Source organism: Camellia sinensis, chromosome 11 (assembly GCF_055761805.1).
Source record: "Camellia sinensis isolate YWXY chromosome 11, ASM5576180v1, whole genome shotgun sequence".
In the NCBI taxonomy this organism is placed as follows: Eukaryota; Viridiplantae; Streptophyta; class Magnoliopsida; order Ericales; family Theaceae; genus Camellia; species Camellia sinensis.
Window position 1 is genome coordinate 38,832,689 of NC_138971.1, and position 72,089 is coordinate 38,904,777.

At 38.1% G+C, this 72,089-nt stretch overlaps 2 protein-coding genes, 1 long non-coding RNA gene and 1 pseudogene across 11 annotated transcripts; 1 reads left to right on the forward strand and 3 right to left on the reverse strand.

Annotated features, from left to right (window-relative positions):
• Positions 1-14,164: 14,164 nt before the first annotated feature.
• LOC114318022 (uncharacterized) lies at positions 14,165-21,589 on the reverse strand. 2 transcript variants are annotated; one of them, XR_014343775.1, is made up of 3 exons: positions 21,307-21,589; positions 17,965-21,096; positions 14,165-17,857 (listed from the first exon to the last, which is right to left on the reverse strand). It is a non-coding gene; the product is annotated as an uncharacterized LOC114318022 (long non-coding RNA). The 2 variants fall into 2 exon arrangements; XR_014343776.1 differs by having other exon boundaries at positions 21,304-21,589.
• Positions 21,590-32,454: 10,865 nt separating this feature from the next.
• On the forward strand, positions 32,455-34,254 carry LOC145802278 (secreted RxLR effector protein 161 pseudogene; annotated as a pseudogene).
• A 3,327-nt stretch (positions 34,255-37,581) lies between these two features.
• On the reverse strand, positions 37,582-38,103 carry LOC114281759 (uncharacterized). The gene has a single exon (XM_028224324.2). The coding sequence runs from the start codon at positions 38,101-38,103 to the stop codon at positions 37,582-37,584; it is 522 nt and encodes a 173-aa protein (XP_028080125.2).
• A 16,033-nt stretch (positions 38,104-54,136) lies between these two features.
• Positions 54,137-59,048, reverse strand: LOC114281758 (zinc finger protein 4). Of its 8 annotated transcripts, XM_082893768.1 has the most exons (4): positions 58,698-58,966; positions 58,338-58,454; positions 55,582-55,631; positions 54,137-55,246 (listed from the first exon to the last, which is right to left on the reverse strand). In XM_082893768.1, exon 4 carries the CDS (start codon positions 55,141-55,143, stop codon positions 54,370-54,372), a length of 774 nt encoding a protein of 257 aa, XP_082749894.1. In that variant the 5' UTR covers positions 55,144-55,246; positions 55,582-55,631; positions 58,338-58,454; positions 58,698-58,966; the 3' UTR covers positions 54,137-54,369. The 8 variants fall into 8 exon arrangements, with proteins under 8 accessions (XP_082749894.1, XP_028080120.1, XP_028080123.1 ...); XM_028224319.2 differs by lacking the exon at positions 55,582-55,631 and having other exon boundaries at positions 58,698-58,979; XM_028224322.2 differs by lacking the exon at positions 58,338-58,454.
• Positions 59,049-72,089: the final 13,041 nt, after the last annotated feature.

Consider the following 72,089-nt stretch of genomic DNA (forward strand, 5'->3'; position numbering starts at 1 on the left):
AGCCCAGCGAGCCTCTCAAGGGTAGAAAAGTTTAACTGGTCCATGTTGATCGGTTTTGAGATCTTGAAGCCATCTGAATCCAGGAGAATGGCTGTTGTTTGCTAATGATGTAGGAGCCCAACTAATTAGGCCTGAACTTGCCCCTAGTGTCATGGATAGGAACTCGATTGTCCTTTAGCAATACTTTCTTCTTCCAGCTATTGGAATTTAGCTTTCTTGCCAGTCTTCATTGGTTTGGGGAATGACCCATCTTTTGAATCTTTGAGCACATCTGACATTTTTGCCCCTAGTTCAAGGGATGTTTCTGATCCAGCTTTGCAAGCTTCCTTTGATAACATCTGATCTTCTTGATCTGACTTTCTTGCCCATAGTTCGAGGGCTGCTTCAAATCTGACCTGGCGGGCCTCCTTTGATGTCGTACGACCTTATTGCCCCTAGTTCATGGGCTGCTTCAAATCTAGCCATGCAAGCTTCACATTGTGGTTGACCGTTGAACATTCTGAATCCAAGTTCAAGGTTTGAAAGCAAAAGGGGTCGAGTCTTGAGGTTGAGAGCGATCCTATGCTGCACAATCTCAAGATCAATTCCACACATGTCTTCGCAGAGCCACGCAAAATATTTTTTGAAATCTTGTAAGAAAGCGACTAGTCGCTCGCGTTGAAGACAATACAGAACCAATCTGGATCAAGCTAGGATCCTTCTCAGTACTCACATTAACAAACATGATTTCATTCATTAAGGGCTTAGCACGCCTCTCTTTCTCTCAGTTTGGTCAAATTTTACAAATTCCGAGGAATTCCTTCCTCCTTGTTTTCATCACAGTGTTCAAAAAGTTTTGAAAAACTTAGGTCAATGCAATGATTTAAAGGCACAGAAAAGTAGGTGAAAAGCACTGTCGTTTCATTCAAATCTTCTGGCACAACTGGCTCCATGGCCGAAACAGACTCAAAAGAAAGAGTGTAAAAGACAAACACAAAACAAGCAAGTGATGCCAAGGTAACCCCCCCGAAATCACCTGACTCTAACACCACAGGACTGACTCGATACAACGAGACAGACTCGACTGACTCAGTACGAAAAGACTGACTCAATATAACACAACAAGACTGACCCAATACCCAAGTCAGGAAGTAAAATAAACAGCATTCGCAAATGCTCAAAACAGCGCATGCCATCCGCCACATCTGGAGTAAATTGAGCGCCATCCACAGGTGGTTCATCTCCTAATCACATAGTCACATTATCCCCTACATTCATTGATCCAGTGTCGATAGACTTTGCAGGACCTGGTGCGACGATGACCTTGTTATCAATCAGATCTTGTATTTCGTGGCGAAGACGAAAATAAAGGTTAGTGTCATGACCGGTTTGTTGATGAAAGATGCAATACTTGGCAGCGTCATGCTTGGCTGGAAGGGGATTCGAGAGAGGCCGAGGCTCAAAGGGTTTGAGATGGTCGTTTTTTATCAACACGCCCACGACTTTGGATAAGGACATATAAAGCGGGGAGAAGACCCTCTGGCCTCGGGGTTGATGACTTGAGGTTTGTGGAGTTATGGAGGGACCAGCAAAGGGGTTTGCAGGTATTGATTGGGTTTGCTAATCTCTTCCGAGTGTAGGATTGGAGCTGAAAGGAACATTTTTGGTACGACATCCCTTTTCCTGACTTGCCCCATGTTTCGAAATGCCCCGAACTTGAGCGACAAAAGTGTCATCCACAGTCTTTGCAACAACTACGAGCATTTGCTGTTTGTTCTGTCCTTCGGCTTTCAAAGCCTCAACAGCCTACTGAAGGTGTTCATGGGGACCAATGCCTGCCCCTACCTTGTTCTTACCACTTACCTCCACTTTGCCAAGGGATTGGCCTTCTTCCAATGCAACCCGTCCCAAGATTGGGGAGCCTTTTGGTGTGAAATTTCTGGCATGTGGTGTGGTTGATGACAGAGCCAATATCCCAAAAGCCAGATCTGCCACAGTTCTCTGAAGATCTTCAATTATTCTCATTAGCTCAGAAGTAGTGGGTTCATGGGTTTGAGATGAATGGGATTCAGGTGCATCAATCATGCACAAGTCTGTGCTTTCTGGGATAAACAACTCAGGCTTGGGTAGATGGGCTGGGGTGATGTATATGCTGGGGTTGTAGGTAGATGGCGATGTATGAATTAGATTGAGGTGTGGATGAGGTGACGGGTCAGTACTAACCTGAGTTCCTTTTGGTGGAGCTATGGTTTCTTCGTCAATAAGATGATGAATCTTGTGGCGGAGGTGATTGCAATAGTTCATATCATGACCGTGCTATTGATGATAGGCATAGTATTTAGCTAGGTCATATCTTGGTGGAAGAGGATTTGGAAGCGGTTGAGGTTCTAGAAGCTCTAGGTACCCATCTTCTCACAGCATTTTCAAAGCTTCAGAGAGACTCACGTAAAGAGGATGGAACTTTCGGGCTTAGGGCCGAGTTGAAGTGGTCGGTTTTTGGCCATTGAGGGAAGTGGTGATAGTATCTATTTCTGAGCATTTCACAGCTGTGCTACCATCAGTATTAGCATTGGAACTACGAACAACATTCTTCTTCACAGGCTCATTATCTTCCACAAAGATCCCTTGTCTGAGGGCATCCTCGATTTGAACCCCCATTTCATGAAGGTCTAAGAAGGTAAATAGAGGTAGAACGATCATCTTTTGTAACAACTTGCTATACAGATTCTGAACAATCATCTTGATCTGATCTTTGTCGGAAGGCCTTGTAGTTACCATTGAGGCTTTTGCTCTCCATCTCGTCACGAACTTTGAGAAACCCTCTATTGGCTCTTGGCGGGTGACTTCGTGATCACGAGTTGTGACCTCGATTTGTGTGTTGTAGGAGTATTGAGCAATAAAGGCCTCAGCCAGCCCTTCCCAGTTCTATTTCACAGAGTCCTCCAATTTCGCATACCAGATTGCAGCTATCCCAGACATGGCTCGGCCGAAAAGAGAACTTCTGGGCTGGGGTCAAACCCATTGGCCTTAGGATAACAGATAACAGGCGGAGATGCACCATTGGGTCTCCAGAGCCATCAAAACGGTCAATATGTGGCATTTTAAAACGCTCCAGTAAGGTAACTGCAGATTTAGTATACCCATCCTCTAAATCCGGGATGGAGTTCACTCATTGTGCTCGTTTGAATAACTTCTCCAGCTTATTGACCTTGAGTGCAGTTGGGTCAACCTCAAATTCAAACGGAGCTTCGAATTGATAGACAGGAGCTTTAGAGGCTTGCTCTGGGATTGGCTTTGCTGGATTACCCTAAGTCTCTTGGACATTAGCCGTATGGGTAGTGGCTCTGGGTGTCGAGTTACCCGTGAGAGGTATATTGTCACCACCCAAACCCGGCCCTATGGGTTTAGCACCGTAACCGGCCAGTAATCCGAGATTACCGAAGGCCTGCAGAACAGTAATACAGTAAAACAGAGTACAGGGCCTGGCGGAAGCCAATACAGTAAATAAATAGTGTCCATTGAGCTGTGACAGTCTGTATGCAAAAGGACTTTTCATACATTTATACATAAACAGTACAGTCTATACAGAATATTTACAATCATTCAGACTAGGGACTCAACCCTATATAACAGTACAGTAACACTCGGTCTATACAGAACAGTAAAACAGTACAGAAGGGGGAATTGTAAAAGACCCCTAAGCCTTAACAGATAGGCTCGGAACCTCGCAGTGAGGCACAAAGGCTGGCTTGACAAAACTGGAGTCTAACCCACGCTCCTAGCTCCGATCTGGTGGCTGAGCACCTACATATATATATAAACAGTGAGCTAAAGCCCAGTGAATAACATAAAGCGTAAAGGGGTTTAGAATGAATGTCCTTACAGTAATGAAAACAGTTCAATTCAATCAGTATTTCAGTTGTTCAGTACAGTAAACAGTCATATGTGGTACATCCATTAGCATAACAGTAACAGTAGGTCTTAAAAGACCGAACAGTAATGATGGCCATCAGTCAGTAAACAGTAGTGGTTCCACGAGGGAACCGACAGAGATCTCTGTAACAGTAACAGTAACAGTAAACAGTAGGTACTAAGGATGCCACAGTACAGTTCAGAAATAAAGGACATACATTCTTTCAGTAATACCAGTTCAGTAAACAGTTCAGTTCAGTATTCAAAAGATATCAGTTGAACATATCTTTACACAATTGTTACTCACAGAGTTTGGGCTACAGTAGGCTAGAGCGTGTCTCCCCAGTCGCCAACCCTACACAGTTAACAGATTGAACACACTAAGCTACACAGTTGGGAAATCTCATAACTCAATCCCTAATTTGCCTTGGTGTGTTCTACAACGATATCCTCATCTAAATGTCTTAAACTAGGCCTAAGAATGCCTAGGATGGGATGAGGATGCAAAAATACACTTAGAAAACATTTTGCAAAGTTTGCTGAAAATAGGAGCTTCGCTCGAGCGAGACTTTCTCCGCTCGAGCGTAAGTCCAAAATCAAAGGCTTCGCTCGAGCGAGTAATCCTTCGCTCGAGCGGTCTGCAAAACAGTAAAAATACTGGATGCTGAGATTTTACGCACGATGGTCGCTCGATGGTCACTCGAGCGGAGCCCTGGACAAAGGTGCTCGCTCGAGCGGGGAATCCTTCGCTCGAGCGAGGAAGCCAAATCTGGAATTTCCAGATCTGCCTCCCAAGCTCAAACCAAGCATTCTACCACTCCAAACTCGACCTCTTGGGCCCAAATTCTGGAAAACATCACTAAATTCAATGTATAACAAGTTTCAAAGCTCAATTTATGAATTCAAGCCCCAAAGGTGAGTCAATTAAAACCACATTCAAACCCATTTTCAAAAATATGCAAAACATGCAAACATGCATGCATTCAAACCAAATTCAATCTTCAAAGCTTGTTCAAATGGACTCATTTCTTCAAGAACATGATGAATTCATGGAGTATGACCAAAAGATGGACATGCATGTAACCTTTTGCCATGAAAACAACTCAAACATCTACATTACAAACATGCATGCATGAAATGAGTTCCAAATCAACAACAATGAACCAATTCTAGACTTGAATCACTAGAGGCTCAAGAATCTTACATGAATGAGCTTAAACACAACAAAGAGGAGTTGAATTCCTTACCTAGAGCTTTAGTTACAAGGTGAGGAAGCTAAATTTGCAACCTATGTTCCAATTCCTTCAATTTCCAAGCAATTCACAAGGTAGAACTCAATTCCTCTCCCTTTCCCTCTCGTGGTCGGTTAAGCTCAAGAAATGAGCTGAAGAAATGCTCTAATTGAAGTGTATACAAGGCTCAAGTGTGTGTATTTGAGTGGACCTCTAAGGGTGGCAATTCGGTAGTTAAGTCCAACTCTTTAATTAGCTTATTTAATCTGATTTAATCATACCTAATCAATTTTCAGATAATTGCACTATAAAATCACATAAATTATGAGGGTCATAGAACACTAATCGGTTTCGGATTCGGCCGCCAATAAGGCCTTCAATTAGCAGTTTAAACATATGAACATGAACAGATAATCATGCTGTCAACAGATAAAATGCAATTTAACTAACATATACTCAATCAATTCGGTTTCCAATTTCAGTCAGTCAGTTCAGTACTTTTAATCAGTTCAATTATCAGTCAGTTATCAGTCATTATCCGTTTCGTTTAACAGTAATCGGTGATTATCGGTAATCAATCGGTCATTAATCAGTAAACAGTATGAGGGTTGTTACAGTCTCCCCTCCTTATAAGGAGTTTAGTCCTCTAAACTCGAGTTACCTTCATTCTGGAAGAAAACAGGATTCAGTGGAAACATTTCAGGATATCTTTTAGCCATGTCATCTTCCCTTTCCCAAGTGACATACACGCCACCGTGGTTCTGCCAGTCAACTTTTACTAGCGGGATCTCTTTGTTTCGCAGTTTCTTGATCCGTCGATTTACAACCTGTATAGGCCGTTCCTCGTAAGTGTAGTCATCACTCAACACTACGTGGGTAGGCTCTATTACATGGAAGGGATCCCGTAGGTAGTCTCTCAACATGGAAATATGGAAGACGTTATGCATATGCTCCATTTCAGGAGGAAGCGCAACTTGATACGCCACCGGATTGATTTTCTCAATGATCTCATATGGTCCGACGTATCTTGGTGCTAACTTGCCTTTGACTCCAAAACGAGTCTGGCCTTTCATTGGTGTCACTTTCACAAAAACGTGATCACCCACTTCATACTCTCTGTCCCGTCTTCTGACATCTGCATAACTTTTCTGTCTACTCTGTGCAGTTTTCAGTCTTTGCTGTATCAGTTTCACTTTTTCAGTTGTTTCATACACCATCTCGGGCCCAAGCAAAGGCCCATCTCCAACTTCTGCCCAGCAAATTGGAGATCTACATTTTCTGCCATACAATGCCTCAAAAGGCGTCATACCAATACTCGAATGGTAGCTGTTGTTGTAGGCGAATTCAGCTAAGGGCAAGTGACTTTCCCAGTTTCCCTGAAAATCAAGGACACACATTCTCAGTAAATCCTCCAGAGTTTGGATGGTCCTTTCTGATTGGCCATATGTCTGAGGATGATAGGCACTACTCAGTCTCAGTTCAGTACCCAGTGCAGTTTGTAGGCTTTGCCAAAACCTCGATGTAAACTTCGAATCCCTGTCAGAAACAATAGACACAGACACTCCATGCAGTCTTACAATCTCATCAATATAGATAACGGCCAATTTGTCCGCATTATAGATTGTCTTGACAGGTAAGAAGTGAGCAGATTTGGTTAGTCTATCAACAATAACCCAAATTGAATCCATACCTTTTTTGGAGCGAGGCAATCCAACGATAAAATCCATCGTGATATGCTCCCATTTCCACTCTGGTATGGGTAGGGGTTGCAATAGTCCGGCAGGTCGTTGATGTTCAGCTTTGACCTGTTGGCAATGAAGACATTTGGATACAAAATCAGCAATTTCTTTCTTCATTCCCGGCCACCAGAAATTCTGTTTCAGATCTTGGTACATTTTCGTATTCCCCGAGTGGATAGACAATTTCGAATTGTGGCCTTCTTGCAGAACTCTTCTTTTTAGTTCAGTATCATTTGGTACACACAGTCTTTCTCGAAATTTCAGTACATTATTCTCAAATTTGAATCCCGGTCTCGGTTTAGATTCCCTTTCTTCGATGATCTTTTTCAAGAAGTCATCCAGTTGTTGTTTCTCTTTAATCTCCTCAATCAGTGCCGGTTGAGCAGAAATAGCAGCTAAGATTCCACCTTGTTCTCGTAAAACAATTTCGATTTCAGATTTTTCAAGGTCACAAAGCAACTCTTTCTGTCCTGTAAGCAGATAGGCTAAGTTTCCGATCGACTTCCGGCTCAATGCATCGGCAACGGTATTGGCTTTTCTCGGATGGTACAATATCTGTAAGTCATAGTCTTTAATCAGTTCCAGCCATCTCCGCTGTCTCATATTCAGTTCTTTCTGTGTGAAGAAATACTTTAAACTCTTGTGGTCGGTGTATACTTCACATGTCACCCCGTACAGATAGTGACGCCAGATTTTCAGTGCAAATACTACTGCAGCAAGTTCCAGATCATGGGTCGGGTAGCTCTTTTCATGTGATCTCAGTTGTCGGGAAGCATAAGCAATAACTCTCCCATTCTGCATTAAAACACACCCCAGACCCTTATGAGAAGCATCACTAAATACAGTATAACCATCCGTACCTGAAGGTAAGGTAAGAACTGGTGCAGTCACTAATCGAGTTTTCAACTCCTGGAAGGCAGATTCCCTTTGGTCAGTCCAGTCAAATGATGTCCCCTTTTGTGTTAACTGTGTCAGTGGTAGGGCAATTTTGGAGAAATCTTTGACAAATCTTCTGTAATATCCAGCCAATCCCAAAAAGCTTCGGACTTCAGTCACATTTGTTGGTCTAGGCCAGTTCACTACAGCTTCAATTTTCTGCGGATCAACAGAAATTTCATTTTTGCTAACAACATGCCCCAAAAACATAACATGGTCAAGCCAAAATTCACATTTAGACAGTTTAGCATATAGTTTCTGTTCTCTTAAGGTTTGCAGGGCAAGTCTCAGATGATGTTCATGTTCTTCTATACTCTTGGAGTAAATCAATATGTCATCGATAAATACAACAATAAAGTCATCAAGGTATGGTTTAAAAATTCTGTTCATGAGGTCCATGAAAGCAGCTGGTGCATTCGTGACTCCAAAAGGCATAACTAAAAATTCGTAATGTCCATACCTCGTTCTAAAAGCAGTTTTATCAATGTCATCTGGTTTAACCTTCAGTTGATGATACCCCGATCGGAGATCGATTTTGGAAAACACTTGTGCACCCTGTAACTGATCAAATAAATCATCAATACGCGGTAATGGGTATTTATTCTTTACAGTTACCTTATTCAGTTCACGGTAGTCAATGCACAGTCTTAGTGAGCCATCTTTCTTCTTGACAAACAAAACAGGAGCACCCCATGGCGAAGTGCTAGGTCTGATGAACTTTTTGTCTAACAGTTCTTGCAATTGCACTTTCAGTTCTTTCAGTTCAGTTGGAGCCATTCTGTAAGGAGCTTTAGAAACTGGTTGTGTTCCGGGAATCACATCAACGGTAAATTCAATCTCCCTGTTAGTCAAATCTCCTGGAAGATTATCTGGAAAAACATCTGGAAATTCTCTGACTATAGGAATACAATTCACATCAGTTTTTACACTATCATCAGTAGACACAGTCAGTACAGAACACAGATATCCTTTACATCCCTTTCTAATCAGTTTAACAGCTTTCACCGACGAAATCAAATACGGAGGAGGTACTACTCCACTCCCATTAAACACAAATTCAGGCAAACCAGGTGGACGGAAAACAACTTGCTTGGTTACACAGTCAATAGTGGCATGGTATTTTTGTAACCAATCCATCCCCAATATTACGTCAAAATGATCAATGTTCAATGGCAGTAAATCAATAAACAAATGCATATCCCCAACAATAATTTCACATGCGGGGTACATATAAGCACATGTCATGGATCCCCCTACGGGTGATGATACGGCTAGCAGATAGTTCATAGGTTCTAAGGGTCTATTCAATTTCCGTGAGAAAGCATGCGATACATAAGAATGCGTAGACCCCGAATCAATTAATACATATGCATTTTGTGCACAAATAGAGAGAATACCTAACACAACGGTCTCGGTATTTTGCACGTCTCCCGGTACTAGTGCGAACACTCGGCCCTGCCTTACGGGCTCTTTCCCGGTAGCTCTGGGGTTAGGCTTTGGTGCTACAGTTGATGCTGCTGCGCTTGGTGCAGCTTTACTACTGGCTTGTGGAGCAGAGGGGCAGTCTTTAACCATGTGGCCCACCTTGCCACACCTGTAACAGGCTCCAGATATTCTGTAGCAGACCCCCTTGTGCTTCTTGCCACACTCAGGACAGGGTGGTATGAAACCACTCCCTTGGCTGGGGCTAGTTGTCAACCCCGTATTCTGTTTCTTGTTGGCTGGGTTGTGCTTGCCTTTCTTGAATTTGAAACCCTGCCTTTTACCATGCCATTCAGTTGTTGGTGTTTCAGATTGCTTCACCGCTGCAATGTTCGACTCGGCCATCAATGCCCGGTCGAGAACACCCACAAAAGTCGGTAATTTCAAAACATTTATCCGGTCAAGTATTGCCACATTAAGGCCGCCTTCAAATTTTCTGGCCTTCTTATATTCAGTATCCACCATGTGCGGTGCATAACGGGCAAGTTCAGTAAATTTCGTCTCATATTCTGCAACGGACATTGTGCCCTGCTTCAGCTGTTCAAATTCAGTCACTTTCCTATCCCTGACACACTGAGGGAAATACTTTTCAAAGAAGGACTCCTTGAACTGAGCCCAAGTCATAACAGTATTTGTATCACGGATCAACATCCACCACCTTATAGCTTCTTCTTGTAAGGTGAAGGTAGCTAACAGTACTTTATTCGCTTCCGAGCACGGGAACACTTCAAATAATTTTTCTGTTTCGAGCACCCAAGCTTCAGCCTTTAACGGTTCGAGGCCTCCCTGAAAGGATGGCGGTTTCATCTTGCTGAATTTATGGGTGAGAGCAATAATATCCCCATCATCCACATTCGCATTAGGTTCCGGCTGTACCGGAGGAGGAGGAGGTGGGGGCTGTTGGTTCTGTTGTTGTTCCAGTCTAGCGGTTATCAGTTCTATCATTCTTTCCATTCTTTCCATTCTTGCCTCAGTAGATGAGGACTCAGGTTCATTTGCATTGGTTGCATTATCCATTTCACTATAAGCAGTTAGAACAGTTTTAAACATAAGCAGTCATTTGTTTAACAATTTGCCACATTAGCATGTATTCAGTCATAACATAACCACACACTTATCATGCTCATGAGATGCCCTAATAACTTTTCTAGGACACCCTATAGCTCATTTGGACACGTGTGTGCGGTATAACTCGTGGTAAGTATTGCTCTAATACCACTCTGTCACGACCCAAACCCGGCCCTATGGGTTTAGCACCGTAACCGGCTAGTAATCCGAAATTACCGAAGGCCTGCAGAACAGTAATACAGTAAAACAGAGTACAGGGCCTGGCGGAAGCCAATACAGTAAATAAATAGTGTCCATTGAGCTGTGACAGTCTGTATGCAAAAGGACTTTTCATACATTTATACATAAACAGTACAGTCTATACAGAATATTTACAATCATTCAGACTAGGGACTCAACCCTATATAACAGTACAGTAACACTCGGTCTATACAGAACAGTAAAACAGTACAGAAGGGGGAATTGTAAAAGACCCCTAAGCCTTAACAGATAGGCTCGGAACCTCGCAGTGAGGCACAAAGGCTGGCTTGACAAAACTGGAGTCTAACCCACGCTCCTAGCTCCGATCTGGTGGCTGAGCACCTACATATATATATAAACAGTGAGCTAAAGCCCAGTGAATAACATAAAGCGTAAAGGGGTTTAGAATGAATGTCCTTACAGTAATGAAAACAGTTCAATTCAATCAGTATTTCAGTTGTTCAGTACAGTAAACAGTCATATGTGGTACATCCATTAGCATAACAGTAACAGTAGGTCTTAAAAGATCGAACAGTAATGATGGCCATCAGTCAGTAAACAGTAGTGGTTCCACGAGGGAACCGACAGAGATCTCTGTAACAGTAACAGTAACAGTAAACAGTAGGTACTAAGGATGCCACAGTACAGTTCAGAAATAAAAGACATACATTCTTTCAGTAATACCAGTTCAGTAAACAGTTCAGTTCAGTATTCAAAAGATATCAGTTGAACATATCTTTACACAATTGTTACTCACAGAGTTTGGGCTACAGTAGGCTAGAGCGTGTCTCCCCAGTCGCCAACCCTACACAGTTAACAGATTGAACACACTAAGCTACACAGTTTGGAAATCTCATAACTTAATCCCTAATTTGCCTTGGTGTGTTCTACAACGATATCCTCATCTAAATGTCTTAAACTAGGCCTAAGAATGCCTAGGATGGGATGAGGATGCAAAAATACACTTAGAAAACATTTTGCAAAGTTTGCTGAAAATAGGAGCTTCGCTCGAGCGAGACTTTCTCCGCTCGAGCGTAAGTCCAAAATCAAAGGCTTCGCTCGAGCGAGTAATCCTTCGCTCGAGCGGTCTGCAAAACAGTAAAAATACTGGATGCTGAGATTTTACGCGCGATGGTCGCTCGATGGTCGCTCGAGCGGAGCCCTGGACAAAGGTGCTCGCTCGAGCGGGGAATCCTTCGCTCGAGCGAGGAAGCCAAATCTGGAATTTCCAGATCTGCCTCCCAAGCTCAAACCAAGCATTCTACCACTCCAAACTCGACCTCTTGGGCCCAAATTCTGGAAAACATCACTAAATTCAATGTATAACAAGTTTCAAAGCTCAATTTATGAATTCAAGCCCCAAAGGTGAGTCAATTAAAACCACATTCAAACCCATTTTCAAAAATATGCAAAACATGCAAACATGCATGCATTCAAACCAAATTCAATCTTCAAAGCTTGTTCAAATGGACTCATTTCTTCAAGAACATGATGAATTCATGGAGTATGACCAAAAGATGGACATGCATGTAACCTTTTGCCATGAAAACAACTCAAACATCTACATTACAAACATGCATGCATGAAATGAGTTCCAAATCAACAACAATGAACCAATTCTAGACTTGAATCACTAGAGGCTCAAGAATCTTACATGAATGAGCTTAAACACAACAAAGAGGGGTTGAATTCCTTACCTAGAGCTTTAGTTACAAGGTGAGGAAGCTAAATTTGCAACCTATGTTCCAATTCCTTCAATTTCCAAGCAATTCACAAGGTAGAACTCAATTCCTCTCCCTTTCCCTCTCGTGGTCGGTTAAGCTCAAGAAATGAGCTGAAGAAATGCTCTGATTGAAGTGTATACAAGGCTCAAGTGTGTGTATTTGAGTGGACCACTAAGGGTGGCAATTCGGTAGTTAAGTCCAACTCTTTAATTAGCTTATTTAATCTGATTTAATCATACCTAATCAATTTTCAGATAATTGCACTATAAAATCACATAAATTATGAGGGTCATAGAACACTAATCGGTTTCGGATTCGGCCGCCAATAAGGCCTTCAATTAGCAGTTTAAACATATGAACATGAACAGATAATCATGCTGTCAACAGATAAAATGCAATTTAACTAACATATACTCAATCAATTCGGTTTCCAATTTCAGTCAGTCAGTTCAGTACTTTTAATCAGTTCAATTATCAGTCAGTTATCAGTCATTATCCGTTTCGTTTAACAGTAATCGGTGATTATCGGTAATCAATCGGTCATTAATCAGTAAACAGTATGAGGGTTGTTACAGTCTCCCCTCCTTATAAGGAGTTTAGTCCTCTAAACTCGAGTTACCTTCATTCTGGAAGAAAACAGGATTCAGTGGAAACATTTCAGGATATCTTTTAGCCATGTCATCTTCCCTTTCCCAAGTGACATACACGCCACTGTGGTTCTGCCAGTCAACTTTTACTAGCGGGATCTCTTTGTTTCGCAGTTTCTTGATCCGTCGATTTACAACCTGTATAGGCCGTTCCTCGTAAGTGTAGTCATCACTCAACACTACGTGGGTAGGCTCTATTACATGGAAGGGATCCCGTAGGTAGTCTCTCAACATGGAAATATGGAAGACGTTATGCATATGCTCCATTTCAGGAGGAAGCGCAACTTGATACGCCACCGGATTGATTTTCTCAATGATCTCATATGGTCCGACGTATCTTGGTCAAGTTCTCCAAATCCCCAGCAGAGTTGCCAAAAACTGTAGACTCGACTTTCTTCACACGCCCCCCTTTTGGAGAGGCGCGAATTGGTCCTCTAGATTTTGGACTCTTGTCACGATTCTGAATCTAATCTCACCAAGTGCAATGTGAGACTGATAAACACCAAAGAGTCCAAATCTGGAAAATCATTTTGGAAAATCGATTTTAAATCAAATAATGCCAAAACTGGACTACTTTGCCAGATTACAGAGTCGCCATATAAATATTTTATTTTTGAAAAATTTAGGAAACCCTGACTCGTGCCAAAGGCCACGTGTCTGTCATCACCAAAGTTGCCTCGGCTCGGGAACTTGGGTACGAGAGGGGAAGGTCCTGAAATGAGCACCCTTGCTCGCCAGATCAAAGGATTGACCTTTATTAAGCAAGATATGTTATTTTATATACACATGTGTTCTTATTTTGGTTATTAGCTAACTTTACTATGTGATGTGCACAACATACAAGTATATACTAAATCGCGGGAATTGGAACAAAACAACTCATGTTTGTTTTTGAAATTGCCACTCGCAAGTGGGCTAAAGCGCGGATTTTCCACCCTCAAGTAGGCTTAAAATATGATTTGCCACTACGCAACGTGGGCTTAAAACTCACAATCGTCGAAATGTTCCAATTTCAGTAACAAAGCCTTCATCCACAGGCATTCATGCAATTAATCACTTAAGCAAATAGCATCATGGCAAGCATGCTATCTTGCCAACACTCACACTCATGCAAGTATGCTAAAGCGTAAAGACTTATAGTGTACTCCAAGCCAAGAAAGAAAACAAAGTTAGAAAAATGCATGATTCCTAACTATGTTAAACACATGCAATAATGCAACTAAATAGGCTCGGCTACCTAATCATGGTATATGCAACACTTTGATAACATGCTTTTGAAACACGTATTCAAGCAAGTGTATTGAAATTGCAATGTAGTTTGAATGATGCGCCGAGCCCAGTGCATGCAAGACAAATGAATGATGCACACATGCAAGCATAAGGTATGCTAATCGAAATATGCCCAAAACTAACCATTGAAATCGGTAAGTAACAGGGAGAAAGACGTGGGGTTGGAAGACATGCACACACACACGCACACTTATTACAATATTAGGCCCTCGCGAAGGAGGGTCTGAATAAATAAGCTAAGCTAATCTAAGCTAAGCTAATTAAACTAATCTAATTAAACTAATTAGACTAAATATTACAAGACAACTAATTAACTATGTTAAGCTAATTAATTATTACAACACAAATGAATTTGAATAATTAGTTATACAAACTAATTAAAATATTACAACACTTGAATAATTAGCTATACTAACTAATTAAAGTAATAAAGCGGAGCAAGTAACGACCTTGGAGGCGAGAGAGACATGCATGCTCCGTTGCGTCCTCCCAAAAAATACATCACTTTGCCACCGGTTGCCTCTGTTTGCATTTACCTTGTATTCCGAACACTGAACCAACTTCCAGACTGTTTCTGCTCCAAAACAGAATCATTTTTGCACAAAACTGGACTAATGGCCGGTCGGCCACAAAAAGTGGCTGCCGGCCACCTCAATTGGCCGGTCAGCTAGTGAAAGTGGTTGGTCAGCTACTGCAAGTGGCTGACCGACCACCTACTTCTCCAGGCTTCTAGTTTTGCTGCAACAGAGAACAACAGAGGCACAACAATGTATTCTTCAAGGAATGTGTGTACTACCACCCTTCTTATCATATCTCAAGCTCAAAGGAGTGCGACACTCGGCTCTCAAGCCACCAATCACCCATTTTCATGCATGATGGCCAAAGGACCAAGCACGTACAAGCTTAGTGAATGCACACATAAGACTCAAAGTGTCGCCACCCTATCATGTATGATCAAGGGTGACAACGACCAAGAAAGGCGACACGTTTCATCACTTTGAGTATGAAACGTGCCATATTTCTTGTGTTTGGATTAACATTCGATCCAACACATGCAATGCAACACACATATGTTATCTTGGCATGTTTTAGTTGATTTGATTACCATTCTTTAATGGTTAAGTTCAATATGCAAGTCCTCTAAGGAGATGTGGTCAACCAAAAGATTGGTTTAAGGCATAGGAGAGACCATGCCTTTAACTAGGAGGAACCCTCAAAAGAGGGTTAAAGCCATTTAAGCACAAGTCTCAATCCCAAACTTAAACACAATCTCAAGACCAACCAACTCTCAGAGAAAATAAAAAAAGATGAAGAAATGAGGGAGATGGCAGATTTGCAGTGCTAAAATGGCATGCCCAAGACACTAAATCATGCAAACAATCTATACAAGACATGCTCAAAAGCCAAATACATTAAGCTAGTAAAGAGCATCACTCTAGAAGCATGCAATATCAAGCATAAACAACCAAATGAGCTCTGGACAGAGCTTAATCATGCCAAATCAGAGGCTACAACATGCTGAAATTGAAGCTCAAATAGCAAGAAAAAAATGTTCGCATGTAGGCTCACAAGCAAGGCATAGAGCACAACTCTTAAAAGCGATGAAAGAATGGAATATGTGAGAGTGTGACTACACTATATGCACTAAAATTACATGCAACATGAGGCTATATCGTGCAAATATCACAAGCAAAGTATGCTAAGGATCCTAAAACTCAAAGCTAGTCAAGGCCATTTACACTACAACTATGCATAGCAAATCTCATATGACCAAGACCACTCAAAACTGAGTTAAAGCATGTCAAAACATGAGCAAAAACATGCTGAGATAGAGCTAACATAAGCTAGAATAATAGGCTAAACCATCGAGCATGATAAGCTAGTAAGCATGATTACACTACAAGTGTAAGAAGCAAACAAGAGGTGCTCCAACCAACCAAAAATAGAGTTATTAGAGTTATAACATGTTAAAATAAGGCCCAAAAGATGCTGAGATCAAGCCATGAGATGGTAGAAAAACATGCTCAAAGGTTAGGCCAACTATGCATACAAACAAGATACAAGGAGAGGGGACCACCCCCTCCTATTTTGGACCACAAAACCAACTTTCCACCACTAAAATTTCTCTGAGTTTCCGTGGTAGAAAGGCCAAGAAAAGATTGTTTTAAAAGCTTTGAAAGATGGCTCAAAAGGCTTTACAAACCAAAGAGCAAAGGGAGGAAACCACCCCCTAACTAAACAAGACTCAAACCGTTACTTTAAACCCTTAAAAATAAAGTTTTTTGGAGGTTAAAACAAGCCTCAAAATAGCATGCAAAGGTGGCCAAGCTACGAAGTAAAACAAAACTTTAAAGAGGTAAGTCCTTACCCTTGAAGCACAACAACAACACAGCCACTATCTGAGCCAAAAGCAGAGTTTTAGAGAGAGAGGCTCCCAAAATATGTTAACCTCCAATAATGAGAGAAATGGCCTCCATATATAGCAAAAATAGAGCCCTGGTCGAAATATCTACAAATCAGATAGCTGGAGGTTGTGTAGAAAAGCTGGAGGGAAAAGATCTGCAAAATATTTGAGTTTTGGACATAAGTGGCCGACCGGCCACTTGTAGTAGCTGACCAGCCACCCCAACTGGCCGACCGGCCACTTTTCTGGCTGACAAGCACAAATCTACTTTTTGGGCCCGATTTCAAATGAGAATATCTCCGTCACGATTTGCCGAATTTGGACTCCTTGGTTCAGATTTAGAACCGTGACAATTTGTGAGTCCGAACTATAGTGAACCCCAATACGAACAGAACGGGACTCACCCTCCCGGGCCGTTCAGGGACGTCTACAGCGACCGATAACAACCAATAACAAATTAATGGCAAAATAATCGTATTATTCAGTCTAAAATCACAATCAATCAAAATATTCAGTCTAAAAACAAAATAATCACATTGAAGCTGGAGGGATATCAGATAACTTACTAGTGAGAGTCCACGGTTCCACCGTCTACACCGACCAGCTCTGACGAAGTCCGACAACAAAGCTTCTCCGTTTCTTTCCTCGTCTTTTCGCTCCTCTCCTCTCTTTTGAATCGCAACAAGTCTCTCAGATTAGTTGTTTTCTTTTCTTTTTTTAATCTTAGTGCTTTGTTTGAACAAGCTTCTCCAACAAGCCTTATAGTTTATATATTTGTAAAAGTTTCATATTTTACACTTTCACCCATTAAAGTTTCTAAAATTTTGCTTTCATCTTGACCTAATTTACAAAATACATATACATGAAATTTAAAATAGATTATTATATATGTTAACTAATTCAAAAAAAAAATTCCAAATAGTTTTAAAAATTGGGGAGGCTACTCTATATAATTTTGAAATTATTTAAAAAAAAATTTAGGGGTGCAAACTCCTATAATTTTAAATTATTTTAAAATTTCTAGTATAATATATAATATTTTTCAAATTTTTGGGGGTGCGGCCGCCCCCCTTCGCCCCCCTCTAGATCCATCCTTGTATGTTAATAACATTTAACAAAGGGATAGTATTTTGCCAATAATATTAAACTTGAATAAAATTACTCTCCGGACTTGGGCTTGAACATGAACTTGATTCCGAAACAACTACGCATAAAACATAACACAACAAAAACATGTAAAGTGAAGATAGTGAATTTTTAAAAAACAAAATAAATGAAATGGATTAAAAAAAATATCATTGTATATATTACCTGAATCATATTATTGTTCAAATTCTTCAACATCCTCCATTGCTTGTCGAAGGCATATTGGAATATTACTTCGAAGCCAATTTTGTGTACAAACAAGAACCTCCACCATCTTGGGAGCAAGTGAACAACGAAATGGATCAAGGATATGACCTCATATACTAAAAGCTGACTCAGAGGCAATAGTGGAAATAGACATTGCCAACACATCTCGTGCTATAAGTGATAATACTCTATATTTTGTTGCATTAACCTTCCGCCAGTCCAAGATGTCAAATTGAGCATTCTTCCCACCTTTCTTAATATCACCCAAGTACTTGTCCAATTCCGACATATTCCCATCACTAGAAAATTGCCCCTCAAAAAATGAGTTAAATTGAGAGTTCCAAATAGAGTGTGGGTCATTTTCATCTGTCACCATATCTACTGTTTTATTTACATTGGAGGCATGCACATTTGTTGAATCAAGTGTGGCATAATAATCATACAATTGACTCAAAACAATTTTTCACATTGTCTAACATTTCTTTCACTCTCACCATATCTCTACCAAAAATTATTGAAAAATAAAATTGCAAGTATGTCATTTTTCTTCGAGGATCAAGCACAACCGCAACATACAAAAGGAGATTGATTTTATCCCCATTTCTCCAATACTTGTCAAACTTCTCTTTTATTTTCTTTGCCATTGAACACAAAATATGATCATTGTCTTTGATTAATTGTCCAATCATATTTTCAGTGACAAAAATTTCAGTATAGAATGTATTTGAAATAACAAATAAAGACCCAGAAAATCTCTTTGTTGTATTGTAGAACATTCTAAGAAATTTTAAAAACACCCTACGATTATCCCAATCCTCAACTGTAGGCATCTTTCTCCTCTCACCCCCTTCATTATCCAAAAAGTAGTGTTTATAATTGTAGTTCTCCTCACCCATTCTTTGAAAACCACTCTCAAATTTTTCTACCGCCTCCAACATAAGATATGTGGAATTCCAACATGTTGGCACATCCAGACACAAGAGACTCTTACTCTCAATTTTCAAACTTTCCACATACTTTTTAAAAGAGTCAAGGCGGTTTGGAGAAGACCTCACATACCTCACTGCATGCCGCACATTCACTATACAAGACTCAAGATCCTTCAATCCATCACTAACAATGAGATTTAGAATATGCACACAACAACGCGTATGTAAAAATTCATGGCCCAAGACTGTTCCCTTCCACAGTTTTGTGGCATGTTTCAAGAATCTAATGGTTAGATTATTGGAACTCGCATTATCAACAGTTAAGGTACAATCAAAGGCCATCAATGTCCCACTCTTTTAAGAGTGCCTCAATTTTTTTACCAAGAGTTTCTCATTTGTGCTCTTCAACTTGATAAAAATTTATAATCCTCTTTTGTAACTTCCAATCAACATCAATGAAATGTGCAGTTAGACACATATAACACAAATTTTGTATAGAAGTCCATGTGTCTGTGGTAAAACAAATTCTACGCCCCTTCACAATTTTCTTCAACTTCTCCCTTTCATTGGTGTATATGTCTACAATGTCCCTAACAACGATATATCGAGATGGGATCTTGAACTTGGATTGCACGACATATAAAACCTCTTAAAACCAATCCCCTCCACAAATCTAAAGGGCAATTCATCAATTACTATCATCTCGGCAAGATACCTCCTAGCAACTTCTATAGAAAATGACGTAGCCACAACATCAACAACACCTTCCCCACCAACTTCTCTAGGTTAAAATCTCAACGTTTGTTGCCCATGAGTATTTTTATATGGATACTTTGTACAATTTTTTAAATGACTTAACAAATTACTTGTTCCATGACTCTTAGATCCTGCCATATATTCTTTCTTATAATATTTGCACATAGCCCTATCTTTCCCATCAATACCCTTAATCTTTTCAAAATGTTCCCAAGCCTTTGATGTTGTTCTCCTCCTCCTACTACTAGTTTTGGCCAGGGGTGGTCTAGGAAGGGAAGCATTAGGTTGGGTAGAGGGGTCAACAAAAGATGATTCGGGCACAACATTAGGACTCGCAAAAAATATTTCTTCGTTTGAAGGATCCATGACCAAAAGATTATCAAATATACTTCCAAAAACAAATAAAAAATCATTCAAAATATGCTTTTTAAATCCATGGTCTGTTTTTCCCTTTGATTTCAAACAAGATAACATACCCTTCCCTGTGCATAAGCATTGATTCCAAATATTACATGAACAACTAAATCAATTCCCAGAATTCATAAATCTGTTTAGCAGCAAGTCAACTCCCAGAATTCATAAATCTGTTTAGCTTCCTCACATAACATTCCAAAGCATTCAATACAAGTCCCAAAAATACAAAACTCAACTAGAATCAACCAAACAAATCACAACATATCAAAGTTATAAACTTTTCATATTAATCAAGAAAGCACTTTGTAACAAATGGGGTGTTCTAAATAATTATTAGAATTTCTTTATAAGCAAACAAATTCAAGACGGTAAGGAAAAACCTTATAGCAAGTGATTTAAATAAAACTGTGACCAAACCAACCAATAATTGGAAAGTGGAGCTAATATAAAATAAACACAATCAGTTTCACTTTTACACAAAAGAACTCCCAGAATTCATAAATCTATTTAGCTTCCTCACATAACATTCCAAAGCATTCAATATAAGTCCCAAAAATACAAAACCCAACTAGAATCAATCAACCAAACAAATTACAACATATCAGAGACACTTTGTAACAAATGGGGTGTTCTAAATAATTATTAGAATTCTTTATAAGCAAACAAATTCAAGACAGTAAGGAAAAAAAAAATTTGTTAAGCCATTTGAAAAGTTTGAAACACAATCACTTTTACAAATTCAACAAATTCAAGACACTTTGTAACACAATCACTTTTACACAAATCTTTATAATAAAAAAAAATCAAATGTTTCTCAGTGGCATTACCTCAAACAGAAAGAAAGCAAAATGCTTGGTATAAGCAGTAGATTGACATGGATATTCGTATGAAGCTGATAGACACACACAGAGAGAGAGAGAGAGAGAGAGAGAGAGAGAGAGAGAGGAAAACCCAAACCCAGTTCAAGATTACATCAATGACACCATTAGAACTGCAACAAAACAAAAAATAGGTTAGAACTAGAACAACAGATTCAAGAGAGGTTTATTGAATATCAACAAAACAAAAGTAGGAAAAAAAAATGAAAAAACAGATTCAGTCGCCGATCCTCTGGTTTTAGAAATGGAACAAAAAAAAAATGAACAGATTAGAGATTGAGGAGAAGAAGAGAAGAAGAAGAAGAGGAAAGAGATCTCACTACCACCACAATGATCGCCGATCCTCTTTCAGCCGAAGAATGGGTTACGATTAAGGTTTTAGTTGAAGAAAAGGGCGTAAAAAAATAAAAAATAAAAAAAATAAAAATTGAGAAGAATAGAAAAGAAGATTGCCGATCGACTTTAGGCATAGATCATCGGTCGTTGTTGGTCGTCGCCGTCGATAGATGTTCAGGGTTTCAGGGGGAGAGAGAGAGAAAAGAGAGAGAGAGAAAGAGAAGAAAGAGAGAGAAAAGAGTGTGTCTGTCTTGTATATGTCTGTTAATCGAAGAAGAAGAATGGCTTAGGTAAAAAGGGGATAAATAATAAATACATATATAAAAGTTTTAAAAAAAAATGGAGGCAAAAACGAGCGGGTCGGGTTTCACCGGTGTAGTGGCGGATCAACCGCCACCCGACCCAAACCCGTGAAAACTCAGAAACCGGGCCCGCATCCGCCAGCCATATGGCACGCATCTATCCAAATGAGGTCGGGTCGAGTCGGGTTTGGCGGGTCGGGCAATCCGCTGCACAGCTCTAGTGTAGACTTATATGAAACAGAGAAAACTTAACTTTATATTCACATAAATTATGATGTCATGTTTACATCATCACATAATATAGATAAGACGGGAGGGTCTTAGCCTTATTACAAGGATAAAAATTTAATAAAAAATATTAAAATGATGGGTGTAATGTGTTAAAAGTATTGTGTAAGTAAAATTTCTCTTCTCTATATCATTCCTTTGTAGATTTTTTTTTTTGAATAAAAAAACCAAAATATAGTTTATATTCAGCCTACTTCTAAAGATAGGGGAAAGGAAGCAGGTGAACTCGCAACGGGTGATATAGATAGAGATTAATGAGACATTTCCACGCAACTTCTTCTATGGAGAGATTTGAACCCTCACCCTCTCATAAGAATGTTGGAGAGGTGCCATTGGATTAGAAGTCTTCAGTGATTCTGTTGTAGTTTGGTGTATTGAAATCTTAAATATGTTCTTTGAAATAATGTGATTATAGAAACCAAAACAATAAAGTGTAATTTAAGGGTTTTGTTAACAAGTTAAGGATGTATTAAATCATCTTAACTAACCCTACTATTGTAATGACTCAGCTTTTTTTTTTTTTTTTTAATCATTACATAATTTAATTGAATGGTTGTTGCACCACGTGATTAGTGATATTTGTTTTATATTAAAAGATCATTTGTAAATGGGTTTATGATAATTGAAAAACAGTTCTTTATTTGTCACACAAGTTCAGGGTGAAATTTGTGTCTCTCGAGTCGAAGACCTTGCTTTTGTAAAATTTAAAAATAAAATAAATAAATATAGTTGTATAGCTCAAAAACACTTACGAAAATTTTATGAAGTGTTTATGCATGAATATTTATTTTCTGAAAATTTACGAATTGAACAGTGTTCAGTTTAATTTATAGTAGAATTTTTGTGTTGAGATTTGATATTAAAATCATGACTTGAGGTAAACTTATTGGGTTTAGTATTGTATATATTTGGGGCATGTTTAGTTTATGGGTGGAAATTTGATTCAAGAGCCATAATTTAGAATCAATTTAAATTGGGTTCATATGACACATGTTTAGTTGTTTAGTCCTTTTAATTATGTGAATGGAAGGTACCACTTTGAGAGTCGTTATTGTTTATTATATTGTATTATAATAAATGTTTGAAATGTGAATTTATAATGTGTTATATCAATCGAAAAATATATTTTTGTGATGAAACAAATTATATTATTTTATGTTACAAAATATTAGAGTGTTGTTAAAATGATTTTAATTGATGTATATATATATACAGATGTTTGTATAAAAAAAATAAATAAATAAACAAAGGAGGCAAACACGTGGGGCTCCCCCCACCCATTCCTTTTAACCTTTTTTTTTCTCCTTACTGCTGCGTTTTTTTTTTCTTTTCTTTTCCAGAGAGTTGGTCTGTTGGTGTCTCTCTCTTTCCAATTTGCACCATTGTTGCTTAGAGTGAGAGTTCTCAGAGGGAGATTTTACACAATCTTTGTAAAAAGAAGTTGGAAAGCTCGCTGCACTCTTCACACCGTAGTCTCGGATTCTTGATTTGGCAAGCTTGCATTTTCGGATTTATTTTTCTTCATATTTGAGGTAGGGATGTCTTTGATTCTCTTCAATATATCACTATAGATGGATATGTGGTACTTGTTATTGCATGAAAAACATGAGTTTATAAGTGATTTTTTTTTTAAATACATGTAGATGAGATTTAGGGTTTTGAATCAAATAGTTTAATCTCATCTTTTGTTGTTGATTACGGACATTTTAAGTTAATAGAACATGTTTATGATGGTTGAAATAAAAAGACCTAATTTTTAGTTTAATGTTTATGAGAATGTAAAGACAAGATGATTTTATATTGTGGGGATATATTTTCTGAGTACCAACACGTGGCAAGGTGACGCCAATGTGTCAGCCGAGGTGCCACGTGTCCTGGTCGTGACGCCGAGGTGATCTCGGCTAGGCCGAGGTTGCCTCCGAAGATATCGGAATCCGAGATAAGCGGATAAGGGACAAGAGTCCTAGAATGAAGAGGGAACTCAACTTGGATATGGACAAGAGTCCTAGATTGGAAGAAGACTTCAGTTTGGGTAAAGATAAGACTCTTAGAGAGTTTATCCTAATCCCACTGGGAGTCCCAGATTAGCAGTAATCCTAAGTCCATTAGGGCCAGGCTCCTATTGGGGCTAGGATTGTATTGGCTATAAAAGAGAGGCACCCCTATGGGTCTAAGGTATGTTTTTTGATACTCAAGCTTGTGAGTTTAGTACTTGATTTATCTTTGAGAGATATACTGACTTGATCGTCGGAGTGCCCCCGGGTGGTCGAAACCACCGCGGGATTCTTATATTTCTGTTGCAGGTCAGTCAGGTGCCATCTATTCTGCTAGTGCTCTCCAGCTGATTACTAAGCGGGCAGTGTGGTTGGAAAATCACCCACACAATTTGGCGCCGTCTGTGGGAAAGAAAGAAGAATAGATGGCCAATGACGGACAGAAGGATCAGACTGGAGACAACGCTCTTGCTGGGAATAGGAGATCTATCAACCTCGACGTTGAAGGAGACAATAGCAACACAGAAAACTCGTGACTAGAGTCACGGAGTGAAAGAAGCCGGCCAGGTAGGTGACGCACCAAAGACAACAGATTAAAGCAACGAAGATGACCTCCACGTATGGAAGGATAGATACCTGCGGAAGAACGAAGACCCTTCCAGAAGGGATGCAAAGACATGGGGGCATGAGCGCTCCCAAGGAGATAACATTCAAGTATAGAAGAACTCATCCTGAGTGAACAGATCCCGGATTCCAGATCCTGGATCCCGGATCCGAGAAGACATGATCTCAGCCTAGACAAGTAGGCCCGAGAAGACGAGAGTTCAACCTAAGTGAGCAAATCCAAGATTCTAGAAGATAAGATCTCGGCACCTGAGTCCGAGAAGAGAAGAGCACAATGAGCAGATCTCAGATCCCAGAAGATAAAAAGGAAACACACAAGATCAGACTAAAGTTGGCCAGAATTGAGAAGTATGCTAGGGCCGAGGAGAACATGCCGGGAACAAAGGCATCGGAACAAGAAAAGAGAAACGGCTCGCCGATGCGAGGCCGAAAATCAAACTCAGGTTGGAGCCAAGTAAGATCAATAGAGAAACCAAGGCCGACAACCTCGGCTTGAATTAAACCTCGGCGACAAAGTCGAAGCTACATGTATGATGAGAACCCAAGTGGATTTTAAGTTCACACTGGGGGGGCAGAGAGAAGAAGAATGCGTTTAACACTTGTTGAAATTTGTAGCAATTTACAAGTTGGTTAAACCAATATGATACTTAACCGAAGTTAAACCGAGACGATGCTTAACCGAAGTTAAGCCGAGATGATGCTTAATTGAAATTAAGCCGAGATGATTTCTTGTCTCCACTTGTTGAAATTTGTAGCAATTTACAAGTTGGAGTCAAGCTGATTCCTTGTCTTTACTTGTTGAAATTTGTAGCAATTTACAAGTTGGAGTCAAGCTGATTCCTTAATTCACTTGTTGAAATTTGTAGCAATTTACAAGTTGGAATTAAGCTGATTCCTTATCTTCACTTGTTGAAATTTGTAGCAATTTACAAGTTGGAGTTAAGCTGATTCCTTATCTTCACTTGTTGAAATTTGTAGCAATTTACAAGTTGGAGTTAAGCCGAGATTACTGTTTCTCTTCACTTGTTGAAATTTGTAGCAATTTACAAGTCGAAGTGAAGCCGAGGTTATAGTCTACACACTTGTAGCAATCTACAGGTTGGTTAAACCAGAGAATATGCTTAACACTTGTTGAAATTTGTAGCAATTTACAAGATAATGTTAAGCCGACATGTGATCATCTGTTGAAATTTGCAGCAATTTACAGGTTGAGGTAAAAGCTAAGTATATTGTTTAAACACTTGTTGAAATTCGTAGCAATTTACAAATAGATTATTGTTTAACACTTGTTATGTTAATCCTTGTTGAAATTTGTAGCAATTTACAAGTAGGCTAGACCGAGATCACCGTTTAAACACTTGTTGAAACTTGAGAAAAAGTTTGCAAAGTTAACATTGAGTAGTATATGTTTCACACTTGTTAGAATTTATGAAAAGTTTGCAGGTCAGTATCTTGCCGAAGTAAAAGTTTTGTAGCTATTATACCCGAGGTATGTAACCCCGAGAAGATTGCACAAAGGAGGCAAAGTATGAAAGGCATGCACAATATTCTAAGTATAGAATCTTGCAAGAGCAGTTAGAAGAAGATCAAAACAGAATTCGTCGTGATTGACACACCTTCACCTTATAACATCATCTTGGGAAGGCGATGGTTGCATGCAATGGGGGCAGTTCCCTCAACGTTGCATCAACTATTGCGGTTCTCCACAGAACATGGGATTGAAAGAGTCAGAGGGGATCAACTGCAGGCGAAGAATTGCTCCATGGCAGCAATGAAAACTACCTGCAACATTCGGGAACCAGGGAAGGCAGAGATTGAAAACGAGGACATGGAGGTCCTAGATGATGTCGGCAAGGAGCCAGCCAAAAAGAGTGAAGAGACACTGAAGAAAATCCTCGTCCGGGAGGGCGACGAAGAGCGCTTCATTCAGAGAAGGAAAGTTGAATTAGACATTGAAGAACAAGGAGGCACATCGGCCATATGCAGAGCTTACATTATCTAAAGAACAAAAAGGTACAAGAGTACAAGCGACAAAAAAAAGAAAAACTTCAAAAACTGAGATGATGCTTAACCGAAGTTAAGCCGAGATGATGTTTAACCGAAGTTAAACTGAGGTGATGTTTAACTGAAGTTAAACTGAGATGATACTTAACCGAAGTTAAACCGAAATGATGTTTAACACTTGTTGAAATTCTGAGAGAATTTACAAGCTAAAGAGTGCACAAAGTTAAATGTCGGCAAAAGATTCTCCAGAGTCAAACGTCGTTTTGATTAGAACCACTAAATGCACGCCAGAAGTGGTGACCAGAATTGTGAAAAGGAATAAATGCTTCAAGAAATAGCGATGATAGTTTGCAAAGGCCAAGAGAAAGAGGGTCTAAAGGGGGTGAATTAAATACCAGAAGTTTTAGTACATCGGCGAAAGAAGAACACATCAGGTCTGTGACTACAGCATGAAGCCCACTTCCCTAATGTGATCCTAAGTACAACTTGCGTTCACATTAGGGGCCAGGGAGAAGGTGTAGGGGGAAGGAATGATAATTAAGGAGCAAGGAATGTTAACACTTGTTGAAATTTTTGAGCAAATTACAAAATGAGTTAACCGAAGATTATGAAGTCTACCACTTGTTGAAATTTGTAGCAATTTACAAGTTTGGTATAGCCGAGATAACACTGAAAGACGTTTCCAAGATATGATCAACCGAGATGACCAACTAGCTTGTTAAGAGCTGAGAAAGTTGGCAAGTACAAAAATGAAGGCCTTAAAAAACTAGGGACTGAAAGCAAGAACGTCGGACTAATCTACTTCGACGGACGACAATGGTTCAGCCTCGGCAGTCAGTTGGAGGAGCTTCTCTACCGCTACCTTGGCATCAATTTTAAGAAGGAAGCAAACTACTCGGCATCAGCGGTAGGTTATGTCTCACCCCCAGAAGACAGTTGGAAAGAACTTCTCAGCAGCCTTCTCAGCCACGAGCTCAGCATCAACCTCCTGAAGAGTTTGATCAAAGCTCTTCTTGGCGATTGGCACCTCGAAGTTTTGAAAGCAAGGATTGAAAGCAAAAAATCTGGGAAAAGACACAGAAAACAAAAACAAGAATGTAATTCGTAAATCAAAAATGGTGATGAAGCTATCAGGAAATTAAGACAAAAGGATTGCACAGGTGTGTCAAGCCAAGAACAGTGACAGAAATCAACAGATATGTGAACAGTGTGTAGCCAAGAAGATGATTTGGAAATAACGGGTAAAACAAGCAATGGTGATTAACAATGAAGCAGAGCTTCTTGGAAAGCAACAAGAAATAAAACCAGGAGGAACAGTGGCTTACCAGAAAGAGGGAAGCTGAAATGAGAATTGCCGAAGTCTGACGACAATGACAGAATGACGTAAAGCTTCACCGGAGAAGAGAAACGAAGACAGTTGAAGAAGCTTGAAAGCTTGGAACAAATGGCGGATTTAAGCAAAAGAGCTAGAAAGAGAAGAAGCCAGAGGATTAAATGAGAAAAGAAAAAAAATAGTCAAGAAGACGGTAAAGTTCAAGAATAAAGCCAAGTGCACAGGCACTAAGTAAGTATGTGAAGAACAAGAAAGTAATGAACCAGACATGATGCTAGCAACAGAAAGCGGATATGACAGAGAACAGTTTCAGGCATTTTAGCAATAAGAAATCAAAAAATTGAAGACAGATGAGAACAGAAGGCCACAGATGGCAAATAAACAGATTCAAAGTAAATCAGAAGAGTTATGAAAGATTGAGCTTAATAAAAAAGTAAGAGTTTATGAACCTACAAAGTGAAGTGAACGCCGATATGAAAATCGCCGGAGTCAAATAGGTGACTGGAAATCGGGAACTCACCAGAGAGTGTGAGTGGAGCAGTTGCAAAGCTCTTGGAGTTTACGAATTAAAGGAACCAGAATCTCGGCTAGGAGGTGCGATTTCAAGCAGTTTGGAAAGCATGAAACTTGATTCTTGACACCAGTGGACAGCGAAGTCCAGGGAACTTTGAGGTCGGCAAGTTTGATCTCAGACAGAGGGGCACAGATGAACGAACAGTGTAGGTTCCATCACCTCAGAATGCCGAGGTAATAGAACCTAGGGGGCAGTTGTGGGGATATATTTTCTGAGTACCAACACGTGGCAAGGTGACGCCGATGTGTCAGCCGAGGTGCCACGTGTCCTGGTCGTGACGCCGAGGTGATCTCGGCTAGGCCGAGGTTGCCTCCGAAGATATCGGAATCCGAGATAAGCGGATAAGGGACAAGAGTCTAATGACCATGTTTTTTTACTACAATTACTACTTTTTTGACTGGTTATTACTACTGTTACTACTGCTAACTACAATTCCTATTGCGAATATTGTTGGGGGGGCCTCCCCCAAGGGGGAGGGGGTCTAGGGAGGTTTACCCCCTCCGATAAAATTTTTTGGGTACTTTCGTAATTCCCATGTGCTTCTGTGTAACCCTAATTTTATACTTATAAATAGATGAGGGGGTGCCTTTTTTAGGTTAAGAGAGTTGTATTTTTTTATCATAGTGAAAAATCGCAGCAGCCGTGGATGTTGCCCTATTCTGGGGTGAACTACGTAAATCCTTGTGTTCTTATGTATGTGATTTGCTTGATTCATTTTTCTTCTTTGTTTGTTATTTCGTGTCTCACCGATCTTGGTTAGGATGGGTCAATTTCATAACAACTGGTATCAGAGCATTGGTTTGAGTGGGAGCAATGGCTACAGACTAGAAGGTTAGAATCGATAAATTCAATGGCATAGATTTTGGATTTTAGAAGATGCATATTGAAGGCTATTTGTATCAGAAAAAACTATATGAGCCCCTTTAAGGAACGAAACCAGAAAAAATGAAAGATGATGAGTGGACTCTTCTTGATCGCCAAACACTAGGTGTTATTCGGCTAACGTTGTCTCATAACGTTGCGTTTAACATACCGAAGGAGAAGGCTACGGCGGGTCTCATGGCGGTACTCTCAAACATATATGAAAAACCCTCTGCCTCAAATAAAGTTTATTTGATACGTAGATTGTTTAATTTGAGGATGATAGAAGGTGCTTTGGTGGCTGAGCATCTGAACAAATTCAATATTGTGGTAACACAATTGAGTTTTGTATCTATCGAATTTGATGATGAGGTTAGGGATTTGATTCTTCTATCTAGTTTGCCAGAAAGTTGGAATGGTACTATAACAACGGTGAGTAATTCTTCGGGAAAAGAAAAGTTGAATTACAATGATATTCAAGATTTAATTCTGAGTGAAGAAATTCGCATGAGGGATTAAGGGAAACATCAGGTTCTGCCCTGAATACAGAAGCCAAAGGAAGATCAGTATGAAAAAACCCTAACCGCAACAGATCAAAATCCAAACACAGAAGCAAGTCAAGAATTGGAGAGGGACAAAGTTATTGGAACTGTGGAAAGAATGGACATCTAAAAGGAGATTGTCCGATATTGAATAAGAACAAAGGTGATTAAAATCAGCAGCCTGCTAATGTTGCAACGGAGGAGATTTATGATGCTTTGATCTTGAGTATTGACAACCCTCTTGAATCTTGGATTTTAGACTATGGGGCATCATTCCATTCTACTTTACAGAGGGAAATCATGGACAATTACATTGGTGGTGATTTCGGGAAGGTTTATTTGGCTGATGATGAACCTTTAAAGATTGTGGGTAAAAGGGATGTAACAATCGAGTTGCCAAATGGATCTGTTTGGAAGATACAGAATGTCAAGCATGTGCCTGGTTTGAAAAGAAACTTGATTTCTGTTGGACAACTTGATGATGAAGGTCATGTTGTAACCTTCATGGGTGATTTGTAAAAGATCACCAAATGAGCCATGGTTGTTGCTCATGGTAAAAAAGAAGACACCCTTTACATGACTACGAACAATAAGGATGCAGTAGCAATTGTTGGTGAGAAGGAAGACTCAAATTTATGGCACCAAAGACTTGAGCATATGAGTCAAAAAGGGATGAAGGTACTTGTATCTAAGGGGAAATTGTCAGATTTGAAATCGGTGGACGTTGACTTTTGTGCGTATTACATCTTCGGCAAACAAAAGAGGGTCAGTTTTTCAAAGGATGGTAGGAAACCGAAGTCAGAAAAGTTGAAATTGGTTCATACAGATATGTGGGGTCCTGCACCAGGTTCATCTCTTGGAGGATCATCATACTATGTTACCTTTATCGACGACTCAACGAGAAAGGTATGGATTTATTTTTTGAAACATAAATTTGAAGTTTATACTACTTTTAAGAAGTGGAAATCCTTGGTGGAGACTGAAACATGTCTAAAAAATTAAGTGCTTGAGATCAGATAATGGAGGGGAATATGAGGACAATGAGTTCAAGAAATATTGTGCAGAAAGTGGAATTAGAATGGAGAAGACTGTTCGAAAGACACCTCAACAGAATGGCGTTGCAAAATGCATGAATAGAACTATGAATGAACGTGCTAGAAGTATGAAGATACATGTCGAATTACCAAAGATGTTTTGGGCAGATACAGTTAACACTGCAACATATCTGATTAACCATGGTCCATCTGTTCCATTGGATGAAGAACTACCAGAAAAAGCTTGGAGCGGTAAAGAGGTAAATGTTTCTTTTTTGAAGCTATTTGGCTGTGTTTCATATGTGCATATAGATTCTGTTAATAGAAGTAAACTTGATCCGAAATCTGTTAAATGTACTTTTATTAGGTATGGCATTGATCAATTTGGTTATCGGTTTTGGAATGATAAAAATCGAAAAATAATCAGAAGTAGAGATGTCATATTTAATGAGAAAGTAATGTCCGAGGATAGGGATAAGTCTGCATCTGCATTTGAATCTGTTGTCATGACCATGTTGAGTTAGAGGAGATTAGTGAGAATGATTTGAATAGTAAGATTCTGAATAATCCTGAAAATCTTATTCCATAAACTGAGCCACATACTTCTACTCCTAACTTGAGACAGTCAGAAAGAGAGTCTAAACCTACACAGCGTTGGTCTCCATCTTTACATTATTTGTTGTTTTCTGATGAGGGTGAACCTGAAAGTTATGATGAGGCTTTGCAAGTTGATGATTCAATCAAGTGGGAGTCAACTATGCAGGATGAAATGGATTCACTCATGGCAAACCAGACATGGGAGTTGACTGAATTACCAGTGGATAAGAAAGCTTTGCACAACAAGTGGGTTTATAGGGTCAAACAAGAACACGATGGGAGTAAACGCTACAAGGCCAGATTGGTTGCAAAGGGATTTCAAGAAAAGGAATGGGTTGACTACACTGAAATTTTCTCTCTATTTGTGAAGTTGACCACTATCAGATTGGTGCTGCGAATTGTGGTTGCTAAAGATTTGTATCTTGAGCAGATGGATCTGAAGACAGCTTTTCTCCATGGTGATTTGGAGGAGGAAATTTACATGAAGCAACCACAAGGTTTCTTGGCATGTGGCAAAGAGGAGTTTGTATGCAAACTTCGAAAAAGCTTGTATGGTTTGAAATAGGCCCCAAGGCAGTGGTACAAGAAGTTTGATGGGTTTATGTGTAGCAACGGTGTTATAAGATGTCAAACAGATCATTGCTATTATTTCAAGAGGTTTGACAAAAGTTATATTATTTTGCTCTTATATATTGATGATATGCTTATCGCAGGATCTAGCATTGAAGAGATAAAAAGATTGAAGAAACTTTTTTCCAACCAATTTGAGATGAAGGATCTTAGAGTTGCAAACAAAATCCTTGGTATGAGGATTCACAAGGACAAGGCAAATGGTACTTTGAAATTGTCACTGACTGAGTATGTCAAGAAAGTTCTCAAGAGGTTTAGCATGGATGGTGCAAAACCAGTGCGGCCTCCATTGGCTAGCCACTTCAGACTTACTAAAGAGTAGTCTCCGAAGACCGAAGAAAAGCAAGCTTACATGGAACGTGTTCCATATGCTTCAGCTATCAGTAGCATAATGTATGCTATGGTTTGTACTCGACCAAACATTGCACATGCAATGAGAGTGGTTAGCAGGTACATAAGTAATCCAAGCAAGCAATATTGGGAGGCAGTGAAGTGGATCCTTAGATACTTGAGTGGTACTACAGACATCGCACTTTGTTTCAGACGAACTGGCATCGGGTTACATGGTTATGTTGATGCAGACTTGGCTGGTGATATGGATAACAGAAAGAGTACTACTGGTTATGTTTACCCATTGGGTGGTACAGCAATGAGTTGGATTTCATAGTTACAGAAGATTGTGGCCCTTTCTACAACAGAGGCCGAGTATGTTGCTATTACTGAAGCTGGGAAGGAGATGACTTGGTTACAGAATCTCCTAGCAAAGTTAGGTAAGACACAAGAGATGAGTATTTTTCAAGTATGACATCTTGACAAAAAATCATCTCAAATAGAACTATTATCAAACATCTCAAACTTCTTCAATTCATAAGAATTTTCTAATTTTTTTTTACGAGTGTCAGACACTTGACTTATTCATCCTCCCTGCCCCCTAATGTAAATCTAAGTACCACTTAGGTTCACTTTAAGAATACATCGTCTGAATCTTGTCTAAGTTTGACTTAGACATCTATGACCAAGCTCATTGTGTTTAGCTTACCTAAACAAAACACTTAAGGCTTAACCTTAGTACACCGAAAGTACTATCTACCTCTGCTTTTCATACAAACTAGCCAAGCCGTGGCTGGTTTCGCCTTGTTTCTCATGGAAATGTCTCTTTAACTTAGTTCAATTCTACCATCCTAGCAAGTCTAAGTTAAAAGTCTTGTTCATCTTTGGAACATTGGCTTAAGACTTTTCTGTCTTATTTATCAGTTACGAATTTCAACAACATTTTGTAAAGAACAAAATCAGACTAGTGTTTTATTAATCTATACTTTAGCTAAAAATCATTTAGATTACATAAAGCGACTCAAAAAAATTAATGACAAAAGAACTTTAGATTGCTAGTACTCTATGGTCTTGGCAGTTCCTTACCATCACTGTCTTCTAGTTGATATATGCCATTGCTGGCAGTTAGGATGATTTTATACGTTCTTTCCAAGTTTAGGCCAAGTTTACCCTCCCTGGGATCTTTTTTTGTTACCGACTACCTTCCTTAGGACGAGCTCCCTAATTTGGAACTCCTTGGGGTTCACCTTTTTGTTGTATGCTTTGGCAAGTCTCTCTACTGGTATACCTCTAGCTGAATTGCTGCTCTATCGCTCCTTTATTTAATCAAGTCCAAATCTCTGGCTAAAAATGCCTCATTCGTTTTGTTCTCTACTTCTTGAGTTCTGACTCTAGGAATACCGATCTCAAGTGGTATAATGGCCTCAGTGCCATAGGCCATGGCAAATGGTGATGTCCTAGTAGATCTTCTCGGTGTAGTGCGATATGTCCATAGAACATTGGGTAACTCCTCTATTCACTTGCCCTTAGTAGCATCCAATGTCTTCTTGATTCCATCCAAGATGGTCTTGTTAGAGGCCTCGACTTGGCCATTATTTTGAGGGAAGCTAGGAGTTGAGTAATAGTTCTTAATCTTGTACTTCTTGCAAAAGTTCTTGATCAACTTACTGTCAAACTAGGTGCCATTGTCTGCCACGATGGCTCTTGGGATCCCGAATCCAGTAATTATGTTCTTCCATATGAAATTCCTCACATCCACATCTTAAATTTTAGCCAGAGATTCAGCTTCCACCCACTTTGTAAAGTAGTCCGTGGCTACTAGCAGGTATTTCCTCTGTCCAGTTGCCTTGGGTAGTTACCCAATAAGATCCATGTCCCACTGAACAAATGGCCAAGGACTGGATATTGGATTCAGATCTCCAGCAGGATGGTATATCAAAGGTGCAAACCTTTGACACTTATCGCACTTCTTGACATAGGCTTCTATAACTTTTTGCATATAAGGCCATCGGTACCACTGTGAAATAGCCCTGTGGGCAAGAGATCTGCCCCCTACATGGCTTCAGCAAACTTCTTCATAGATCTCGTACAAGAAGTCTTCTACCTGGGAAGGGTGCACACAACGCAATAAAGGTCCAGTGAAGGACCTTCTATACAGGTGGCCTTCTACTGACAAGCAGAATCTTGCTGACTTTAGCCTAATCTTGTGTGCCTCCTTTTTGTCTTTTAGCAGTTGGCCATCTCTGATAAACTTGACTAGGACATCCATCCAGCTCGGACCCAACTCTATGCATATTGTATCGTATTCTGTTATCAAAGGTTCCATGCTTGGGCCTAATAGGTAGTCCACCATAATTGTTCTCAGCGTGTCTAATTTTATTGTACTGGCAAGGTTGGCCAACATATTCGCATGGTTGTTATCCTTTCGGCAAACCTAATATAGCCGAAAACTCTGGAACTGTGCTAATAACTTGATAACCTCTTTGACATAGGCCATCATCTTCTCATCTCAGGTTGTGTATTCTCTGGTTGCTTGGTTCACGATGACTCGGGAGTCACAGTAGACTACCACCTCATCAGCCTTGACTGCTACTGTTAGTTTCAATCCGATAATCAATGCCTCATACTCTACTTCATTATTTGAGGCCTTGAACCCTAGTTAGATTGATTGTTCTACCATTTGGCCATCTGGTGAAACTAGCACCACTCTTGCCCCCGCTTCCTGTCGGTTTGAGCTACCATCAACAAAGAGACCAAAGGTCTTGCCGATGTAAATATCACAAGGCTTTGGCTTCTTTTGTTTCCACTTCTGTTTTGTTGGCTTGGGGTTCTCTGCTGCCAGTTGTGTTTCCTCTTGCTCTTCTGCGTACCCTAGGCCGAGGTTCACAGGTCTTGGTTTTGGGCTTGTGCTCGATGTAAACTCAGCAACAAAGTTGGCCAAAACCTGACCTTTGATTGTTATCCTTGTCCTGTATTCTATGTCGTATTGACCTAGAACTACAGCCCATCGTGTTATTCTGCCTAACAAGTCTCCATGTTGCAATAGAGACTTCAATGGGTGCTCCGTGAGTACTACAATTTTGTGAGCTTGGAAGTAATGGTTTAGTTTTTTTGATGCCATTACTAGTGCGAGTGTCAGTTTTTCTAGAGGTAAGTACCTCGTCTCTACGCTTGCTAGGATTTTGCTCACATAATACATTGCCTTTTGCTTGCCTTCTTCTTCTCAAATAACCACGGCACTAACAACATGGTCCGAGACTGCCAGGTACAAAAATAATTCCTCTCTTGGAACTAGATTCGACAGCATATGTGGGGTTGTCAAATACCTCTTCAAATCGGCCAGGGCGACTTCGCATGCATCTGTCCATAGAAAATCTATGGCCTTCTTCAGCAACTGGAAGAATAGCCTGCACTTCTCCGAACTCCGGCTAATGAATTTGTTCAGTGCAGCTGCCTTATAGGTCAAAACTTGGACATCTTTTGCTATTGTCGGGCTCTTTAGATCAATGATGGCCTTGATCTGATCGGGGCTTGTTTCGATTCTTCTCTTAGTCACCAAATATCCCAGGAACTTACCAGATCCTACTCTAAAAGCACACTTGAAGGCATTCAAACGATGCCGATATGCCTTCAAGATAAAAACCTCTTTCAGATCAGCTAAATGATCTGTAGATTCCTTACTCTTCGCAATCATATCGTCTATGTAGACTTTCACGGTATTTCTGATCAAATGTTTGAACATCGTGGTTACTAACCTCTGGTACGTTGTTCCTACATTCTTTAGTCTAAAGGACATCACTCTATAATAGTAAAGTCCTTTCGGAGTGATGAATGTTGTCTTCTCCTCATCCAATGCATACATGGTTATCTGGTGATAGCCCCTGTATGCATCAAGAAAATTCATCCTTCCATGCCCAGATGTGGCATTCACGAGTTGGTCGATCTTTAGCAAGGGAAAACAATCTTTCAGGCAAGCCTTATTCAAGCTAGTGAAGTCCACGCAAACCCTCCACTGGCTATTCTTTTTCTTGACTACCATTACGTTGGACAGCCAAGTGAGGTAGTTCACTTCTCAAATTACCTGTGCCTCCAGCAGTTTCTCCACGTCCTCTTCGATTGCTTTCACGTAGACCAAGGCTGGTTGCCTAGCTCTCTGGATCATGAGTTTGGCTGACCTGTCCATGTTGAGCTTATAACAGGTGACCTCGGGGCTGATCCCCAACATCTTGTACGGCGTCCAGGCGAAGACCTCTATGTTTTCTCTCAAGAATGCTTTCAATTTTTCTTTCTTTTTCCTTGGCTAAGCCCGAGCCGAGGAGGAAGAATCGTTCTTCGTCCCCTTCTTGTACCAAAACCTTTTTCAAAGGCTCATGGCTTTTTTCGACAGGTTCTATACCAACATCATCCAAGACCTCTTTGTTTTCGTCTTCTACTTATGTCATCTCCGCTTCTCTGACACTACAGGTATACTTATTTTCTTCCATGGAGCAATTTTTTGCCTGCACTTGGTCTCCTCTCACTTCTTCAATCCCAAACTCAATTGGGAATCGCAGTAGCAGGTGCAAAGTTAAGGGAACTACCCTCATAACATGCAGCTAAGGCCTTCCTAAGATGATGTTGTATAGGGAAGGGGTGTCTATCACAGTAAACTCTGTAGTTACTATCTTTGTTCCTGCCTGAATCTCCAGGTTTGTGATTCCTAGCGGCCACGTCAGGGTCCTATTAAATCCGACCATGGGGCTGTCGGATTGCTCCAAATCATCTTTTTGAAAGCCGAGCTCCTTGTAACATCTGGCATACATAATGTCAAAGGAGTTTCCTTGATTGATCAATATACACCTTACCTAGCAATCTCTAATCTTCAGTCTCACCACTAATGCATCGTTGTGTGGATGCTGCACCATATCTAGATCCTTGTCTGTGAAAAATATCATCAACCCTAGATGTCCTTCCATTCGGGGCTTATTCTGTTGGACTCGGAAGACATATTGTAGATGTCATTTGCATTGACCTTCGTATGGATCACATTAATAACCCATGGTCCATCTGCCTGTGGCGTTAGGGGTGGTGGTGCTACTATCGCCGCCTGGGCCAGCTTTGCATGTTCCTTTCTTGTCTTTGTTTCATCTATCAAGTCTCTCAGGTGTCCCTACCTGACCAGGTCCTCTAGGTGTTGCTTCAAAGCCCGAAAACCTTGAGTCATGTGCCCATTTTTATCATGGGAGGCACAATTCTTCCCAGGGTTCTTGCCCATGCACTCTCCCATGGTCTTCTGCGGTGCCCTGAAGTAGGGCTGATTCCTGATCCTCTCCAAGATCCTACAAATCGGGATCTTGAAAACTATGCTCACGGCCTGCATAGCCCTCAATCCATGTTCTAGCCTATCGGTGCCGTTATTTCCTCTGCTGCGCTTTAGTGATCCGTTTCTTTTCTCTTGTTTCACTACACTTGCCTTCTTTGCTTTCTTGTCTTCCTCTGCCATTGCATACTTCTTGATCCTTGCCATGAGGTCCTCCATGCTCTTCGGGAGGGTCTTTGCAAGGGATTGCCGAAGTGGGAAATCATTCTCCAAGCTGTTCTTGAAAGACACGACTACAAGTTCCTGGTTAAGCCAATATTCGATTGTAAACCTCGTAGTGTCTCTTGGCGTAAGTCCTAAGGATTTCGCCATCGTCAATCTTAAGGGCCAATAAGGAGTCAACCCTGAGTAGTTGGAATTTGTTCGTAACAAACCTGGCCACAAACATCTCAGCCAATCCTTCCAAATTCTTGATGCATCCTTTCGGTAGTTTGAGAAACCAATCTGATGCTATTTTCCCAAATGTTGAAGGAAACACCTTGCATAACAACTACTCGTTTCCACTCCACAGAGACATTGCATTTAAATATAAACCAATATGAAAGTTTAGGTTTGACTTACTATCATAGATCTGGAACCTCAAGATACTAAATCTCTTCGGTGCCTCGAACGCATCCAACACTACCAAGAAAGGCATTCTCAATTGAGCGATGGGCATGACCTCAGCGCCCTACCTCTTCCTCTGCAGGTAGTCTCGCAAGTCTTCCTTCATCCGCCTAGGAGCTCGATTATCGATTGATTTCAATCTCTTTGGTGCACTACTTCCGGTGTTGGCACTGCGGCCTATCCCTCCTTTTGGGTGCCAGTGTTTGTTACTGGAGTCAGTGTTGCCAATAAGGGCAACGCCGGCTGCATTACTTTGTTCTGTATCATGAAGTTCACCATGGTTTTCAAGTCCGTCAATTTATTTTCCAGGTCCTTCAGCTCATTATCTCTTCTCAAGCACTTTTCTTTCCATACTTGGAAGTCACCATCATTGTAATATTCTTCATGGTTGCCTCTTCTCAAGCCATTGCGGCCCCTTGCAGCATTGTTTGCTTTAGGATTTACTTCTTGCACCTCTTCATCATTGTTTCCTCCTCCAACATTTGGATCCACAAACACCTCTTCCCCACTATGTATGTCGTCCCCTACTCTCACCTCTTGTCCAGGGTTGGCCATCTATCCTTTACTAAGTTCCCTCAGACGGCGCCAAATTGAGGGTGTTGATTTCCGACCTCACAACCAAATAGGAAACTTAGCTGGAAAGCACGAGACAGAATAGATTAAACCAAGTACCTGCCAACAAGAAGACAAGAATACCACGGTGGCTCGTCCACTTGGGAGCACTCCGATGATCAAGTCAGTCAACAATCTCATAAGATTTCAACTCAATCAACAGCACATATGTAAAAGCATATCTTAGACTCATGGGGGTGCCTTACTATTAATAGTGCCCTCGTCCCCTAGAAGCCTCACTTCATAGGACACAAGCACAATACTTATCTCTGATTTTTAGTTAGATATGGATGAATTTCTCAAGTGCTTCATCCCTATCCAAACTAAGCGCCTCACTTATTTAGGACTCTTGTACTCTATCCAAATATCTCAGATTCTGATATTACCACACCATGTCTCGGTAATATCACAATCATCTCACCAATCTGGCTTGTCCACGTAGCACATCGACCAACACCTCGGCCACGTGGCATGACCTCAAAAATACGTCCCCACATACTGTAGACACCCCATTTTTGACCGCCCTCAAGACTTGGGCGTTATTAATGGTTTACTTGGTGATGAAAGGTGTACAGTGCAAAGATTCGATTTCTTCAGCAAAAAGAGCGTCAAGTCCAACCTCACACCCCATTTTTGGACCAAAATGATTTTGACCAAAAGATTTTAGACCTTAAAACCCTTTTTTTCAAAATATTTTTGAAAGAAAGTTCGTACGATGTTCCGAGGCTCGCATTTTGATAAATGTTGCGCTTTTCGGTAAAACGAGCAAGGACAAAGTGAAAATGAATGAAAGAGAGGTGAGATCATTGCAAAATCTTTCAAAAAAACCTTATTTAGGGGTTTGGGGTTGAAGAAAAGAGGAGAGGAGAGAAGAAAACTAGTTTGGGAGAAGTTCGACATGAATCCGGGTAGGATCGGAACTAAGCGGCTTCACAAAAAGGTGCATAACTTTTTTCATACCTGGAATTTTGATGTGAGGCTTCCACCATTGGAAAGATTACTTCTGGGGCTTCAATTTTGACACAAGAATGACTTAAAAAGAAGTCCAGATGAAAGAGATATGCCCATTTGAAATTTGACCTGCAGAGTAAATTTTTGCTATCGGCCAGAAAAGTGGCCGGTTGGCTAGTTGAAGTAGCTGACTGGCCACTTTTGTCCAAAACTCAGATTTTTTGTAGATATTTCTCCTCCAGCTGTCCCAAATCAGATATTTTCGACCTGAGCTTGTATTTTGCTATATGTGGAGGCCATTCTCTCATTTTGAAGGGGTTAGAACATTTTGAGAAGGTTAGCAATTTTGGGAGCTTCTCTCTCTGAAAAAATCTTCTCTCTCTAGAAAATTTGTGAGCAAAAGCTCAGCCTCTCTCTCTAGAAGCCTCTCTCTCTTCTTGTTTTGTGCCTTAAGCTTAGAATCCTCTACACTTTTGCAAAGAGACCCTTAACCAAAGTTGATCATCTTTGGGCTGAGATAGCTTGGGACTTTGTTTGAGCTCCAAAAAGTGGTTTTAGCTCAGAATTGGGGTTGTTTGCTGCTGTGCTTCAAAGGTAACCTCTTATCCCTTTTAAGCTCTTTGTGCACTATTGTTTTGCCATCTTTCTACACTGTTTTTGGGGGGTTTTGAATTGAGAAAATCTCTGTTTTTCAGTCCTAAAAGTGGTGGTTTAGGCCTATTTTGTGTTAGGGGGTTGTCTCTCCCTTTTGGTCCTTAGCTTGTATAAGCTTTTTGTGTCATCTTTCAAGGCTTTCAAACCAAACTTTTTGGCCCTTTTTACCATTGAAACTCAGAGGTTTTTCAGTGACAAAAACCATGTTTTGAGGTCCAAAATGGGAGGGGGTGGCCTCTCCTCCTTGTCTCTCCATGCCATGTCTTGTTAGCACTACAAAGTAGCCTATTTTTGTGGCTTGTGTTAGCTTATTTTGAGCATGTTTTTGTGACTTTTCAGACCTGTTCTAACTTTGTTTTTGGCTGGTTTGGTCACTTGTTGCTTGCATCTTGCACTTGTAGTGTAATTTTGCTTACTAGCTTAACATGCCTAATGAGTTAGTCCATCATTCTAGCATGTGTTAGCTTGGCTCCAGCACATTTTTGCTCATGTTTTAGCATGCTTTAACTCTGATTTGGATGGTCTTGGTCATATATGCTTTGCGTTGTATAGCTATAGTGTAGTTGGCCTTCACTAGCTTTGTGTTATGAGACTCCTAGCATGCTTTACTTGTGATGTTTGCATGCTATAGTCTCATTTTGCATGTGATTTCAGAGCATATAGTGTTGTCACATTCTCACATATTCCGCTCTTTCAATGCTTTTGAGGGTTGTGCTTTGATGCCTTGTTTGTGAGCCATTGTATGAGCATGTTTTTCTTGCTTTCCATGCCTTAATCTCAACATATTTTGGCCACTATTTTGGCATGTTGTAGCTCTGTTTTGGGCTGGTTTGGTCATTTGAGCATTGTATTGCATGCCTCTAGTGTTGTGTCCTTCACTAGTCTTGTTGTTCTTGACTTTTAACATGTTCTACATGAGTTGTTTGCATGTTATTGTCTTATTTGCCATGCCATTTCAGCACTAAAACATCTGCAACCTCCCCCATTTCTTCATTTTTCAATTTGTTTTGAGGGTTGTTTGGCTTTAAGGTTGTGTTTAAGCATGAGGTAGGGTTTGTGCTCAAATGGCTTTAACCCTCTTTTGAGGGTTCCTCCTAGTCAAAGGCATGATCCCTCTCATGTCCTAAACCACCGTTTTGGTTGACCCCTCTCATTAGAGGACTTGCACATTGGACTTAACTTATTAAAGAATGGTTTGGTAATGTAAAATGTGTAAACAAGAATTGAGTAAAGTAAAACTTGTGCAAGATAAGTATATTGTTTGCCTTGCATGTGTTTAGATCGAATGTTAATCCAAACACGAGAAATGTGGGACGTTTCATACTTCAAGTGATGAAACGTGTCACATTTCTTGGTCGCCGTCTCCCTTGATCATGTATGATAGGGTGGAGGCTCTTCGAGTCTTATTTTTGCATTCACTAAGTTTGTACAAACTTAGTTCTCAAACCGTCATGCATTGAGATGCTTGGTTGGTTGCTTGAGAGCCGAGTGTCACACTCCTTTGAGCTTGAGACATGATAAGGAGGGTGGCAGTACATACATTTTCTTGTAAATGCATTGTCTTGGCATTGTTGTTCTCTGTTGCAGCAAAACCAGAAGTTTGGAACAGAAACTGGCCGACCAGCCACTTCAACTAGCTGACCGGCCAGTTGAAGTGGCTGACAATCCCCTTAAGTGACTGGCAGCCCACCATAAGGTCCCTGTTTTGAAGTAAAGGCAATCTGGAGATTAGCATAATTTTCAGAGATCAAGGCGAGTGCAAACAGAGACAATTGAAGGCAAGTATAGACACCCCATTTTTGACCGCCCTTAAGACTTGGGCGCTACTAATAGTTTACTTGGTGGTTAAAGTTGTGTAGTGCAAGGGTTCAATTTCTTCGGCAAGGAGAGAGTCAAATCCCAACTTCACACCCCTTTTTGGACCAAAACTATTTTGAATGGTTTTTAGACCTTAAAACTCTCTCTTCCAAAACATTTTTGAAAATAGGTTCCTACGATGTTCCAACGCTCGCATTTCTCAAATGTCGCGCTTTTCGGTAAACTGAGCAAGGACAAAGTGGAAATGAATGAAGGAGAGATGAACTCTTTTGAAAAATCTTTCAAAACACCTTATCTAGGGGTTTGGAGCTCAAGAAAAGAGGAGGAGAGGGAAGAAACCAAGTTGGGGAAGAAGATGGGCATGAACCGTTAAGAGAGAGTCGAGTGGCCCTCACTAAATTGGGCATATCCATTTGTACACTTGGATTTCAGCTATGAGGCCACCACCATTGGAAACAAGACTTCTGGGGCTTCATTTTTCACTAAAGAATCTCCTAAAGCCGAGTCTGGATGGGGGAGATATGGTTGTTAGAAGTTGGGCATCAATCCGGTTGGATCGAAACTGAGCAGTCTTCACTACAAGAGGGATATCTCTCAGCACAGTTAGAATTTTGATGTAAGGCTTCACCATTGGAAAGCTTACTTCCGGGGCTTCAATTTGCACACAAGAATGACCTGAAAAGGCATCCAGATGAAGGAGTTAGGCTTGCTTCAAGTCGGGGACTAGGACTGATTTTTGCTGCCGGCCTCTACGGGAGTGTGCCGGCCATGAATGGCCAATGTCGGCCCCATTCTGTCCAAGAGTGACTCCTGCCGGCCATTTATGGTCAAGTGCCGGCCACAGATGGCATAAAGCAGTTTTGGGCAGATATTTGTTGTGCAGCTGTTCCAGCTGTCTTTGGCTTGATATTTTCGACCAAAGCTTGATGTTTTGCTATATATGAGGGCCTTATATCTCATATTCAAGGGTTAGAACATTTGAGAAGAATTTGGCAAAGGTTTGGGAGCCTCTTTCTCTTCAAACCTCTCTCTAGATTTTATCATCTCCAAAGCTTTTGTGCTAGAAGGCTTGCATACAACCATCTTCAACCTATCAACCCTTAAGAAGACTTTATCACCATTGGGATGAGGTCCCTTGGAACTTGGTTTGAGCTCCAAAAGGTGGTTTTGGCTCAAGAAAAGTGGCTGTTTTTGCTGCTGTGCTCCAAAGGTAATCACTCCCTTCTTTTAGCTTGTTTTGCATACTAGCTTTGCTATAGTTTTCAACTACTTTGGGGCTATTTTTTGGAGTGGTGTTGAACTACAAAAACCTCTATTTTTCAGTCCTAAAGATGGTGGTTTAATCCTTGTTTGGTTACGGGGTTGTCTCTCCCTTTTGCTCCTTGGTTTGTAAAGCCTTTTGAGCTATCTTTCAAGGCCTTTCAAAACAACTTTTCATGGCCTTTTAACCACTAAAATCTAGAGAATTTTCAGTGGTAAAAACCCTATTTTGAGGTCCCAAATAGGAGATGGCGGTCACCTCTCCTCTTATCTTGCTTGCTTGTCTTGATAGCCCACCAAATGAGCATGTGTTTCTACTTCTTTGTGGCTTTGTTCAAGCCTTTTTTTGTGACTTTTTAGACCTGCCATAACTCTGTTTTTGGCTACTTTGGTCACTGTAGACGCGCCCGCGTGGGGGGGGGGGGCCTCGCTGCTACAGTTCGGACTCGATTTTGTGTCACGGTTCTTAATCTTGAACCAAAGAGTCCAAATCCGGCAAATCGTTTTGAGAAAACAGATTTTTTTTGAAAAAAGAAGTGCCAAACATGGACTGCTTTGCCAGATACAGAGTCGCCACCTAAATATTTTTTATGGGGAATTTAGGAAACCCTGACTCGGTGCCGAAGGCCACATGTCCGTCATCACCAGAGTTGCCTCGGCTCGGGAGCTAGGGTACGATTGGGGAAGGTCAGCTATGAGCACCCCCTCTCGCCCGATTCAAAGATTGGCCTCTACTAATCGTGATATCTGTTTTTGAAAACGTTATGTGTTCTTATTCCATTTTATTAGCCTAGAATTACTATGTTATGCGCACAGCAAACAAGTATAGACTAGATTGCCTAATTTGGAAATAAGCATTGCATATCCGTTCGTTTTGGAAAAATATTTTGGAATTTGCTACTCGCAAGTAGGCTAAGACACGGATTTCAATGAGCCATTTCAACTCAGACAATCCAACCTTCACCCACAGGCATCCAAACAGTTTATCACATAAGCATCTAGCCACATGGTAATCATACTATCATGGCAACACCCACACACATACGGTATGCTAAAGCATAAATGCTTACCTAGTACTCCAAGCCAAAACAGAAACCAGTTAGTAATCACATGCATGATCCTAGTTCATGTTAAGAGGGCTAATGCAACACATGCAAAATGTAACTAAGATAGGCTCGGCTAATCTACAATGGCATGTGAAATGCTACAACTAACATGTATTCAATTTGGGTTTGGAATACAAATGCAGTTAGAATGATACGCCGAGCCCGGTGCATGCAAGGCAAATGTATGAATGCACGCATGCATAGCATAAGGTATGCTAATTTTAAACATGCCCTAGTCTACCATCATAAGCGGGTAAATAAAAGGGAAGAAAGACGTGAGGTTGGAAGACATACACACACTCACGCACGTTTATTACACAATTGCCCTCACTCGGAGGGTCCAAATAAATATTGCAGTCCGAATAATAAACACATTAATTATTACAAAACTTCTAATTAATTAACAGAATGAATGCAAAAAGAAAGGTGGCCACAGCCCCCTGCCTTGGGATGCGCGAATGATGCGTGCTCGAACCCGGCTCGCCCGGAAAGTCCGTACCATACTACTGTCGCCTCTGTTTATACTGCCCTGTCTCTCTGAAAATTGCCAAAGTCCTGGGACAGGTTCCTTGCATGCTGCAGAACACCACCGGCTGGAGGAAATGCCCACCGGCCAAATGTAATTTCCATCGGCTGCTGATGGAGTTAACGGCCATTCACTAATGGCCGGTCGGCATTGGATGCTGCCAGTCGGCAGAAACTTCCTGCAGAAGACAGTTTTGACAGCAACAGAGGACAGACAATATATGGCATGGGATTTCAGGCACATGTGAGCATGGTCATGTTTCCCATCATGCTTTGAACTCAGGGAAGCATGGCCCTCGATCCTCAAGCCATCAATTGTGCATGATAGCCTAAGTGATCAAGCTTGCCATTTGATGTAAAAATGCATGCAACACACAAATGAGAACCAAGACCCTATCATGTTTAAGTCAAGGGCCCCGGTGACCGAGAGTTAAGGCGCATTACATCACTTATAGTATGAACGCTCCTTGACCCTCACACTTGGTTTGACACCCCAAACCAAGTAATGCAATGCAATGTTATGCACTCATGACTCAAGGATACAATATGAGATTAGGAAGCGAGTCATGCCAAGTACCATACAACCACTATGGCAAGTATGCAATGCTAGGCATGCAGGATGCAAATGCAATGCAAACATGGGTGATTTAAGCAATAGGAACGTCATGTTACCACACCTAATGAAGCAATCACGCCACAAACATGAGACAAGTATGCAATGGTGGGCTTAAACCATAAAGGGGCAGACCTTAATCCACCCCAAAACAGTGGCCAAAAGTGCCCAAAATGGTGGACAAACACTCATGCCAACATGCAAGCCAATGGACCTAAGGCTAAGGCACAAGAAGGGGACACTTTACTTCCACTAACATGGCCATTCATGGCATGAATTAGACAAACGAAAACAGAATCCTAGCATGCAAAATGGACTCCAAACCCACTGATATGGCAGCTTAAATGGCTCAATGAGATGCATGCACCAAGGCTCATTTCTAAGCATAAAAGGGCACACCTTCAAAGCATGAAAGAGGTCACATATGCAAACATACAAACATGATTTATGGACTGAAATATGATCCTAAATGATGCCAAATCATGGGAAAGGTCTGAGCTATGCATGCTAGAGGCCAATATACTCAAGGCTTACAAGCCAAAACACAAAAGGATGACACCAAGCATGGCAAGCATGACTAAAACAAATGGCCAACAGCCCTTAAACATGGTAAAGTGATGCCAATACCTTCATGAAATTAGGCTAATACATGCAAGAATCATAGCTTAAACATAAGATGCATTTCTAGGCCAAATAGAGGAATGTAAAGCAAGTATGTTAAAGCATGCAAAAGGGCACAAATCCGACCAAAAACAGAGGTTACATGTGACCTAAAAACACCCAAAAACCTCTGAAAAAGGGCCAAAGTCAATCAAGCATACATGTTATCCTTTAAGCCAAAAAGTAAGGAAATGAGGCAATGAAGGGAGAGAGGTGTCCCTCCCCTACATAAGACTTCAAACCACCTTCCTCACCATTGAAAATCCACTGGGTTTCAGTGGTGAGAAGGCTAAGACACTCAAGTAAACAAGACCTTACAAAGGAAGCACCAAAAGGGGCCAAATAAGGCTTAAGAGGGTGAGTTTGAACTCAAACCACAAAACACCCTTAATGAAAGTTCTTAAGCATGAAAATATAAGCTTTTTTTATGTTATGCACAAAGCCTAAATCAGCAAGCAAGGTAGGTAAAAAACTAGTGCAAGTTTGAGGAATCTAAAGCAAAGTGATTACCCTTGAAGATCCTTTGAAGAACAGATGATGCAGCCCTCCTCTTTTGATCAAAACCAGTCCAAAAACTCAACAAACAACCCTCAAAGTGCCTCAAAGTCAAAGTAAGGTGTGGTAGTGTGTGTGTTAGTGCAAAACTAAGGTAGAAATGCACTTTAAGGCCACCAAACACACACAAGGGAGGAGAGAGAGGGAAATATAGAGAGAGAGTGTATGTATATGTATAAGCTCTGATTTTCTCTTCAAACTTGCCAACCTAGAAGAAGGAGGAGAGCCTTCCTCTTATAGAAGTCCTCTTGCAAAGCTTACACAACAAGCTTGCTTAGAGGGAAATCCCTCCATACACGTGTATGGAGGGGAACAGAGTTGGTGCCAGCTATCACAGCTGGCACAAAATATCTACCTAAAGTAGATGAACAGTAGTCGGCTCCTCAAAAATGCCATTTTGACAGAATTGAGTGCTGACCGGCAACAAATAGTGCCGACCGGCAATATATATTGCCGATGGCAACAAAACACCAGCCGGTGGCTTCTGGCCATGGCCGGTGATGTGTGGGGATGCCTCACAAGGCATTCCCTGCCCCTCCAAAGCAAAACACAAGTGTTTGGTACAAAACCAGACACTAAACAGTCGAGTTCGGAGATCCTGAGGCAAGGCGCGTAGCCAAGACCTCCGGGAACTCCAAACGAACACAAACATGGATGATCACCGGGTGTTCAAACGGTGACGTCCAAGTCTTGAGGACGGTCAAAAATGGGGTGTCTACAGTCACCTCTTGCATGCTTCTTGTACTTGTAGTGTAATCCTACTTGTAGCCTTGCAAAGTAGCATGTCTTTGTGCTTTGAATTCGCTTAGTTCAAGCATGTTTTTTGCCATTATTTGGCATTTCATAACTCTAATTTGTGTTGGTTTGGTTGCCTTTTTCATGCTTTTAGTACTTGTAGTGCAATCATGCTTGTTGGCCTAACATGCTCCATGCTTTAGTTCATCATTCTAGCATATGTTAGCTTTGCTCCAGCACATTTTTGCCACTTTTTTAACATGCTTGAGGTCTGATTTAAGTGGTTTTGGTCATGCATGTTTGGCTTTGCATAGCTATAGTGTATTTGGCTTTGCTAGCCTTGCACTTTGGGACCCCTAGCATGTCATATTTGAGCCTTTTGCATGGCATGGCATCATTTGGTATGTAATTTCAGACCATAAACTTCTTCCATGCTCTCATGTTTATCACTCTTTCATTGTGTTTAAGAGTTGTGCCCTTATGCTTTGTTTGTGAGCTAATTCGGGAGCCTATCTTTCTTGCCATCTATGTTGCAAGTCTAGCATGTTTTTGCCACCATTTTGACCTGCCTTAGGTCTATTTTGAATGCTTTAGGTCATTTGAGCTTTGCCTGGTATGGTTGTAGTGTAAAGCCCTTGACTAGCTTTGTATTTCAAGCCTTTTCGCATGCTTTATTTGAGCTATTTGCATGATATGACATCACTTGGCATGTAATTTCAGAGCATATGTCATTGCTACACTCTCACATTTTCACTCCTTCAATGTGTTTGAGAGTTGTGTTTTCATGCCTTGTTGGTGAGCCATCAAACGTGCATATTTTCCTTGTGTTATATGCCTTGATCTTGGTATATTTCAGCCACTGTTTTGGCGTATTTAACCTCTGTCCGAGGTTGGTTTGGTCATTTAGGCTTAGTATTGTATGCCTATAGTGCTATGCTCTTTGCTAGTCTCGATGCCTTAGCTTCTAAACATGTCTTGCATGCATTGAGCTTACGTGATAGAGTCTTGTAACATGCCAAGATTAGCATGTTGTTTGCTTAGCATGTCGTTTGCATTGCATCGTGTTCAACCGGACGTTATGTTAAACACAAGGTTGATTAGCCCACTTCATACTCAAAGTGATGAAAGTGAGCCAATCCCCTCGGTCTTCATTACCTTTGACCATCCATGATGAGGTAATGGATTTTAGAGTCTTGTTTGCATTACATTTATTGAATGTGTACAAGATTGGATCTTTGGCCATCATGCATTCCAAATGCTCGATTGATGGTTTTGGATCCAATAGTGCATCTCCCTTAATGTTTTGAGGTGATAAGGAGTGGCACAGTACGTACATATCCTTGGGAGACCCTCCCTTTCCTCTATCCTGTGCTTCGTTGCAGTTTGGTATCACAGCACACCAGTGGGTGGCAGGGCCACATTGATGGCCGGCACCCTTACACCCTTGGCCAGCAGTGGTCCATCTTTGGCCGGCAGGCGGTCGGCAGCAACTATGCATGGCCGGCAGGCCACTGGTGCATTCCCCAGCCTTGATTTGGTAAATTTCAGCAGCAAGTTCTTAAGGACACCCTGCAAACAGAGCCTTTAAAAGAGCAAATCGGAGATCTTTTCGGGGCAAGAAACCGAGTGCATGCATTGTTCAACTTTCCAAAGCAGAGCTGAGTAGTGTAGTTTAATGCTTACTTGTTAATTAGCATGTTTATGTAATTTAATTAATTTGTTAATTAGTTAAAGTGATGTAATAATTAGTTGTAGCTAATTATTCAATTTGTCATGTAATAATTAGTCTAATTAGCTTAATTAGATTAGTTGCTTAGCTTAGCTTAGATTAGCTTTGCTTCTATTCGGACCCTCCGTCGAGAGGGCGTATTGTTATAATAAGTGTGCGTGTGTGATGCATGTTTCCTAACCCCACGTTTTTCTCTCTTTTACTTATCAGCTTTTGATAGTTAGTTTTAGGGCATGTTTCAATTAGCATACTTATGCTTTGCATGCTTGCATCATTCATTTGTATTGCATGCACCGAGCTCAGCGCATCATTAAACTGCATTGAATTTCAATACTTACTTGAATACGTGTTTCAAAGCATGTTATCGAGTGTTGCATTCATATGCCATCTTAGATAGTCAAGCCTACTTAGTTGCATTTTGCATGTGTTGCATTAGGCATTTCAAACATAGCTTCTGTTTTGTCTCGGAGTACACTGTGAGTGTTTATGCTTTAGCATCCTTGCATGTGTGTAAGTGACTGCCATGATAGCATGCTTGCCATGAGGCTAATTGCTTAAGTGCTTAACTGCATGAATGCCTGTAGATGAAGGCTTCATTACTTGAATTGGGACAATTCATCAAAATGTGCATTTTAAGCCCACTTGTTTGTAGCAAATCATGTTTTAAGCCCACTTGAGGGTGGCAAATCCGCGTCTTAGCCTACTTGAGGGTAGCATCTTTCAAACCATTTTCGAAAAACAAATATGAGATGTTTTGTTCCAAATTGAGTGATTTAGTCTATACTTGTGTGTTGTGCGCATCACATAGTAAGGTAGCTTAATAATCAGAATAAGAACACATGTGTTTTCAAAAACAACATATCATGTTTAGTAGAGGCCGATCTTTGATCGGGCGAGTAGGGGTGCTCATTTCAGGACCTTTTCCTCTCGTACCCAAGTTCCTGAGCCAAGGTAACTTTGGTGATGACGGACACGTGGTCTTAGGTACGAGTCAGGGTTTCCTAAATTTTCCAAAATAAAATATTTAGGTGGCAACTCTGAAATCTGGCAAAGCGGTCCATGTTTGGTGCTTTTTGGTTAAAATCGATTTTCCAAAACGATTTGCCGGATTTAGACTCTTTGGTGATTTATCGGTCTTACATTGCACTTTGTGATATTAGATTCAGAACCGTGACAGGAGTCCGAACTGTAGTAGCTAGAACTACAATTCGCGCCCTCTCCGAAAGGGGGGTGTGCGGAGCGAGTTCAGACAGTCTACAGCAAGGCAATGGGTTTTCGGGACCGAGCATGCATATCTCCCTCGCCCACGAGGCCATCTTCTCTTTATTGCTTTATTAGTTAGTTGCTTCTAGCTATTTCAATGTGTTGTAATTAATTAGCTTAGATGGTTAATTAATTTAATTGCTTTAATTAGCTTAGATTAGCTAGTTATTCAATTCGGTTTGTAATAATTAATTAGCTTAGCATAGTTAATTAGTTATTTTGTAATAATTAGTCTAATTAGTTTAATTAGATTAGTTAGTTAGCTTAGCTTAGAATAGCTTAACTAATTCATTCGGAGCCTCCGTCGAGAGGGCAAATGTTGTAATAAGTGTGCGTGTGTGTGTGAATGTCTTCTAACCCCACGTCTTTATCCCTTTTACTTAACCGCTTTCGATGGTTAGTTTAGGGTCATTTTCAATTAGCATACCTTATGCTTGTATGTTTGCATCATTCATTTGTCTTGCATGCACCGGGCTTGGCGCATCACCGGACTTGGCGCATCATTCAAACTGCATTAACTTTCAACACTTACTTGAATACGTGTGTCAAAGCATGTTATCGAATTGTTATATTCATATGTCATTTTAGATAGCCGAGCCTATTTCGTTGCATTTTTACATGTGTTGCATTAGACATTTTTACATAGCTAGGATCATGCATGATTTCTAACTAATTCTCTGTTTTGGTTCGAAGTACACTGTAAGTATTTACGCTTTAGCATAATTGCATGAGTGTGAGTGTTGTCATGATAGCATGCTTGCCATGAGGCTATTTGTTTAATTGCTATAACTGCATGAATGCCTGTGGATGAAGGTTTCATTACTTGAATTGGAACAATTCATCAAAATGTGAGTTTTAAGCCCACTTGGAGTGGCAAATCATCATGTTTTAAGCCCACTTTGTTTGGTGGCAAATCTGCATTTCTAAGCTCACTTGATGGTGGCAAATTCAAACCATTTTTTAAAACAAATATTGAATTGTTTTGTTCCAATTTAAGCGATCTAGTCTATACTTGTATGTTGTGTGCATCACGTAGTAAGTTAGCTAAAAAACCGGAATAAAAACACATGCGTTTTCAAAACAACATATCATGATTAGTAAAGGCCGATCCTTTGATCGGGTGAGCAGGGGTGCTCATTTCATGACCTTCCCTCCTCGTACCCAAGTTCCCGAGCCGAGGCAACGTTGGTGATGACGGACATGTGGCCTTAGGCACGAGTCAGTATTTCCTAAATTTTTCAAAAAAACAAAACATTTAGGTGGCAACTCTGTAATCTAGCAAAGCAGTCCATGTTTGGCACTTGTTGTTTAAAATCGATTTTCCAAAACGATTTGCCGAATTTGGACTCTTTGGTGATTTATCAGTCTTACATTGCACTTTGTGAGGTTAGATACAGAATCGTGACAGGAGTCTGAATTGTAGTAGTTATGAACCCAAATCCGTGCCCTCTCCGAAAAGGGGGCGCGCGGTGGAAGTTCGGACGGTCTACACATACACCAAGTCTAGTGTTTGTTTTATATAATAGTATAGATAAGAAAATTTTATTTATAAATCTATGTAGCATGTTTTTTGCTTTTTAGAATATCAGCTAATCTCATTATTAGGAATGTTGTTGAAAATTACCAATGATCTGTTGCTTTAATGGTAAGGAGTTTGTCCACATCGCTCAATGCTTGGGTTCAAGTCTCTTTCATAGCAGATTATTGAGGTTTGTGGGTATTAAAAGACAATGCTCCTTGACGAATGTGTGGAGTAACTTATCTGCACATCCATATTTTTGAATTAAAAAAAAAAAAAGAATGAGTTGAAAATTAAACCCATAAAATTGGTGAAAAATTGATGCTGATTATTAAAAAATAATGGGTAAATTACATTGACACCTCCTGAGATTTATATTTATTACAGTTCACTCCATCATCTTTTGGAAATTACATCCCCCTCCCTGAGATTTAAAGTTTCATTACATATTGCCTCCTCCAACAATTTATTTTTTTTAAATACCAATTTTGCCCTCACTGGGTAAATTACATTGACACCCTTCACATTTTAAAAATTACAATCCCCTCCCTAAGGTTCAAGGTAGCATTACCAATTGCCCCCTCGGTTAGTATTAGTTAGAAAAAAAAAATTCATTGAAAAAAAAATTCATTGGAAAAAAAATTAATTGAAAAAAATAATTAATTGAAAAAAAATTTTGTTAGTCAAAATTTTAAATTTCTTAAAAACCAACGTAAGATAAAAATTATACTGACACTCCCTGAGATTTATGTTTATTACACTCGAAAGATAAAAATTATATAAAAATAATAATTATTTTTTATTTTTTATTTCTTAACCAAATTAATTTTTAATTTTAAAAAAAAAATCTAAAAATCAAACCATACATAGCCTAAGAATCTTTTGATAAGTCATTTCTTACGTTGGTAACTTATTTAATTATTTGTTAATTTTACGACATTTTTACCATCTGAGGCCTGTTTGGCCATTTCGTTTTCAATTTTCAATTTATATTTACAAAAATTTAAAAACCGTCATAAAAACTTGTTTGATAATTTTTTTGATTTATAAATGGTTGTCTCTGTTTGTAAATTTAAAGAAAAAACGTAAATTCAAAAAATGAGTTTATGTTGGTTTTTAAACAGAAATTTAAAAATTTGACAAACAAAATTTTTTTCAATTAATTTTTTTTTCAATTATTTTTTTTTTTCAAATAATTTTTTTTCCAATTAATTTTTTTTCAACTAATACTAACAGAGGGGGCAATTGGTAATGCTACTTTAAACCTTGAGGAGGGAATTGTAATTTCTAAAATGTAAAGGATGTCAATGTAATTTATCCAGTAAGAGCAAAATTGGTATTTAAAAAAATTAAATTACTGGAGGAGACAATCTGTAATGAAATTTTAAATCTCAAAGAGGAGATGTAATTTTCAAAATATAAAGAGAAAAACTGTAATAAACATAAATCTCAAGAAATGTCAATGTAATTTACCCAAAAATAATTTGCAATTCTCCACACTTTTGGTCTGACCGTTAACTCTAGGACTTTGGGATAAGCTGACATTGACGCTGATTACCAAAAAATAAAGCTGATAACAAAATTTTTTTAAAAAAAAAGAAAGAAAAAAAAAAAAGAGGTTAGTTGGTTCTTGGCTTGGATTCACACTTCTGGTCTAACAAGGACTTCTGTTTTTGAACTTAGACCTTGCAAGTTCGGAAATGAATATGAAGTCAAAAACAAACAAGATCCCTTACAAGTTAATCCTAAAAACATACACCAGAATTAACATTAACCAAAATTCCCAATCTTTGGAAATTAATATCATCCTTGAAGGCAAAAGCATAGTTACTCAACCGGCACCAAGAAAAGGCAAAAAAAAAAAAAAAAACCTATAAGCTCGCTGCAATCGCTAACGCTTATCTCACTGTACAAGGAGAAAACATCAAGTTGAGACGCAAATTTAGCAGAAAATAATGTTGGGAATTCAAAGTTAAAGCTTTAATGTCAGATCAGGTGAAGACGAATTTGTTCTTGGTGCCGGAGCCATAGCTACAAAATTTATGTTCGAACTTTGTCCAGACCCAAAACCCAAATCGTCACTGACCCCGCCATTACTACTAAGTTGCCGGAAACTTCCTGGCCAAAACAGCTCTGTTTCATTGTGTTCCATAAAGATTGGCAACCCGAAATAGCTCTGTTCAAACCTCGCTCCACCAACTCCGGCCTCATGTGAAAAAGGCCTGGTTGACGATGGCAACACTCTTTGGTGCATCGAGGCATGAGCTTCAATCCCAAGTGATCGAAATGCAGAACCGTGAAGAGGTAGCGATGCCAAGCTGGCATACCTATCAGATAGCATTCCCATTCGCATTGCCCGCTTTGCCAGTGTCCTCTCCCTCTTGTGTGCATTCTGGTGCCCACCCAGAGCTTGGGAGCTGTAAAACTTGCGCCGACAATAGTTGCACGAAAATACTCTGGCTGCCGGTGGTGGATCATGAGCGGTTTTCTCATTGCTAGTGTCGTCCATGCCCTTGAACCCAACATCAGTGCCCTTGAACTCGACATCACTGGGATCAAAGCTCAGTGTTAAATCGAGGGAAACAGGGTCGGGATGTGGTTGAAGCTTTATTGAATTTGTGAGGCAGGAAGATGTGGTGCCGTTGGAGGGATCGGGGGTGATTTCTTGGATCGATATGTTGGAAGCAACTTGGCTGCTGACTTCGGACTCATCTTCGGAGTCTAGGTTGAAACTTGAAGGCTTCATGTTGGGTAGTAGGACAACTAAATCAAAAGCTTGATTCTTTTTCTTGTGAGAAATAGCAGGGGAGATTAATTCAAATGCTAACGGTTGTTATTTAAATCTTCGCCTGCATGTATCACAATATTAATTATACATTTCCGAGGGGGAGAGAGCAAATCTAGCCATGAAACAACAGAATATCATGATAGAATATAGAAGACAACAAATAAGAGGAATGACAATGGAGCAGTATGCGTGCGGGGGCTGGTTTATAGCTTCAATTTGGTCCTCTCACTCAAATTAGAGGTTAAAGTTCATTTTTTTAACGAGTGTCAGTCACATGAGGAGTATATGTAATAAATAAATAAAAATTGACAATAATTTGGACAAAATGACCAAATTGATATTGGACTGTCTAGGATTAACATCGTTCAAATTGAAACAATATACACAAATATTTACCTCAACAATTATAGAAGCTATCATGCCCACACCTTTACTCAGAATCATACCTTCAGAAAATATGCCAATTGTTTCACTTAATAAACATATAAATAATTATCACTGCGTTTATTTATTTATTTTTAGAACAAAATGTGCAAAGTGTGACATAAGGGGAGAAAATTCAAGTCTCATGCTTTTAGTTCATACATTTCATACAGTATTATGGCCATTTCAAGCAAAGATTTCTGGAAGACTAGATGCTACCCTAGGGAATCTGAGCATAACAGAAGCTCGATTCAATATGTGAAAATTTGGGTGTTCGAATACACAAGATCTATCAAGAAAAGAGTAGCTCATATTGATACCATTTAAGAATCTAGCCAAGAAATTCAACACACAACAAGGAATTCAACACAGGATATAAGTACTAAATCATCAGTGTGAATGGGGTATTGTTCAAACCTTAAAAAGGGAACTCATTGCTCGCCTCCACGAAATTTTTACAATTAAACCAGGTAGCTAGCACCTTAAAGGGTATTTAACTGCTTTCTCAGATTCTTCTTGTCCGCTAAACCCTCTTTAGAAAAATTGATTTGTACCTAAGAATTTTACTTTCCTTATTTTTTTATCATTACTGGTACCAGTAGTGGTGGTTCCATAATTGCATATTCTATTCAAGTGCTGAAAGTCTTCATAACGAAAAAGAGAATAAAGCCTCATCAATCACCCCACAAGAAAAGCATACATTGGAATTCAAAAAGAAGAAAGCAATGAAAGCCCCACATTACAATTTCTTACAATAGGGAATGAAATAACAAAAAACATGTGAATCATGGAAACTGGTTTTGACCATCTGTTTCGCAAACCAGAAATTAATTAACATCTAAATCCTACCTAATTTTGACCAAATAACAGATCAAATCTCATATTCGATGGCAGCGAGACAACTTTACAAATGGTCCTTGCCATGGACAAACCTACGGTAAAACAGAGTGGCCACAATTTCAGAGAAAATTAGCATGCTATGTATATTGGGCTTTCCTCTTTAAGAAAAACATAGATACCTAAAGCTTCAGTGCTTCAACGTGAAGTACGATATTGAATATCCTGACTATGGTGAGCTGACACCAAATAAGTAGTTATGTTGTGTATAGAGAAACTAATGCCTGAAAATTCTTCTTTGATCTTCGCATTCTGGACAAACTCGAGGAGAACTAGTTATATGCCACTTTCTTAGAAGTGTCAGTACTTCTTAACCATCAATTCTTATTATCATTATCAGGCCACCTGTTTGACTCAAATAAAAGAACTAACAAGCTCAATATGTTTTACCCCAATTATAAACAAGAAATGAGTACTTAGTCCTTTTGGACTGAGTGATTTGGGAAGTAAAAACAAGAAAAGAAAAGGGACACTGTCCTATACAATCACTTGTTCGGGTAGCTTAAGAGGAAAGAAAGTGAAGAAAAATGGATGGAAACCAAAATTTCATAAAAAATAAAACACTTCTGAATCTGTCGTAAAAGTGGAGAGATTTGGAGAGAGAGAAAAGAACATTATAATTCAGTTTTGTCCCAAAATTTAACAAAAACTAATTTTCTGTGCTCTACTCTTCTTGCCCGCATAAACTTCTTTTTCTTTTCCTTTCTCTCCTCTATATTTTCCCAACTAGAGTGAAAGAAAACACACTATTTTCTATTCTTTTTCTCTCTTCAATTATGCAAAAAAGAGTCAAGGATCCCGTGACCATTTCGCTTCTTTTCTTTTCTTTTCTCACAAAGCTTTCCATTGAGGTATTGATGCCCATCCTAATCTAAATATTTCTCTCAAAAGCAGCAACATATTTGGGTGTGGGTAGGGAAGAGGAGAGAATGGGAGAAAAGCTACATTCTTCCAGTATTCATAATTTTTTTTTTTCCCTTCATATTTTAAGGAAACTAAAAGATTGAAAAGAAGAAACCAACCAACAGAAAGATATGCAGACTCTACTAAATTAATTTGATATAGAAAAAGACCATATAAGGAGATTTGAAATGTGCAAAAATTTGTTTTACCATTTGCTTATCATAAATCTTCAACAAGATTAAGTAGCTTCAAAATTCACAGTGTTCCTGAGTTAACAAATCCACCATTCTTCTTTCTAATTTTATATATTAGTGTAGATATATACAAAAATCTAACTTCTTATATTAAGCTTGTGTCTGGATCATGGATTTATGTAGGGATTTAGAAAGAAACGAAGAAGGCAAGGGAAAAGAAGAAAAAATTAAACTTATATTTCATTCACATTATCCTCACATTTTCTCTTCCTTTTTCAAACCCCAACCCAAATCCATTATCCAAACATAACCTAAAAGGTGATTGTAAACCAACACAACAAAACACAAAATTGAAATAAGGGACACAACGCCTCCTCCAATGTAGACCTCATTCAACCTCAATCATTAAGAAGAAAAACAAGTCTATGAATAAAGGGCAAATATCATCTGTACCTAATTCTCTCTCCATGTTCTTGTCCCAAAACACTTATGCTGTATTTGAATATTGAATTTGAGTAAGGATTTGTAGAGTGAAAAGAAATGGGAAAGGAAAAGTGAATGAAATTGAAGCTAAATATTTTACACTTTCCCCTTCTAATTTTCATTCTATTCGCAAATCTCTCTTCAAATTCAAGATTCATACACAATCTAATAGTTTTCGAGATACGAGAATTTCGAAACAATTTAATAATTGTGAGTGTTTTGAAACAGACAAACAGAAGATCCCCCGCCAACCTGAAGAATCTACTGCAATAAACCCAAAAACCAGTAAGAAACCTCAAGAACATGAGATAAGAAGCTCACTCTGGAAACCCCAAAGCAACATAAAACCCAGTAAGTAACTGACAATACCTTCAACAAAGAAAAAAAAAATTGAGTGAAACCCAAGATCCAAAAACTAAAACAAGTTAACAGAAAAAGATAATATATCATCAATCATCAGAATTTAAAGAGAAAAAAGAATAAGAAGAAGAAGAAAGCTGTGTATTTATTTATGGGAGTGAAGTAAGTATCAAAACCAACAATCAAAATTAACTACAATTAAAAATGGGTAGTAGTAAGAATTTCAAAGGATTGTGGGTTGGAATTGCATACCTCAGTTTCAGTGGGTTTTTTTTACTTGGGCAAGTATGATATGATAATCAGAAGACAAGACAAGCTTGAATTCTTAGTTTTTACCAAATATGGGGAAGGTGAGAGAAGAGCTAAAAGAAAGTAGCTGAAGATAAGACCATGGACACGGAGAGAGAGAGAGAGAGAGAGAGAGAGAGAGAGGGGGGGGGGGGGGGGGGGGGGGGAGTCAGTGATAGCATAGAAAAGGCAGGTTACATAATCTTGAGCACTATTTTTGTTGAATTTTGGGCACTTCAACTAATACATATGAATTCTTCCTTCATAAAGGACCTGAAACATAATGGGTTTCAGAAAGTAAAACGCTAAGGCCCCGTTTGTTTCGTTGGATATAAAATGGAGGATATAATATGATGTGGGATTTAGTCAGGATATATAATGAATAGGATATAAGTATTGGATAGTATATCCCCCAAGTCATGTTTGTTGACTTGATATATAAGATTGGATATATGTTATGCATGTTTGTTTTACAAAATATATTGTGGGATATAACAAGTAATTTCCAAGATTGCCCTCATAATATTATATTATATTAAATTAAATTAAATAATATTATATTATATTAAATTCAAAATTTATATTAAATTCAATTCAATAATATTATATTAAATTAAATTAAATTAAATAATATTATATTAAATTCAAAATTTGTATTAAATTAAATAATATTATATTAAATTAAATTAAATTCAATAATATTTATATTAAATTAAATTCAATAATTATATTATGTTAAATTAAATAATATTATATTATATTAAATTAAATTCAATAATATTTATATTAAATTAAATTCAATAATTATATTATATTAAATTCAAAATTTTATATTAAATTATATTATATTAAATTCAATTCAATAATATTATATTAACTTAAATTAAATTAAATAATATTATATTATATTAAATTCAAAATTTGTATTAAATTATATTAAATTCAAAATTTGTATTAAATTATATTATATTATATTAAAGTAAATTAAATTCAATAATATTTATATTAAATTAAATTCAATAATTATATTATATTAAATTAAATAATATTATATTATATTAAATTCAAAATTTTATACTTATTAAATTATATTATATTAAATTAAATTCAATAATATTATATTAACTTAAATTAAATTCAATAATATTATATTATATTAAATTCAAAATTTTATATTAAATTATATTATATTAAATTAAATAATATAATATTATATCATATTAAATTCAATAATATTTATATTATATTAAATTCAATAATATTAAATTAAATTCAATAATTATATTATATTAAATTCAAAAAAATATATTAAATTATATTATGTTAGATAGAAAAAAGGGTAAATTGGACTTTTTACATCATATCCCCACCAAGGGGATATGATATAATGGGGGGGTGTGGTATTGTATATCCTCCACTTTTGGGGGATATACAATCCCACCGGATATTATATCCCCTTCAAAAAAAAATTGCAAACATGGGATATATGGACCCCACCGGATATAATATCCAATCCCAATCTTTATATCCTCCAATCAAACAGGGCCTAAGGGCATCCACAATGAGGATACTCAAAATTGTTTGTTAAAATGTATTATATAATAAAAAGTGATAAAAGTAAGATTTAAAATGTTTGTTAAGATGTGTTAAGAGTTTGTTAATTTTAGAGAGGGAGTGGTGGTGCAATAGATGTGTTAAAGTGTGTGTTAAATATATATATATATATATATATATATATGTATATATAATAAATAAAATAAATAAATAATTTAGTTTAATCAAAAATTTCAAATCTAAAATTAAATTTCAAGTCCAAAAAACAAAAAAAAATTTGCCGTTGATCGGTCAACTGGCCGGACATCTGGCCGGTCAACCCGAAAGACAAAAAAAAACACTTCCCTTCGCTAGCTAAAGTGCTAGCCGCAGTTAACAAATAATTTAGCAACTGACGCTAACGAAGCCCACTAACACACTGTTTAACGCGTCCATTGTGGCATCCAAATGTTACTGTAGCTACCTAAAATTTGGCCACTGATACTAACAACACTACTAACGTGTCCATTGTGGATGCTCTAAGGCCTTATTTAGTTTGTGTTTCAGAAAAATTTCAAACAAGGCCTAAATTATTAAAAAAATTAAATAGGTAAATTTTGACAGTTATTGTTTGAAATAATTAAATTTGAAAAGGGTATTTTAGAAAATTAAATAAAGCTAATCTTAGAAAGCTAAAAGTTGTGACAAAATTTTATGTTCTAATGTTATATATTTTATATAATAATATATATAACATGGATGCACTCATACTAACATATTTTCACCATACAATAGGGCAAAATTTTTCTCATCCCTTTATTAGGGAATTTATTACAAGAATGATATCCTCGTAGTATCTTTGTAAATTATGACAAAAATGATAGGTAAATAAAAAATTATAATTTATCAAATCATTATGTATAATATTTTTCTATTTTTTTGTTTTGTTTTATTTGTATGTCATTACTCAAAGTATAATATGATTGACTAAGATTTATGTTAAATATAGATTTCTGTATAATTAAATTTAATCTCAGACTTCTATTGCATAATCTATAAATTATTTTATATTCTTAACATTGTTGCAGATGAGACCAATTATACACTCTAAATTAGAAAGTTAGGGTGACAAATTCTATGGTTAATTTTTATCAAAAGCAAATTTTGATTTTTTTTTTCTTTGTTATGACGAGATTTTTATGTAATTTTTACTATATTATGAGATTTTTTTTTTTTGTGTTGTTTGTGTTGAGTTTTCTATCATTTTCATTTGTTCATTATTTTTTGTAAAGTGAGAAAGCAGCTCCTTTTCAATTATCTTTTATTTAAAACAAAAAAAAAAAACAAAAAAATGAAAGTACTATTTATTTATTATTCTTGAAGTAATGTTTCATATGAATTAGCAATTATTTGTTATCAAAGCAATATTCTACACCAATAATTAAGCAAAACATCAACAAAGTGATTATTCTCACTTTATAAATCAATCACCATTCCGTTTGGGGTGTTGATTTTTTTTTTTTTTTTTTGACTGAAATAGTCAAAAAGTTAAAATATCTAATTACATCACTCTTTCTATTTTTTTTGTACGTTTATTCATAAAAATTTTAAAAAAAACCAACTAAAATAATTACTTCCCAAATATACTAAAAAGTTTATACTAAATTATTTCTTTGTACGTTTTTTAGATTCTATTTTCAATTTACTCAACCCTTTGTGCTCTCCAATGGACGCCCATAACTCTCCCCATCCCCACCTCCACTCCTCTATTTGTACCTTTGTGTCATGACATGCACAACACGGCTAGTATAGTCCCATATCATATTCATATTCATAATTACATTCACATTTTTTCTTTCACCACTCATAACAACTAGGTCTTATTTATCGTAACTTAAAAAAATTAAAAAGTCAAAAAATTACTATCTTAGTTAAATTACATCATCTCTCTATCATATCACTTCAAATTCAACTCATATTTCATAAAAAATTAAAAAAATACTCTTATTTAAATCGTCTTAAACAACCTTAGATGCATGTCAACTGGTCACCAAAAAGAAGGCCATGGGCATGGACCAGTACCATCTCCGAATGTGGCCCCATAAGAAAGAGTATTTTTTTTCTTTTTTCTTTTTTAGGATTCAGTTCAGAAAATGTTATATAAATTAATAAATTTTATCCGTTCAAACAAAAAAAAAAATGCTTGGTTAGAGTTTTTTAAAAACTCTTTTCAGAAAATTATACTTTCTTATTTTTCGTGTTCTTTTGTTTTTACTGATTTTTTTTAATATTTTGAGTAATTTTTTTTTACTTTTTAAACATACCTAACATAAATATACTTAAAAAATAAAAAAAAAATTGTGAAAGAAACCTTTTAAAAATGCACTAAATACCAAAAATACAAAAAAAAAAACGAGAATTCAATATATTTTTTATATTTTTATGTATTTATTAATTTTTAAAAATATTTTTTCACAAATTTTTTACTTTTTAGATACATCTAAATAAGGTGCATCTAAAAAAGTAAAAAAAATGTTTAAAATTTTAAAAATATTCACTAAAAACAAAAAAATACGAAAATCAAAAAACTCAATTTTTAAAAAACTTAATCCAGAAAACTCAAACCAAACTTATCAGTTTTTTTTTTTTAAATTAATGGATGTGTCGTGTAATAAAGAAATTTAGGTAAATTATACTTTCAACTTTATAACTTGATTCAAATTTTATTTTGTCCTTGTTATTTCAAATTGAACAATTTTATCTCTACATTTTTTTTTTACTTTAATTTCAATTTATTTTTTCCATTCAAGTTGAAGGTTAAAATTAAATTTTTATTTTTTTATTTTTTATACTTGTCACTCTCTTGAGGTGTGTACAAGTAGGAGAAAATTAATAGAAATTTAGACCGAAAAATCAAATTAAAATTGAATTTAAAATGTGAACTTTAAATTATTCAAATTAAAATAATATAAAAGACTAAAATAAAATTTTAGTCAAACTATAAAGATTAAAAAAAATGTAATATACCCAAGAATTTTTTAAAACTAAAACATGCCATTCCAATGGTATGATATGTCACATAACTATACAAAGTTTATAAAATTTGTTAATTTGTATAACATTACACATTATATTTAGATTGAGGCCTCGTTTGGGAACAGGCTAATTTAGTAACTTTTTGGCTATTTGACTAAAAAGGTAGGTAAAAAAAACTTGTATGTTTGGGATGACTTTTTGGCTAATTACGAAAAGATGTGCAAAAAGTAGAGAGAAAAGAGAATCTTTGACTTTTTGGTATGGGTTGTTGGCTTTTTGGCTAATTTGGAGAATCTCTATGGCCAAGGTTTTTTTTTTTTTTTTTGGTTGTCTAGATAATTTTGTATGTATATATATAAATTTTTAAACATATTTTAAAACATCTGAAAATATGCACACAAAAAAATTGCATTAAATTCTAATTATTTTGACATTATTTCACCTTGACGAGAGCTTATGAATTGTTGTTAGCGTGATCTACTAAATTTAAAATTCTTGCTCTGGAATTAGCCTTAATGTCTCTGGAAATAGAAATTTGCTATTATCAGTATTCTTCACTAAGGCAAAATCATAATAACTGCACACTTTTAAAAGACACCCAGACTAATTGAAAAGATTTCCATTAAACAGAACATAGTCCACACAAGTCATGCCATTCATATGTATTATGTTGGAGAATTAATAAACACATTGTTGAGTTTTCAATTTAGGGTACAAATAGGACACAAGTATACTAAAATTCAACTCAACTTTGATCTTGTTCCAGCTGGCTAGCTTTGATTTTACATCAACTATTATCTTCTTCTTCTTCTTCTTATTATTATTATTATTATTATTATTATTATTATTATTATTATTATTATTATGCTATAATCAGATATTCGGATCAACTTACAAATATCTTAATAAATCTCTTGAAATTAGCAACTGGACAAATTTTCAATGATCCCTAAAGATAATTCAAACTCAAGACTTTGAATTTTTCAAGTCTTTACCACTCAGCCAATTACTTGAGATTAATCAACTATTGATTTTAATGCTCAATAATACTAGATTTATTATAATTTTATATCATATTATTTCTATCATATCATTTGTTAATACAGTTATAATATAATAAGTCCCAATACTTATGTTATTTTCAATTCAATGAGATAGTCACATAATATCATATAGGGGAAATAATTTTTAAATTTTTTTTTTTTAAAAAAAAAAAAAAAAAACTCAAAGTTTGACCCTTGTAATAAAACAAAACTTGAATTTTTAATTTTATCAATTTCAATATTAAATTTTTTATTTGGTTTCAATATAAACTATTTGTCTATTTTCATTAACTAAAATTGATGGAAATATGTGTATTTAGTCATTAAATTCAATAAAAAAATGCATTTAAAATAGTTTATATATACCTACATTAAGTCTAATGGCTAAAATATTTTTTTTCCGTTGATCTTACTTAAAGAAAATAGGTGAATAGTTTATATTGAAAACAAGTTAAAAGATTAGTGTCTAAATTGACGAAATTGAAAACTTAGGATTTGTTTTGTTGAAAGACTCAAACCCTGAATTTTATTTTATTTTATTTATTTATTTATTATTTATTTATTTTTTGTAATTGTCCCTATAATATAAAGAAATGGTAAGTTGAAGATGATTCTTTATTGTTTATATATATATATATATATATATCCTCCATTCCAAGTTATTCGTCTATTTCACAAACATTTTAAAATTGTTTATATTTTTTAATTTACTATAATACTTTTTCAACATTTTTGTAAACTTTATCTACAAGAACTAATTTAGACCTTCTAATTTGTGAAAAAAAAAATGTATATATATATATTTTTACAAAAACACATTAGCATTTATTAATCCGATTGAGGGGCACAAATGTAGAAAATAGAGAAACAAAACTGAGTGGTACTCAAATACTTCTATTTGGAAGTGACTTATGGGCCCTTTTTTTTTTTTTTTTTTTTGGAAAAAAAATTATCAATAAGTCTTATTTTGTTTATAAGATTACTATTGAGTTCTATCAAGTTTCAATATCGACAATTAAATCTTGAAAAATGTTTGGAACCCCCACAAAAGATGACTCCCATGACTCCCACTGATGTATTGACCATTGATGTGTTTGAATTTTTTTGGAGAATTGTGTCTGATAGTGACATGAATGGTTCAGACCATTTTGGGGGTTGTAAGGATTGTATTTTGTGAGGGTCTCTATTATTGTTGTTAAATCTTATTTGTGATAAAATCTTCTCAAAAAATTCATTCCTCCATAATGATGTATCTTATCCCAATTTCACTTCTCATTTAATATGAACAATTTCATAAAATTTTTTAATCAAAGTAAAACTATATTTTTTAATTATAAAAATTATGATATTGTATTAAAAAATCATAAATCACATTGAAAAAAATTACCAATAAATTTTATTTTATTTTGAAAATTACTATTGAGTTATATCAAATTTCAATATTAATAAATAGCCCTATTTTGTTTTATATTTTATATATTTTTATAAAAAAATATTTCAATTATTCATAATATTTTATTTTATTTTATTTTCATCATTAAAATATTAACCAAAAATTTCATAAATAATTTATTTTATAAGAAAATTATTTTAATAGTTGAATTAAATGAATTTTCATAAACAAAAACATAAATATAAAATTTATCAACTATTTCATGCATTGAGAAATATATAAATTTGTCATAATATTATTTTCATAACTCTTTGGAATTTTAATGGAATTTAGCCCTTTTAGATTATTTACACTAAAAAAAATTCAAATTTGAAATAACAAAAAATGATGCGTTTAATACCATAGTTGTTGTTATTTAGGATTTTTTAAATATAATATTAATAATTTTTACAATTGAAATTATAAATTTTAATTAAGTTAAAATTATTGTTAATATTAAAAGAGAATGGCAAAATTGGGATAAGATATACTATTATAGAAGAATGAATCTTTTCAAAATATTTTATGACAAATAGGATTTAGCTGTTCATATTGAAATTTGATAGGATTCAATAATAATTTTGAGAGCAAAATAGGACTTATTAGTAATTTTTTCTTCTTTTTCTTTTCATTACTTTAGGGTCAGTTTGTTTAGAATGTAATAGATAAAAACTAAGCGAAATAGAAAAAAAAAAATTAACTTTTATGAGTTTATTTACCTTGAAAATGGTAGAAAGTATAAGAAAATTAATTTTCTTATACAGCTCATATTAGTATTATAACTAATTTTTAATTTCTTGAAAAAAAAAACAAGAAAACACAAGAAAAATTAAATATCTAAGTTATTTATAACTAAACTTTTAAATTTTTCTATCTCTTTCTTACAAAATTTTCAACTTGTGTGTGTGATTTTCCGACCACACTGCCCGCTTAGTAACCAGCTGGAGAGCACTGGCAGAATAGATGGCACTTGACTGACCTGTAATAGAAATATAAGAATCCCGCGGTGGTTTCGACCACCCGGGGGCACTCCGACGATCAAGTCAGTATATCTCTCAAAGATAAATCAAGTACTAAACTCACAAGCTTGAGTATCAAAAGCATACCTTAGACCCATGGGGGTGCCTCTCTTTTATAGTCAATACAATCCTAGTCCTAAAAGGAGCCTGGCCCTAATGGACTTAGGATTACTGCTAATCTGGGACTCCCAGTGGGATTAGGATAAACTCTCTAAGAGTCTTATCTTTACCCAAACTGAAGTCTTCTTCCAATCTAGGACTCTTGTCCATATCCAAGTTGAGTTCCCTCTTTATTTTAGGACTCTTGTCCCTTATCCACTTATCTCGGATTCCGATATCTTCGGAGATAACCTCGGCCTTGCCGAGATCACCTCGGCGTCACGATCAGGACACGTGGCACCTCGGCTGACACGTCGGCGTCACCTTGCCACGTGTTGGTACTCAGAAAATATATCCCCACAACTGCCCCCTAGGTTCTATTACCTCGGCATTCTGAGGTGATGGAACCTACACTGTTTCGTTCATCTGTGCCCCTCTGTCCCAGATCAAACTCGCCGACCTCAAAGTTCCTTGAACTTTACTGTTCACTTCTGTCATGTATCAAGATTCATGCCTTCCAAGCTGCTTGAAATCGCACCTCCTAGCCGAGGTTCTGGTTTTATTAATTCGTAAACTCCAAGAGCTTTGCAACTGCTCTACTCACACTCTCTGGTGAGTTTCCTGATTTCCAGTCATCTATTTGACTCCGGTGATTTTCATATCGGCGTTCATTTCACTTGGTAGGTTCATAAACTCTTTACTTGCTATTAAGTTCAATCTTTCATAACTCTTCTGAATCTATTTACTTGCCATCTGTTGCCTTCTATTTTCGTCTCTCTTCAAGTTTTGAATTGTTTGAATGCCTGGCACTGTTCTTGTCATATCCGCTTTCTGTTGCTAGCATCGTGTCTGGGTCATTACTTTCGTGTTCTTCACATACTTACTTTGTGTCTGCGCACTTGGCTTTATTCTTGAACTTTGTCGTCTTCTTGACTATTTTTCTCTTTTTTCATTAAATCCTCTGGCTTTTTCTCTTTCTAACTCTTTTGCTTAAATCCGTCATTGTTCCAAGCTTTCAAGCTTCTGCAACTGTCTTCGTTCCTCTCCTCCAGTGAAGCTTACGTCATTCTGTCACTGTCGTCAGACTTCGGCAACTCTCATTCCGGCTTCCCTCTTTCTGATAAGCCACTGTTCCTCCTGGTTTTATTTCTTGTTGCTTTCCAAGAAGCTCTGCTTCATTGTTAATTACCATTGCTGTTTTATCCGTTGTCTCCAAATCATCTTCTTGAATACACACTGTTCACACATCTGTTGATTTCTGCCACTGTTCTTGGCTTGACACATTTGTGCAATCTTTTTGTCTTGATTTCTTGGTAGCTTCATCACCATTCTTGTTTATGAATTACATTCTTGTTTCTGTTTTCTGTGTCTTTTTCCAGATTCTTGCTTTCAATCTTTGCCTTCAAACTCCGAGGTGCCAATCGCCAAGAAGAGCTTTGATCAAACTCTTCAAGAGGTTGATGCTGAGCTCGTGGCTGAGAAGGCTGCTGAGAAGTTCTTTCCAACTGTCTTCTGGGGGTGAGACACAACCTACCGCTGATGCCGAGTAGTTTGCTTCCTTCTTGAAATTGATGCCGAGGTAGCGGTAGAGAAGCTCCTCCAACTGACTGCCGAGGCTGAACCATTATCGTCCGTCGAAGCAGATTAGTCCGACGTTCTTGCTTTCAGTCCCTAGTTCTTTAAGGTCTTCATTTTTGTACTTGCCAATCTTCTCAGCTCTTAACAAGCTAGTTGGTCATCTCGGATGATCATATCTCGGAAACATCTTTCAGTGTTTATCTCGCCTATACCAAACTTGTAAATTGCTACAAATTTCAACAAGTGGTAGACTTCATAATCTTCGGTTAACTCATCTTGTAATTTGCTCAAGAATTTCAACAAGTGTTAACATTCCTTGCTCCTTAATTATCATTCCTTCCCCCTACACCTTCTCCCTGCCCCCTAATGTGAACGTAAGTTGTACTTAGGATCACATTAGGGAAGTTGGCTTCGTGCCGTAGTCACAGACCTGATGTGTTCTTCTTTCGCCGATGTATTAAATCTTCTGGTATTTAATTCACCCCCTTTAGACCCTCTTTCTCTTGGCCTTTGCAAACTATCATCGCTATTTCTTGAAGCATTTATTCATTTTCACAATTCTGGTCACCACTTCTGGCGTGCATTTAGTGGTTCTAATCAAAACGACGTTTGACTCTAGCGAATCTTTTGCCGACATTTAACTTTGTGCACTCTTGTCCCTTAAACATCATTTCGGTTTAACTTCGGTTAAGTATCATCTCAGTTTAACTTCAGTTAAACATCACCTCAGTTTAACTTCGGTTAAGCATCATCTCAGTTTTTGAAGTTTTTCCTTTTTTTTGTCGCTTGTACTCTGGTACCTTTTTGTTCTTTAGATAATGTAAGCTCTGCATATGGCCGATGTGCCTCCTTGTTCTTCAATGTCTAATTCAACTTTCCTTCTCTGAATGAAGCGCTCTTCGTCGCCCTCCTACACGAGGATTTTCTTCAGTGTCTCTTCACTCTTTTTGGCTGGCTCCTTGCCGACATCATCTAGGACCTCCATGTCCTCGTCTTCAATCTCTGCCTTCCCTGGTTCCCGAATGTTGCAGGTAGTTTTCATTGCTGCCATGGAGCAATTCTTCACCTGCAGTTGATCCCCTCTGACTCTTTCAATCCCATGTTCTGTGGAGAACCGCAATAGTTGATGCAACGTTGAGGGAACTGCCCCCATTGCATGCAACCATCGCCTTCCCAAGATGATGTTATAAGGTGAAGGTGTGTCAATCACGACGAATTCTGTTTTGATCTTCTTCTAACTGCTCTTGCAAGATTCTATACTTAGAATATTGTGCATGCCTTTCATACTTTGCCTCCTTTGTGCAATCTTCTCGGGGTTACATACCTCGGGTATAATAGCTACAAAACTTTTACTTCGGCAAGATACTGACCTGCAAACTTTTCATAAATTCTAACAGGTGTGAAACATATACTACTCAATGTTAACTTTGCAAACTTTTTCTCAAGTTTCAACAAGTGTTTAAACGGTGATCTCGGTCTAGCCTACTTGTAAATTGCTACAAATTTCAACAAGGATTAACATAACAAGTGTTAAACAATAATCTATTTGTAAATTGCTACGAATTTCAACAAGTGTTTAAACAATATACTTAGCTTTTACCTCAACCTGTAAATTGCTGCAAATTTCAACAGATGATCACATGTCGGCTTAACATTATCTTGTAAATTGCTACAAATTTCAACAAGTGTTAAGCATCTTCTCTGGTTTAACCAACCTGTAGATTGCTACAAGTTTGCAGACTATAACCTCGGCTTCACTTCGACTTGTAAATTGCTACAAATTTCAACAAGTGAAGAGAAACAGTAATCTCGGCTTAACTCCAACTTGTAAATTGCTACAAATTTCAACAAGTGAAGATAAGGAATCAGCTTAACTCCAACTTGTAAATTGCTACAAATTTCAACAAGTGAAGATAAGGAATCAGCTTAATTCCAACTTGTAAATTGCTACAAATTTCAACAAGTGAAGATAAGGAATCAGCTTAACTCCAACTTGTAAATTGCTACAAATTTCAACAAGTGAAGATAAGGAATCAGCTTAATTCCAACTTGTAAATTGCTACAAATTTCAACAAGTGAATTAAGGAATCAGCTTGACTCCAACTTGTAAATTGCTACAAATTTCAACAAGTGAAGACAAGGAATCAGCTTGACTCCAACTTGTAAATTGCTACAAATTTCAACAAGTGGAGACAAGGAATCATCTCGGCTTAATTTCAATTAAGCATCATCTCGGCTTAACTTCGGTTAAGCATCGTCTCGGCTTAACTTCGGTTAAGCATTATCTCGGCTTAACTTCGGTTAAGCATTATCTCGGTTTAACTTCGGTTAAACATCATCTTCGGCTTAACTTCGGTTAAGCATTATCTCGGTTTAACTTCGGTTAAGTATCATATCGGCTTAACTTCGGCTAAGCATCATATTGGTTTAACCAACTTGTAAATTGCTACAAATTTCAACAAGTGGTAACCGCATTCTTCTTCTCTTTGCCCCCAATGTGAACTTAAAATCCACTTGGGTTCTCATCATGTAGCTTCGACCTTGTCGCCGAGGTTGAATTCAATCCGAGGTTGTCAGCCTTGGTTTCTCTATTGATCTTACTTGGCTCCAACCTGAGTTTGATTTTCGGCCTCGCATCGGCGAGTCGTTTCTCTTTTCTTGTTCCGATGCCTTTGTTCTTGGCATGTCTTCCTCGGCCCTAGCATACTTCTCAATTCTGGCCAACTTTAGTCTGATCTTGTGTGTTTCCTTTTTATCTTCTGGGATTTGAGATCTGCTCATTGTGCTCTTCTCTTCTTGGACTCAGGTCCTGAGATCTTATCTTCTGGAATCTTGGATCTACTCACTCAGGTTGAGCTCTTCTTTTCTCGGACCTACTCATCTAGGCCGAGCTCATGTCTTCTGGGATCTGGGATCCGGGATTTGCTCACTCAGGTTGAGCTCTTCTATACTTGAATGTTATCTTCTTGGGAGCGCTCATGCCCCCTGTCTTTGCATCCCTTCTAGAAGGGTCTTCGTTCCTCCGCAGGTATCTATCCTTTCATACCTGAAGGTCGTCTTCGTTGCTTCGATCTGTTGTTTTTGGTGCGTCACCTTCCTGGCCGGCTTCTTTCACTCCGTGACTCTGGTCACGAGTGTCTGTGTTGCTATTGTCCCCTTCAACGTCGAGATCAATAGGTCTTCCACTCCCAGCAGGAGCGTAGTCTCTAATCTAGTCATTCTGTTCGTCATTGGCCATCTATTCTTCTTTCTTTCCCACAGACGGCGCCAAATTGTGTGTGTGATTTTCCGACCACACTGCCCGCTTAGTAACCAGCTGGAGAGCACTGGCAGAATAGATGGCACCTGACTGACCTGTAATAGAAATATAAGAATCCCGCGGTGGTTTCGACCACCCGGGGGCACTCCGACGATCAAGTCAGTATATCTCTCAAAGATAAATCAAGTACTAAACTCACAAGCTTGAGTATCAAAAGCATACCTTAGACCCATGGGGGTGCCTCTCTTTTATAGTCAATACAATCCTAGTCCTAAAAGGAGCCTGGCCCTAATGGACTTAGGATTACTGCTAATCTGGGACTCCCAGTGGGATTAGGATAAACTCTCTAAGAGTCTT

Excerpts from the sequence above, each read along its gene's own strand:
- LOC114281759 (XM_028224324.2), bottom strand. The coding sequence starts at position 38,103 with ATGGCGAAATCCTTAGGACTTACGCCAAGAGACACTACGAGGTTTACA.
- LOC114281758 (XM_028224317.2), bottom strand. The coding sequence starts at position 55,143 with ATGAAGCCTTCAAGTTTCAACCTAGACTCCGAAGATGAGTCCGAAGTC.